A 71,468-nucleotide genomic window follows, 5' to 3' on the forward strand; every position below is an offset into this window, starting at 1 on the left:
AATGCCCTTACGTTCTAAAATCTGTAAAATTATTTGGGACGGCTTGTTACAAATAGTTCTTTAAATTACTTGATAAATTTCATTACGCAACAAGAAGAGAGAAGTGGTTTTAACCTCTTCAATCACAACCTTGATTTTCATCAAGGTTGATCACCCTAATAGAGAGTATTTTTTCCTCTTTTGCAAGCCCTATCTCCATAACTGAAAATAGGAGGATTTAGAGACCTAGAAATTCTCTAAGCACCAAAGATTTAGTGCCTCTAAGACCACACCTTTTGTTTAAGATAAGTGATGGAGGATGAGAAGGGGTGAGTGGCTAGTACACTCTTGCTCTTGAAAGTGGTGGTGGTGATGTATCTTTCTCTTGTTTCTTTCTTTTATGAAGTTACCCTCACATGCAATTGATTTCTCTTGGAAGTTCGCTCATATGACATAATGAAAGAGTGTGGTGTAATGGGAGCACATGCTTTACATCATGATTCTCAGAATTCTTGGAAGTTTGAGTTCCTAAACTCAGTTCCATGATCAGAACAAATCCTATCAAGATTGTTATATTAATACATTTGTTCATTCATCTACATAGTGCAAATATCTTGAACTACTTAAATGTCTCACTTTCTCTTTGAGAAATGAAGTAAAACTGAAACACAAATCATGTGCAAGGCACATGATTTATTTTAGATGAGAAGTTTAAGGGGATTACTGTGAGATAACAAATCAATAATTTTGGAAAATTTAGATGACAATTCACTTGAAATTTTAGTTCATATGACAAATTAAACATGTAAATAATATAATATGTCAATCATCTTGCTCGTATGAAAATTTGAAAATTGTTTTTCCTTGGTTAGTTAAGCACCGAAAATTTAAAGGGTTTTTTATTAGCATTCCACACTTTGTTGAATCCACCCCACATGTCACATCCCGCCCCGGGGGGGGGGGGGACCACTTCCCCAGCTCGCTCCACCACCGTAGCACGATATTGTCTGCTTTGGACCCCAACCACGCCCTCACAGTTTTGTTTCTGGGAACTCACACGAGAACTTCCCAATGGGTCACTCATCCTAGGAGTGCTCTCGCGCGCTACCCGCTTAACTTCTGAATTCCCATGGAACCCGAAGCTAGTGAGCTCCCAAAAGGCCTCGTGCTAGGTAGGGATGAGAATATACATATAAGGATCACTCCCCTGGACGATATGGGATGTCACACCACATATTGTTTTGTTATTAAATAATGGTTTTTTAGCCAAAATAGTCCTTGAGATTTGAAATCAATCAAATTGGTTTTTGAATTTGTCCATCATTAATCATTTTGGTCATTATATGAAAAATCTCCATTAAATAAGAATAAAATGACCAAAATACCCTTACTTTTTGTCAAATCATTTTGGCTCATTGTTTTTTAAATCGAGGTTATACTTGTTATTTTGGCCCTTATTTAACATAATTTTGCACATAATGACTAAAATGATTTTGTTATTTCAGGAATCACTTTTATTGATTTCAAATTTCAGGGACCAAAGTGATGTGTTATACAAATCTTAGGGACCATTTTAGTTGACAAGCCTTAAATAATTTATACACTCTAATATAAAATAACTATTTAGGCCCCATAAATTTTATAATAGAAATTATTTTACGAATACACCCCAAATCATATTCAATTTGTATACTCTAGTCAATGGCATTGTTGATTCCATGAAAAAGGCAATAGCCAAATCTGCCTTTTTATTTTTGAACACATTTTTCCAAACAACAACATGTAGGTGACGTTGGCATGGTTGATTCATCAGTGATCAATTCAATCCTAAACCCCTAATTGGAACCCCAAAATTGATGGACCTAAACCCTAAAATTGACAGAAATCAAAACGTGTAGAAAAATCTAAGAATTATTATTTAGGCTAGTCATTTGATATTAAAAAAAAAAAAAATGGCAGGAAATTTTTGTTTCTCTTGCGGTAGGCTATTTCACATGTTTTCGATTCTAATGACACGTTTATGATTATTCTTCCATATTTGTTTGTATTTATTTGATGATTGATCACATAAATCTCTCGCATTTGTGAAATATCAAATGAAATACCTCATGTGTCATGTTTTCTGCATTTGATATCGGTGGGAGTAAACAACATTCATGTTAGATGTTTAACATTCACGATAGAAACCAGTTGTCGTCCTTTGCTTCTTCTTCTTCTTTGATGTGGGGGTGTACGTAAAGAGTGCAAGGTATATGTAGAAAGTGTGAGGTACAAGGGTAATATGAGAATGTAAGTAAGTCGGATGTATTAAGTTCAATTTTAATTGGAAATGTATAAGTGAAGTGTATTCAATATGTGAAATCTATTCAACAATATGTGATATGTGTATAAAGCAACCCAATTTAAAAAGCAATACAACAAATTCCTCCATCTTCATAGAAATTGATAAATTTGTTAAAATGATAGGTTTTTAAATTCTAACTCCCGATCGGTTTTCAGTATGTTGTCAATATTTAATTTTTATGTTGTTAATATAAATTAATTTGTAATCAACACTTAATTTTGATCAGTTATACAATTATAATTTAATTTCTAATTATTTTAATCAATTTTCGAAAAAAAATAAAATCTATGGAAAACGGTAATTCCTGATTTTGTTGACAAATTCATTGGAGGGCTTTTTGTCACATCCTGGCCTGAGGTCCACCACATCCCAGACCTGCTCCACCACCGTAGCACGATATTGTCCGCTTTAGGCTCCGATCACACCGTCACGGTTTTGTTTTTGGAAACTCACACGAGAACTTCCCGATGGGTCACTCATCCTGGGAATGCTCTCGCGCGCTACTCGCTTAACTTCGGAGTTCCTACGGAACCCGAAGCCAGTGAGCTCCCAAAAGACCTCGATCGTGCTCATTCACTACTTTCTTTGGCAACATCATCCATAACATAAAATTTCTACATCACAATCAATTAAAACTCTAGCAAATTGACCAAGAATGTTTAATGTGCCCATGATCAAGTCCCAAAGATTCTGAGCATCTTGCAGCTCAATGTCTCATCTGTCCACATGTAAAACTTCCACTACTTTCCCGCCTACACTTAAGGAGGGCAGGGTGTGACATTTTTATCCAAAATAGTCTTTAAGATTGACATAACTCTTTATTTTGATCTTTGAAATTTACTATTAGATTGTCCGCATCGAATTATTTTTAGTCTTTACGTGAGAAATCTCCGTTAAATTAAGATTAAAACTTTTTACAAAAAAAAATAAAATAATTGATGGTAGATAATATCAAAACTTTCGATATCAAGAACTAAAATAAGAGTTAAGAAATATCAGTACCCCTCGGCTGATAGCCGTCGTTGCTGACTCCACCCCGCATAAACAGATAAACTCATCTTTCACATTTAAAACGCACAACCACCACCACCACATTCGATTCGATTGTTAAATTGTCAATTTGTCACAGTGACAGTATTGTCCTGTCGCTCCACTCTGAATTTGCTGCAGCTGTTATTATTAAGCACGCACGCGCGACTTCAAATCTTCTGCGATTATCTTCATATGATAAGATAGTAGAGCAGAAACTTGAAGCTTGAGGGGAGAGGCGGCGATTTTCCAATGGAGTCCACATTGTCCGCAGCGACGCCGACAACGGCAGCTCTCCTCGCCGTCTCCGAATCCCTCAACCGCCGACCGGAAAGGAGGACCTTTCTCAGTCAACGCCTCCCGAGTCGTCTTCTTGCTCGCAGGCACCTCACTTCGGTTCACACCAACTACTACGGCTTTCAGGCCCCTAAACATGATCCTTTCTCTTCCTCGTCTCTGAGGAGTCTCTGCGTCGTTGGCCCGCTCTTACGGCGCCGTTTAGAGTGCGTTGGTAGCGGCGCTGCTTCTTTTGCCTCCGGTGGTGGAAATGGTGGCTTTGGTGGAGAGAGTGGCGGCAGCGGCGGTGACGGCGAGGGAGGCTCCGGCGGCGGCGACGCCAAGTCCAAGGTTGCTGCTGCTGGAGGAGATGAGGTTTCGGCGCTCTCCACTGATGTCATTGTTCTCGATGTTGGAGTATGAATACACCATTACTAAAACCCCTCTCTCTTACTCCCTCCCTCTCTCCCTCTCTCTCGCTCCTAGTCAATCTGATTGATTGGTGATTTGCTTGGACAGGGAATGACATGTGGAGGATGTGCAGCCAGTGTGAAGCGAATTCTAGAAAATCAAGTAAGTTTCATTTCATTTTCTACCTCAAATTTACATGTATTTCGTTTGCTATCAAGGTTTCAGGTAAGTTTAATACCACCTATATATATGTGTGTATGTATATATGGCAGCCACAGGTATCGTCTGCGACTGTAAATCTCACAACAGAGACGGCAATTGTGTGTCCTGTGTCCGAAGCGAAGGCTACACCAAACTGGCAAAAGCAGTTAGGAGAGACACTTGCAAACCAATTGACCAGTTGTGGTTTCAAGTCTAACCTTCGTGGTAAGAATTTCACAATTGTTTCGCATTCAGTCTGTTACTTTTATTTATCGGTCTTATTAAACTGTGAATTCCATGGTTCTCAGTTAATGGAAAGTTGTATGTTTGGTTAATCCTTGTAATGGCTGGTCTTTTTTACTTTTCAAGGGCATTGCTTGTTCTTTGCTGTTTTTTCGGGATAACATTTGAAACTTGGCAATCAATGTTCATATTGATTTGGGACCTAAAGTTTGTGGATCATTTTCTTCAAGTGTGTTTTCGGTGTTACTTATACACGTATTAGGAAAAGTGTAATAGAACTGTGTTGCTTTAGAGTCCGTTTAGATTAACATTGCAAGAATCGGTGACAACTTAAACTTTTTTAGTTATTGAAAAACACCGAAGTGCTAATTTTTAATGCTAGACGTTCTTGAAATTCTTGATATATCAACAGGATGTTGATTAAGATTACCTTATATTGGCAGACATTCAGTGGTGATTGTTCTGATGTTGGCTTTCAGAGTTTTTTTAGCACATTAGTTGATTGCGTTGCGTATGAGGATATAGGCTGACATCATTAGATTGTTGAGTTGCAAAATTAGGCCAGATAGGAAGTGGAAACTGGATTCATCAGGGGTCCTCTTTTAAGAAATTTCAAATTTTCTGTCTAGGAAGTAACAAGCAATCACTTCCTGAGTTCCAGTCTGCTTAAGTGATTTGGAAATCGAATGATGCTACCAAGGTTCATATTTTGGCTTGGATCATAGTTCATGGGAGGGAAAAACTTGTGCTTTGGTACAAAGAAAATCACCATTTTGCCCGTCTCCTTGTTGGTTTATTTTGTGCAACAAGGAGGAAGTATTTGAAAATCATTTGTTTCCACATTGTCCATAGGCATTGAGACTGGTGATGGTTAGTTAGGGTGGGGAAGCAAGATTCCATTAGGTTATTCCTCGTTCACCTTCAAATATTTTTTGTGAAAAGTCAAAAGAGTATGTTTTGGTGGTGGAAAAAAGGCAAGCATTTTGTGGAGTTGCACTGTGTTAGCTGTCTTTTGGGTAATTTGGTTGGCAAGAAATAGAAAAATCTTTGAGAACTATAGTGGGAATGTAAGGTTCTGAGCATCATTTTTGGCTTCTGTTTCTCCAGCTTTCAGTGATCTATCATTTTCTATAGTTTTATTAGATTGGGTAGGGTAGCTTTTCAAGTTGTAATGCAATGTGAGAGGGTACTTTTCTTTTGTTTTGAGGATTGAATCAGTTTGTTGGTGGACCTGTGGTCCACTATGTTCTTTTATTATGCTTTAGTTCTTTAATGAAATCTTGATTCTCAAAGAGAGAAGGTTGCAAAAAGAAAAAAACGAAGTCAGACATAAGAACATGAGAAGCATCGATCTTGCTTGAAAATGTTTCTTTTCTATCTCCGTTTGATTTCAAAGCCACAACACTCTCTCTTTTCTTGGTACTCAAGCATGCTCCTTTTAAATCTAAAAATTGTGATGCCATGGAATTTACTATATCCTCTTGAGAAGTTGAGGATCAAAGTTCTTGGCAAACTTTGGGTTATTATTATAATTGCTTTTGAAGGTTGAAATCGTTTCAGCTGCCATCCATCCACAAAACAAGTTGGACAAAAACTAAGTGGGGTAGGTTTTGTGCTGCTTGAGAAATGATAATAGCACTCAGCAGTTTACTGGTTCAGCTGAATACAACAGACAATTATCTATTTTCTCCTTCGAGCGTTGTTTCTTTACTTCTGGTTGTCCAATTAGAACCCCATAACTTTAAAATAAGAGCATGTATATATATTCGCCTGCTTGGGGTTTCCAAATGATTTATGTGAAGCTTTCTGGGTTCAGTGGCAGGTCAGGGAGCTACGGAAGGAGATATATCACCATAGAAGTGCGAAAGATTTCTTGTCAGGCTGAACCATAATAGTTTATGGTACTTCCTCAAACTGTTGGATTTAATTTCAGTGGCGTGTATAAGCGCATAATGTCTTACATCTCTCCGTTTTATCAGATGTAACAAAAGAGGATTGAAAATCATTGCTGATTCACAACTACTTGCTTCCTTAGTCTCAACCAGCAGCTCATTGTGGTGGATAAGTTTGCGGAGCATTTCTGTCATGGAGCACTCATTTGTTTTTGAGATTTTATATATGCTTTTGATGTAAGCATTCTTCCAAACCAAGAAATAAATTACTCCCTATTTGATTTGGCCTTGTATTTCTTATGCTTTGTTTCCGTTATTTGTTTTACTAGGTCGGAGTCAATTCAGATCTTATTTTCTTATCTATTCTAATTGTCCTACTAAAACAAATAACGGTTATAAGACAATTAAATTTCACGGGTAATACCCATAGCCATAAACACCCATTTAAATTTCACAGGCGATTAAATACCCATAACCGTTTATTTTGTCTAAACGGTTACTTGTATTTTAAATGGACAGGTAATTGCGGTTACCCATACCCGGGGTATTTTGCCCATTCCTAATCCTACCTCAAGAGGCAAAGTAAATTAGATAATGTGCACGTATAATACAAGGAAAGTAGTTATACAACCCTAAAAGTTAGCTCACTACAAATTTATAACTAATGACACAAGTGAACAACTAAGAGGTATCTAGGGTTGGAGGGTCTTTCCAAGGGGAATGTTACCTTGATAAGTTTTGAGTAGCAATCCTACTTCACGTGGAAAGCAATTATTTGTGTTTTATAGCATTGATATATAATATGCATAAAAACGTATATCAAAACAATTGAACAAATGCGAAATTGCTAGCAGGTTGAATTGTTCGGTATCATAACACAAATCACGCAAGTAACATTTTGGTAAATAATACATCGTTGTTTAATACGCAAGTGGTAGTGAAAAGGAATCAAATAATTTAAAATTTTGAGAAACAAAGCATGAGGTGAGGAAAAGCATAGGTTATAGTAAAAACAAGAGAATATGCAAGTGATCTTCTACCACAGTGATAAAAAGAAGTGGTGCCCTTGCATCACGGCGTAAGTTCGAACTCTGTCCACTCCCTAATTTGACATCTAATCTAACAAACCTATTGTTTGACCCAAAAAAAAAAAAAAAAACACGAGAGTATCAACAAAGAAGGCAGGTAATTAATTGATTCAGTTTCCTATGAATTAATGTATATACAAAGTTATATGAATGAATGGCAATCAATTTGAAGTGGAAGGATGTCGTTATATATCACATTCACATAACTTAGACATCGTAATGCACACTTCCCAGATGCATAACCGCAAATAAGTAACAAAACTTCGGCCATGCGACATCCTCAAACGAGCGGTGGACCAAAATGCCAGCAATCGAATTCCAGAAGCTTGTGGTCACGGACTGCAGCAACGAACAAGTCTTCAAACTGCAGCAACGAACAAGTCCTGAGCCGCATGAAGAACCACTCAGAACACCAGCTGCCTGTCTTGCCTCCGGTGTAAAGGTTAAAATTGGCCTTATTTTGGTAGCAAAATCGGCCTTCATACCATATATGTCATCCCAACCTGCATTAGATGCGAATGGGGCACACTCAAATTCGCAGTGCCCCTCCTGCAGTTCTTCCTCAAGAAAGCATAAAAGTAATTGATGATTAACTTCTTGATAAACCATGAATCTTTCCTGGCCCTAATATCCCCATGACCAAGAAGATAAACAACCCCTGATTCTTTGGCCTTTCGTATAAATGATAGTTCCCTATCCATACTCTGCTCAGAATCAAAAACCGTTGGATCTTCTGGAAGCACTGGCTTCACCTCTGATGTGCTTGCTTCTGATACAGGCTGCCTGCTCGTCTCCTTGTACTCAGCAAGAAAAGGAACACCAAGTGAGTAAACACTTCCATTGGGGGCTATAAGAACCCTCGAGACAGAGGTCTCATCTTCTGAGTCTGTATCACCATCATCCCCATCACTCTCCAGTGACCGCTGCTGAGCTTCCCTACGTATGAATTTCTCAAGGCTCTCAATTAGTAGCTGTTCAAATGTTTGGTGATTTTCTTTACGAACATCCTTATAGCCATACCTGTTGAAGTCATAACGGCAGATACAGAAGGTAACTAGACATGAAGGAATGTAAAAGAAAACAAAGGAAAAAACACATCAACTGCGAACATGAGTGATTTCCGCTTCATTTGTTGTCAGGCCTACGGCAAAATAATACATCTTACTAAGCATAAATATATCCTATGACGGGTTTCACCATTTGGCATCCATGAAATACATTATGGATCTAAACTTTGCACTAGATTATACAAAGAAATCACTCTACTCTACCAAATCAGAAGTGTTAAGCATGTTACCTGGCAATACAACGAAATATGTGGTAGTTTTTTGGACAGACGCGCCGAAAAAGGAACCTTTCACTTTGAGGCACTACAGGAACTGGAACATACTTTATACAAACAAATATGATCATTGAATGGATTGCAGGAAGTGTGGTCAGAAAATGGCCAAAGATTGCTGGTATTCCCTTCACCAGCTCATTGTAAAGCAAGCCAATGCCTGGAGCTCTGATTGTCCCAAGATTGCAACCCAATTCTCGCATCAGATCCATTGAAAGTTTTTGCTTGACTTCAGTTTCATACTTAAGCTTGCTTCCATAGTTCCAGATAAACATTATAAAAAACATAATTATGGCAAAGACCACAATAATCCAACTTCCATCTCCCACACTACACAAAACCGATGAGAAAAAGGTCAACTCCAACCCCAGGAAAATGATTAAGAAACTCAGCACAATGATTATGTTTATCTGCCATATAAGAAGCATAACGATTGTTACTAAAATGGTCGTCATCATCATCACTCCTAGCTCAGCAATGCCTGTAGTAAAAGAGGATAGTTATAAAAAAAATAAAAAAACCGCATATAAATTGATTTATGTAAAACTAAAGTTCATCCACGGAGATACAAGAAGATGTAACTGATGGTAACTGTTGAAATAATTCATGACAGTGCCTGCATGTTATTTTTCAAGTGGGTAATGCCAGATCAGTGGTTGATTTTGAGTTCGAACCAAAGAGATATTTGGAATGTCCTGTCAGGTAGATCTAACCTAAGAAAAATAAGCATTGTAATGAAGTCAAGAAACTATTCACCACATACAAGCATGTTTGAGAATTGCTTTTAAATGACTGTAACCGCTTTTAGAGAATATGTTTTTGGATTCCAAAGGCACTTGAAGTGCTTCCTGCAAGAAGCACCAGACCAGCTATGTGCTACAAAGAGAAATCATTCAACAGCAAAGACTCCAAATATCTATTATGATCCTTAATCTTAGAGAACTTTAACCACAAAATTTTTATTACAATGCCAATTTGTATATCTTTATATTTTTTTTATTTGTTATAAATTATAATTTTATTAATAAAAAGTGTGAACTAAGGAACTTGATAGATTTTGGAATACCTGTCTATGTTCTTGAACTTTAAAAATAAAGAAATTGCAACTGGAAAGAGGTTAGCTTTGGTGGCGATGGCTATAACAAAAACACAGCAGAAAAAATAGGATAACTATCTTATAAAAATACAACAACAAAGCCCTTTCCCACTAAGTGGGGTCGGCTATATGAATCCTAGAACACCATTGCACTCGGTTCCGTGTCACATCTTCTATTAGATCCAAGTACTCTAGGTCTTTTTTTAGAGTCTCTTCCAAAGTCTTCCTAGCTCTTCCTCTACCCCTTCAGCCCTGAACCTTTGTCCCATAATCACATCTTCTAACCGGAGCGTCAGTAGGCCTTCGTTTCACATGTCCAAACCACCGTAATCGATTTTCTCTCATCTTTCCTTCAATTTTGGCTACTCCTACTTTACCTCGGATATCCTCATTCCTAATCTTATCCTTTCTCGTGTGCCCACACATCCAACAAGCATTCTCATCTTCCCTACACCCATTTTATGTATGTCTTGATGCTTCACTACCCAACATTTTGTGCCATAAAGCATTGTCGGCCTTATTGCCAGCCTATAAAATTTTCCCTTGAGCTTCAGCGGTATACAACAGTCACACAACAAACCGGATGCACTCTTCCACTTCATCCATCCAACTTGTATTCTGTGGTTGAGGTCTCCAGCCAACTCTTCGTTCTTTTGCAAAATACATCCTAGGTAGCGAAAAAGCGGTTGCTGTTTGGTACTTCCTGATCTCTAATCCTCACCCCTAACTCATTTGAGTCTCCGTTTGCAATGAACTTGCACTCCATATACTCTGTCTTTGACCGACTTATTCGAAAACCTTTAGATTCCAACACTTCTCTCCAAAGGTTAAGTTTCGCATTTACTCACCCTTAACTCATTTGAGTCTTTGTTTGCAATGAACTTGCACTCCATATACTCTGTCTTTGACCGACTTAGGCGAAAACCTTTAGATTCCAACACTTCTCTCCAAAGGTTAAGTTTCGCATTTACTCCTTCCTGAGTTTCATCTATCAACACTATATCGTCTGCGAAAAGCATACACCAAGGAATATCATCTTGAATATGTCTCGTTAACTCATCCATTACCAATGCAAAAAAGTAAGGACTTAAAGATGAGCCTTGATGTAACCCTACAGTTATGGGGAAGCTTTCGGTTTGTCCTTCATGAGTTCTTACGGCAGTCCTTGCTCCATCATACATATCCTTTATAGCTTGGATATATGCTACTCCTACTCCTTTCTTCTCTAAAATCCTCTAAAGAATGTCCCTTGGGACCCTATCATATGCTTTTTCCAACCATGTGCAAATCCCTTTTCATATCTCCATATCTTTCATAACTATCTTATAAAAATACAAAAAGATAAAAACAGAGAGGAAACTATATAGTGTTGACATAAAATGAATAAAAAGGGAGAAAAATTAAATTCTTTAAAATAACATAATTCCAACAAGGCATTTTGGTGCAACAGATGTTTTACAGAAACCAAAAGACAATTGATTGATGAAGTTGTCTGGTAAACTGTGAACATTTGGTGAGTACTATTAGGGGAGGGGATCCCAAATTTTTTTATAGAGTTTGGTGAAAAGAAACCTGAACAGTTGTTTTTACGGAAAAGCTTACTCAGTATAGCTACAGGAAACCCAACTATAAAACCTAGAGTTTGTTAACAAACAAATAATAAAACTGAACAGATAACGAGACTATATACTTTGAAACATGATGAGAATTACCATATGCATTTCCAATCTCATCAATGTTTGAAATAGTGCAGATAGCCACTAGGGAAACCACCAGCAGAAACCAATTTATGACAGGGATATAAATTTGCCCCATGAACTTCCGGGAGGTATGTATGATTTTTAGGCGAGGGAAACAACCAAGTGCCATTGATTGTTTTATGCATGAAAAGGTGGCCGTTGTCATTGCACGACTAGCAATCAATGCAGCAACATTAGCAATGAACAACATAGGCCAGAAAACACCACCTGCAGACAATGAGAGTGATTTCTCCGTAATTAAATTTCCATCTATAACATATGCTTGCAAATTGAAAATTGCAAAGGGACTTAAAACGAATTAACGATATATCATATATCTAAGAATTAGTGAAATAAGTATGACTATTGACACATTCGTAGAAAATCCTAACTGCATAATTTGCTTGAAAATCGATAAATGCACCAGTGAAGCTTACTTGGGATTGAAGAAAAGAAAGCTTGCTCAGCCCCATCTTGGTTCTCCATAAGGTAGGCGGCTTGACCCAAATAACCCAACATAAGGCAGGGCAAAACAAGAAAAACGAATGTAAGCTGAAAAGAACAAATACCCAGTAAATTACAGTTCCAGTAATCAGAAGGTAAACACCACACATTCTGACACTTCGATGTATCATATAAACAAAATGAATATTGTATAAAGACCAATTATTCTTCATTCTTTACCTGGACTGATCGTACAGAAAAATAGCAAAGATCCGCAAACATTGCCTCAGAACCTGATACATACAAGTACATCAGTAAAGAAAAGGAAAATACGTAGGTTATAACCAATAATATAGGTTCCCAGTTCATATAATATCAAACAAAATTGAACCCCATTTACATAAACATTAAACAGTTCTATCAATATTTCACCTCTTGTAAGTGACTGTTAGCATCCCATTTGTAATGGAATAATTCATGATTTAACATTTTCCAATAATACAATACCTAAATTATGCAACCTCAGGTACACTCTAATCATGGTTTTTTTTTTTTTTTTTTTTTCTGTTTCTTTTTTTTTTAGAAGAAAACAGAAAATGCAAGCTAGGGATTAGTTAGCAGTTTCTTTCCATTTTAAAATCTTTTGTAAGCACACATTATTTCAATACGAAGGAACAGGACAATACAGAGGACAAGCCTAGCTAGAAGATGCTAGCTAAACAATTGAACAAAGACGGGAAAATACAAATATCCATGGCAGCAGACCAAAAAAAACACTAGTGTCCAGAAGAATTCAAGTCGTACAGTATAGGTCCATAGGAACCATCCCTAGATTCTGAAGATACCTATACCCAAGGATAGCATAACCTCACACAAAAATAGTCTTCTCCACAAGGTCAAAGCAATGGGACAAGGGTGCCCTTATTTCCAAAGTTGGCAGGAACTAAACTGCGGATTTCTTTGACTAAAAATGGCATGTGAAAACCATTGTTTCAGAAGATATACTACCTAATTATCAGCTTTACTAAATAAATCCAAAGACTTTCTAAGTTCTTCAAGCCTAACTCCAGTACATGTCTAGCTTCAATTGTGAGGGGAGCAACCTAACCAGCCATATAAACCATGCTGCCACTAATTCCATAAATCCTTTTTTCTATAAACTGAATCCCTTATAGCTGAGCCTTTATACCTAGGCAATAGTTCAACCCCTTGTACATATTTCTGCATAAACTTGTCTTAAAGGACCTTTTTTACTGACTGGATTACATTGCCAGGGAATCAGACATGAAGATATTTTGTATACTTTTCGGAAGAAAAAATTTAATATTATAGAAATTCATTCCAGATGAAATCCAAGCACAAGCTAAAAGATGACAATACAATTCAATAAGAAAATGAAAAGTTAATTACAGAAAAGAGTGGAGCCAATTTAAAAATGGAATCAAGGTTGCAAAAATTTACAAAAAAGTAATGATAGCAACTCCCATGTACCCCCAAGGTCTTAAGTTTTTTTCCAGACTGATTACCTGTTGCGCATAAAAGACAACCCCCAAGAGAATACCAAGCCTTAGTTGAGTTTCTCTCGAAGAAATAATAGATGTGAACAGGATTGAATGCCTTTAAGACACTGCTGTCATATTTAACAAGGTTGTAAATCCCAATCCCACCAAGGGAACAAAACCATATGAATAAGGCAGGGCCTACAGCCAGTCCAACTTTACTTGTCCCAAATTTCTGTACACTGAATAAAATAACAAGAAAGGCAACCGAAATCATCACCACTTCATCTGCATACAAATAGAAAAGGGAGGTAAATTAAAGTACGCTTTAATTGAAACAGCATAACCAACTATCATATTTAGAACAAAGAAATCAAACGCAGATGCAAATGGGTCTTAGTTCACTGTCATGATTTTGGTTAGAGGAGATGGCTTGCAGAGTGTGGTGTTGTAGCATAGAACTTTAAATTTTGCAAATCTTCTAGTTCTTAATAAAATTAAAATTGATGTTAGTAGAATTAACTTTTTAGTATGATGCACTCCAACAGAATCATGACAGCTAAGACCCATTTTTGATATGTGGTCCACAGGATAAACAATACCTTGCTCAATTGCCTCGACTCCAACCTTTAGACCACCAACAGCTGATACTACTGCATTAAGAAAATAAAAAACAATCACAAAGTAAACAAAACATAAAAAACTTTAGGCACACCCACTCTTCACGATTTAAAACAAGAACACTACATCTAAAACAGCTATGCAGCGTTACCACATTTCATCACATCAATAATGGGTTGATAGTTGCAACTTGCAACAAGATAAAACAGAATAAGAATAGATGATGCAAATACCTGACATTGCTGGTGTAACAACCCCATCAGCTATCACCAAAGCAGTACCAGCAAGCACTAACATCAGAAGAAGCTTTTTCAGAGTCAGTGAAGCCTCAAGCCTTTCCTTGATTTTTAAAGATCTTTCAAGTTCAGGAGATGGCACCTTTAGCCTGAAGCTCGACATCCGGGCATCTGACGGAAGCTGATTGGGAAGAAGACTGACCTTAGCATGTCGACAGATCAATGAATACAAAGCAAATGTACCACCTGGAAAAGTTAAATTACCATGAAATAGAAAATATGCATTCAACTAAACATTGATGTTGTACTGCAATAACTGCATACATAATAGCTTTGCTTGTACTCTGTGTGTGTGTGTGTGAGAGAGAGAGAGAGAATACGACTTGATTTACCGAATCCAGCATACCTTCACCATCATCATTAGCCCAAAGAACCACCAGCACATACTTAAGCAACGGGATCAAGATTAACGTGTATAGGACTAGCGACATTGCTCCAATAACATCCTCATTTCCATTAATAGGTGCTTTGCTAAACATGACACTGAATGTATATAATGGACTTGTTCCAACATCACCAAAGACAACCCCAAGGGTCTGAAAAGCAATTATTATTTTCCTTCCAAGACTGAAATCCTGCAATAAAATATACATTATTAAGGAAACTTGGTTCAGGTCAATAAATAACTTCATATTTCCCGTAGGTTAATCACAACAATTTTACTCTTAAATTAAGGTCAATAAAACAATCTTCCTCACAACCAAGGTCAACACCCGTTCCTCTATATCTCTTTATTGACCTCTCCTTAAAAAACAAAAATATTGATTGGCTCAATCCAAATGTTATAAGTATTTTTTTTTGTCACCTAAAACAAATTACTCCTACATTATTATTAGAAATTCTAATCACAATAAGCATGCACATCAGCATGATTCAACAGTTGAGCAAAAATAAAATTTCTAAATTATAAAAGAAAAGAATAAAGAAACACAGGCAAAGAAGTTTCAAATTTCATTTTGATGAACCGTACCTATGTATAAATTCAAATTAGAAAACCTGGATACTTTCCTTATGAACTATATGGCAGACAATGAACTAAGGCAGACGACATACTTTAAGGAAAACTAATCTATTAATCCATATTAGAGAAAAATTCCACTTTCTCCCGTGGCCAAAGATAAGGCAAGTTAACTACTTTTGTGAAGCAAATTTTGGAGTTACCATGAGTTGCCTAGGTAATAGTTCATTGTGAAAGTTCAACATACTTGTTGGGTTATGATTACAACTTAAGTTTCTGAATATTAATACCAAGTTGCTAAAAACCTAAAACTCAATGTTCTTCATATATGCACAAAGTAACAGATGATTTAAAAAGTAAATTAAACATAAGAACATAACTAAGGTTTCTTCTTGAAAATCACTGAGTAAAAATTTCCTCCTGTCTCTAGTTGCTGCTATTGTAGGTCTTTTCCAATTCTAACTACTCTACTCCAATTAAATAATGGTCCAAAGGGATTAGAAACATAAAAAGTGAGAAAGGCAATCTATATTCAGCACTACATAAAAAATCTGCACATTATTTCCCAGAAGAAAAAATGAAGCACACTACCAGCCTTCTAGTATTGAGAATATAAGAAATTGAGACTTTATTAAGTAAAAGCTCAATGAGTTACAGAAAGAATAGCATAAGAAATGCCCAGTGGTGGAAAAGAGGTTCACCACCAAGAAAAACCTATTCCAACAAAAAAAAAAAAAAAAAAAAAAACTTCGAAAACAAATATACAACTCAGCCCCATCTCTGCTTGTGCCACAGTCCAAGAGCTACTGGGCAATAAAGAAATAATATAATCAACATTTTCTAATCCATTATTGCACATAGAAAACTAATCTGGTCTCTTACACTAGAAATACCAAAATTTAATGACCCCATCCACGTATACATCTGTACTTTACTAGGTAACTCAGCCATCCAAAGAAATTGAGATGGTTCAATAAAAGGTTCCGTTTTTGGAGAAGAGTGGATTGAGCATGATTATATTGTCATAATTGCTCATCATTTGAAATTTGGAGTTGATGATTTATGACTTGTACTTCCTAATGGTGTATGTGATTCATGAATGAGCGTTCTGTTTTATAAAAAAAAAGTCACCAATCATCACAAATTCCAAACTTAGAAAGGTAAACAAGTATGCAATTTATGACAATGTAACTTATGTTCACTAAAAGCTGCCATTTTACATTAATGAATTTCCATACTCCTCTCTATAGTCTATACCCACCCACAACATCATGTAACTGCTCTGAAGTTCTGCTTAGAGATTCAAAATAATCCAACCTTAATGTTTACCACAATTACAACATCCGTGTTTACCACAATTACAACATCCGCTACTAATTTACCTTTACAAAGCCACTCATACCTTGGTCATGAGCTCTTAGATAACATTCAGAATTTTCTTAATGAAACGGAAAGATCACATAATCCTAAAATTTATATGAAGCGGAAAAAACACATAATCCTAAAATGTATATGGTATAGATGCTTAGGCAGTTTATTTTATTAGCACCATATTCTACCAGAAATCAAGCTAGCCAAAGAGCACAAAGTAAAAATTAAACTCCACGCTCTGAAAAGTGACAATTTCTTAACTTGGGTAGGATGCTAAACATGCCTCCTTAGAGCCTAAGCATCAACATTGCAAGACATTCATTAGAACTAAAATAATTATTAAAAACAGGGTTAATAAAACCAACAAATCCAGCTTCACGTGTACAGTCAATCGCGATTGTAACACGTCTATATACGCACCCGATAATTGTCCAATAAGTGAATCTCCCAAAACGAAAACTAACTACAAAGCTACACAGGATGTATCACGTATGTATAATGTACGTATGCAGCACAACATGATAGGAAAGTAAAGTGGCTACAAGCATTGATCTACATCACACAAAGCAATGCTGAACGAGCGAGGCTACTCGACCGAATCCAGAAATGCAAGTCTTAAGCTCACGACAAAGTAAATAGTAAAAGTGAGAGATTGGGAGTTTGAAGCACCTCATATTCGTTTCTGTGAGCGCCGGGGACCTCGAGCGCTTCGACGTCAAAGGAATCCACGCGAGGGCCAGTGCGAATCAAGCGCTGCTCAGCATTATCGTCCTCCTCTTCATCATCCTCCGAATCGAGAACCGTCCGACGCATCGCATCTTCCTCCGTATCCGCATCCTCGTCGTCGACTTCGGAGTCGTCCTCGTCCTGAAAGACCCACCGCGACTCGATGGAATCCATGGACGCCAGTCCGCCATTGATCTCGCCCCTGTCGGGACCTTCCTCCTCCTCCATCGATCAATGACAACAACTGTAGAGTGTGCGTAATTGTGAAGAGGGACTAGGATTGGGGAATGGTGGAGTGGAATTTTGTGGGGGAGGGTGATTGGATGGGAGGAAAGTGATGGAAAATTGTAGGGTTTGGCATATGTGGAAAATTGGGGAAAATTGGAATGAAATTTTTTTTTTGGTGAATTTTAAGGAAATTGTTGGGGGAATTTGGTTCTTTTTGGCTAAATATGGGGTTCAGCTTCAACATCTCAGTTTCTCACGCTACGAGCTTAAACTGGAGAATGTTAAATTGTGTATTAGCTGGCGATAGACCATCTTTCTTTTAACTGCTTGCCAGTTGCTGTATGCATGTCCGGTCCAGATTCCAATGTATCCGGCCGGTTCAAACTGGTTTAGATTTGCGCTGCGTCAGGCCGGTCCAAGGAGCGACGTCCAAACTGGTAACTTTCATCATGAAACTTTTATAAATAACTAATTTCTTTTTTAAATGTTCAAATTTTCATATTATTTAGTTCATGTTTCTCGCTTGATAACCAGTGAACTTTTAAAAAACGTAAATTGACTTTTGGCACTTCTTTAAAATCCACCACCATTAGAGCATTCCCACAGTTGGGAATTACTCGGGGGACAGGCTCCAAAACAATGGCCCGAGAGCCGGTGGAAGGCCTCCAGCGTGACCCAACCCGGTGGAAGGGGGAAGCTCGAGCAAAGGGCCCGTGAGGGATTGCCAGCCCTTGAGCCCGAGGTGGGGGTGACGCAATGCTGACGCCAGGGTGGCGTCAGCGCATTATTTTATTTTTTTTTGTGTCAGGTGCGTGCACCCCACCCACGCGTGGGGGCGCGTCCCGACACAAAAGTCAGAAAAAAAAATCAAATGTCAGTTACCGTTGGGAAGCCACGTGGCTTCCCACGGTGCGTTAGATCCTAACGGTCACTTAATGTGGACCGTTAGATCTCAACGGAAAAAAAAAATCAGATTTAATATCCACCGTTCGATCTGAGATCAACGGTGGATATTAAAATGCTTTATAAATTAAAAAATAAATGAAAAAATAGTTTTAAAAATCTGAAAAGTTACCGTTGTGACACGTGGCACAATCTGGCGCGTTGGAATTCAAATTTTTTTAAATCCAACGGCAGAGATTAATTAATTGAATAAAATTTTTAAAAAAATTCAAAAAAATATCTGAAAAATCTGAAAATTTTTTTTTTTACTTTTCTATAAATACCTTCTCATTATCATCTACCTTACACAACAATTTCATATTTTCTCAACTACTTTCAATCATATTCCTTTCTTTGTCTCAAAGTTTGAATCCATTTTTTTTCAACAAAATGACCACTGGTGCAGGTACGAATTGGTCGCTTATTGAAGATGTTGCGTTATGTACTAGCTGGGTTGAAGTTACCCATAGTTCGCTTACGGGTAATGAGATGCAGTTGCGAGAAATGTGGAGTCTTATTCATACCAGTTTTCTTGAGAAAATTGGTGGGAAAAGAACCAAAGAATCGATGTCCAGTCGTTGGAAATTATTTAGCCAATCGTTTAGTACGTGGAGAGACGCTTTGGCACAAGCTAGTAGTAATATTCGAAGTGGAGAAAATTACTCGGATCAGGTAACAATTTATTATTTATTGTTACTTATTTGTTACATTATAATTATGTTGTTTGTATTATTTATTTATTTGTTTGTTTGTATTATTTATTTACTAAACTTGGAACTCTACATATAAATATATATATATATATATATATATTTGTTACTTATATATATATGTATATATTTGCTAGTTACTTATTTTCATTAAAATTATTTATTTGTTATTTATTTTCATTATTTACTAAACTTGAAGCCTTCTTACTTATTTTCATTATATTTGCTAGTTACTTATTTTCATTAAAATTATTTATTTGTTACTTATTTTCATTATTTACTAAACTTGAAGCCTTCTTACTTATTTTCATTATATTTGTTACTTATATATATATGTATATATTTGCTAGTTACTTATTTTCATTAAAATTATTTATTTGTTACTTATTTTCATTATTTACTAAACTTGAATGTGACATCCCGTCCCGAGATTATAAAAACGTATGTGTGAATTTACCTTTTTTTACCCCTAGTTCGTTACATTTACGTTTAGTGTTGTTTTGTGTGGTGTGGCATGTGTTGGACCACACACACTGTCTCTATCTCTCCCGTGATTCCCTCTCCCTCTGTCTCTTTTCTGTCACTTCTCTCTCTCTCTCCCCGAGTCCTCCATCATTCTTCTTCTTCCTTCTGTAAACGTACGGACAACACACCACTCACCCAAACCTTAGTGGATCGAGGAAACTAAGGGCATTTTTGAATTCGTGAAGCTCGTGCGAGTACAACCATACCATTTTCAGGTGAGAAATCCTTCGTTTTCATGTCGATTCGAGGTGGTCCGATTTATGTACTGTTCATGCAAACCTTAAACTAGCATGTTTTTGGACTTTTGAAGCTTGTAGATGTCTTAGTGAGGTCTCAAGGAGCCTCGGAGTGCTTCGTTGGACGAGTTTGGACGTCGGGAAAGCTTGGTTCAAATTTGGCCGGAGCTTTCGAGGCTTTTTCCGGCGAATCCACGGCGAGTTAGGGGTCGAGGCAGGTATGGATGTGTTCGTCTCGTCAATACCTTCATTTTGATATAAAGTACGTCGAAAATGGTTAAGAAATGAAGAAGTTATGACACTTTGAAGTTTACCCAGAAATTCCGGCAAAACACCCACCTCCGGCGAAACCAGTCCGGCGACGCGAGGAAGAAGACGCGCGCGTGGGCAGCGCGTATACAGGGCTCGTGAGGGCGCGTGAGAGCTCCAAATTGAGTTCTAAAAATTGTCACGTGTTCGTGACGTCGTGTAGATCACCGTGGTATATTCACACACCCAAATTGAGTAACGTATGAGAAAGTTATTGACGAATGTTTGTGTATGTGCGTTTAAATGATGATTTTATAATTATTCTTTTATAGGTGAAACTTGTACGGACGACGAATGTAACCAAACTAGGCGTGAGGGTTATGACCCGGCTACTTATCAGTGAGTGGGCAGTTATTTTTCAGTATATATATACGTATGCTTGACGTATTTACCAGAAAACGTATTTTAAAAGAAATACGAATTAAATATCCTGTCATATATGCATCATATTTTAATATGTGCATTACCATAATTATGCATACTGTTGCATGGTGCTGAGGAGATCCAGGTAAGCTACATTTGATATACATTTGATATACATTTGATATACGTATGAAATACGTTTAGAATACGATTGAAATACTATGGAAATACAAATGAAATATGATTGAAATATAATTGAGATGCGATTTTGACATGATCGAGATATGTTTGTTATATGATTGAGATATAAAGAATGATATGATAGAGATGTGATTGAGAGCTCATAACCTGCACCCCCGGTGTTAGTGCTCCCGCCCTGAGCAGGGCACAGTCCTTCACGTGATGTTCACCTCCCGCACCCCATGCTCAGCTTGGATCCAAGCTAGGTGCACAGGCTTGTCGTACATACCACATTAGGTGGTTCCGACTCGTAGGTGACCCGCGATTATTCGCACAGCCTTCACGTGATCGTAGCACTAGAGCGTATATATACGTTACACCCAGACCTGTCGTACAGACCACTTTAGGTGGTTCCGACTCGTGGTCAGGTTTAGTTGTTCAGTTATTGAGTTTGAGATTATGAGCTATATATGCAGCCGAGGGCTGAGTTGATTGTGATGAGATGATTATGAACTATATATGCAACCGAGGGCTGAGTTGATTATGAGCTATATATGCAGTCGATAACTGAGTTGATTATGATGAGTTAATTATGAGTTATATATGCAGCCGAGGGCTGAGTTGATTAGAATGAAAGAGTATGAGCTATGTTTATAGCCGAATGTTGAGTTGATTATATGTTATTCCATCATATTCACATAGAGATGATGAGCATTTTGTTATGATACTTGGCATGACATACATTCATATTGTCTAGCATAATTTGAGATATATTACGTATATGAGTATATACTTTATTTCTGGGAAACTATACTTGTTTTACGGCGAGGGGTTAGTATATTCAAAGAGAAAAGAAGGTTCTGAATAAGTTTGTTTTGCTGACCCACTCAACTTTGTTTTGCGCCCCTCCAGGTTTAAGATATCAGAGCTTGGTGGCTACGAGGAATCCAACGGTGTTCTGACAGAATGGACAAAAATTAGGACTCACCTTTGGGTGTTTCATCTTAGAAATTGTATCTTTAAAGCTTCCGTACTGTGTAAATGGTTACGTCACTCTCACGTGACGGCCAGCATGCCCTCCTTCGGGACGGGGTGTGTCATTGAAGCCTTCTTACTTATTTTCATTATATTTGTTACTTATATATATATATATATATATATATATATGTATGTATATATTTGCTAGTTACTTATTTTCAATATAATTATTTATTTGTTACTTATTTTCATTATTTACTAAACTTGAAGCCTTCTTACTTATTTTCATTATTAAAGTCCATCGTTCTAATTAAAAGTCCTTTACATAAACATAAACATAAAAAAAATACATAAACATAACATAAACATACTAAGAATTACATAAACATAAACATAAAAAAATTACATAAACATAAACATACTAAGAATTACATATACTAAGAATTACATAAACATACCAAATAATAAAACACACCAAATAAAATAACATAAACATACCAAATTAAAAAAAAACACTAAATGAACTTAATTATCTTCAGTTTGTTTCAATGCCCACTGGTGCTCTATCAAGTCAATTTGTCGGGCATTGTGCATGTCTGGCATTTGAAATGCAGTATATCGTTGAATGAGCCTTTCATTGTAACGTCCATCCCTTTGTAATGGCTCATGTTGCACGGGCTCATCGGTGGCGTCATGAGCACAATATATACGTGTTCTTGAATTGTTCATCGGGTCTGGCTCATATTCATCAACGGCTTCATAATCGTACTAATGTACGTATCAGGGAATGCACTATTAGGAACAAAATAATCATCCAAGAGTTCCATACCTCGTCGTTGCCTGCTTCTATCAAGGTTTCCGGAACGGCTGGACCTGCAGATTTGAGCCGCAGCTTGGATGACTCGACGAGAATGTGAGGTTCTGCCCCTTCTTACTTCGTCATTTCTCATTTGACGCTCCTCATCCTCTTCCCTCTCATTTCTTACCCTCTGGTGATTGAAGATTGCTTCAGATTCGTTAAACAATTCTTCCTCTTCCTGATTGTATTCCCACGTCATCCTTGAGGAAGAAGAAGAAGACATTGAAAGAAAGCAACAGAAACTATGAATAATGATACAGATTTTTGTGAATAAGGAAGCAGAAACTATGAATAATGATAGAGATCTTGAGAATTTTGGTGTGAGATTTGTGAGGATGGATGGTGGATTATATAGAGGATTCAGAAAGGATTAGGTTCTGCATAATGCCACGTGGCATGCCGTCATTCGTTACAAATCTGATGGAAATCTATCCTCAAAGATTGTGAACAGATTATGACACGTGGCATGCCGTCATTCGTTAAAAATCTGATGGAAATCTATCCTCAAATATTGTGAACCGATTATGACACGTGGCGCGACGTGATTGGTTAATAATTTTATCAGAAATCCATCACCAATAATTGTATTATTTTGTATTATTTAATAATACTTCGGATAATGACACGTGGCGCAACGAGAACGATTAAAAATCTTATCCGATATTACAATTAAAATTATTTTGTATTATTTTATAAAAAAAAAAAATACTAATATTTTATTGCCTATTGCCAGGGCTATTGAAGTGCAACGGTGGAGATGCAAATTCTATTGCCAGGGCTACTTACTGTTTATTAAGGGCAGTTACTGTTCATTAGGTGGATTGAATAGTGTATTGCCAGGGGGGAGGGCTCCAACGCTGGAGTTGCTCTTATAGGCTGGTTTAGTATTGTTGTACTTTAAAAAAAAAAAAACTGTTTTTGCTGTGCTGTGAAAATAAGCTTATTCTTACTGCTTCACATTTTCAACTTTTTTTTCATCCAAAATTGTGAAAATAAATTGTTTTTAAGTGTTTATCAAACATCTTTTTGAACTCTAGCGCTTTTTATACTCACTTTTTATAAAAGTACGTCAATACCAAACCAGCATTTAATTATTTTATTTTTCCTCCGAGTCATGCAAGTTTGATTCATGGGCCGCTCTATAACATCGACTCATCTAAGTGCTCAAAGTGATGTTTTCACCTTCTTGAGTGGATCACAAGGCAAAGATGAGCAAACTTTGGATGTCTGTATTGAGTATTAGAACAATTAGGAATTAATTGGCTGAATAACAGTTAAAGGGGTGAAAATTAGCAATGGTCTGTAATGACAAATTTTACAACTTTCGTGAAGAGTTTAATTTTGAAATTCGCTATTATAATCATATAAATCATAGATCAAAAGTTAACCGTTGATTGTTGTTCACATTTACGCTTCAATTTTCTCATTAAATTTTGTTTTTTTTTTTTCGGATTTTCTTTTCTGAAAACATGATCTATTAGAGGATGCAGGAAGATGAACGGTTTGGATCGTTGATATTATGTTCAGAGTTTTACAGTTAGTGAAAATATTGCTTGATGTTTATAAAGTTTCTACAAACTATATGATATCAACTCATATTTCAGTTAACCGCAAATATCAAAACGTGATATCAAAGATCTAAACTGTTCATCTTCTTACATTCGCCAGATGATCATGTTTTCAAAAAATAAAATTTAAAAAATAAAATTCAGGAAGAAGATTAAAGCGTAAATGACAAACTACGGTTAAATATAAATTTAAGGTTTATGGATTAAAGTGTTGGATTTTGAAGCTGACTTCTTCATGAAAGTTGTAAAGTTTGTCACTATGAGTGATTGTATATTCTTTTTTTACATTTTTTACACTTCTACAATAATTATTATTAATTTTGCCCTCAAATAATTATATGAATAAATACATAATATAATATTAATAATATTGGTAGGTACGGTATATCACCGTTACTGGTTTTGGATACTAGTACCATACCGAAACAGTATGGTATGATACAAATACTGTACCATTACCAATTGATACAAATTTTTGGTAATAATTTGATATGATATGGTTGGTAGGACGGTTGGTATGGTAATTTGGTAAAAATTTCCCCTTCCAGCGGCACCAGTTAGACAGGATTATCACTGTTTCATTTTTAATGGGCCGAGCCATACAGCCCACAGATTTGCTCATCCTAAATCCTCCTAATCTGCTCGCTCTCTCTGTGTCTCTCTGAGTGAGTCGAAATGGTAGCATTAGCAGGTTTCTCAGCCCCTCCAAGGCTGAGCTTTTCATTGGGTTCTTGCCGCCGTAGTAACTCAACATCTCTTCCTTCATTGCCTCTCAGTCTCAGTCTCAGGTACGAACAAATGCAGAGGATTATCTTTCAATTTTTAATTTTTTTTTTAATTTTTACAGTTTTCATTTTATATGATGATATATTTGTTTGTTGTTTGTTCATGTTTTGTGGTGGTGGTGCAGAAATTCGACGCCAAAGTCCACAGTCTCTGCCTTGCACACTCCGTACGGCGATTCTTTAGCAACCAGTGGTAATTTCTCTTTACTAATTACATTATTTCCATAGAGTAAGAGACCCAATTGTTCAATGTTTGAGCTTAATCCGTGATTTCGGTCATTTATTCGATAATTACTTGCATTTGGCTATTTATTTGGAGTTTATATTCAGTTTTGCAGACTAGATTAAATTCTAAACGTATTGCTGTTTCCAGGATTATCAAGTAGAACTTGTGGGTCACCTCTAAAGCTTGACGGCAACGATTTTGGTGATACTAGTACAAGGTCTATAACTCGTGCCCTTTTGCATAATTGATAGAATTTTCTTTTCGATTTTATTTAAAGTGCGTTTTCAGACTATATTTCTATTGATTTTCACATGATATTGTATTCATAACGGGGTAGTTTTATCTTGGGAGATGATTTTTGCCTGCACACACTCTGTGTTTCTGTTCCTTTATGAATCAAAATAGGTTGAAATGGCTTTTTGTTTTTACATCCATCAGGTCACAAGTTATGCAAAGTCCTTGGAAACGAATGCATATATTCATTCAATGATATTGATAACTGAGGGTGAATTGATGAAAATAGGTTAGGGCCAAAAATCTTTTTTTAACTGGGTCATGATATGTTTTTTAAACTCGTTAGAATTTCAACGGAAAATAATTCTATCAATTTCTGTCCTTCAAGGCTCTTGAATTCTACTCATGCGTGTATGTTGAATGATGTCTTCTATTATCTTTAGATAGGATTAAAAGTTTGTGAATTTTTTTAGTTATGGTGCAATAGAAGCCAAAAAAGGGAATCCACCCATACTCCCAGCTGTGATGACCCCAGGTGGACCATTGGATCTCTCTTCTGTATTATTCAGGAACCGTATAATCTTCATTGGGCAGCCAGTCACTTCAGCGGTGGCTCAACGAGTCATATCCCAGCTTGTGACTTTGGCTACTATTGATGAGAATTCAGATATACTGGTGTGTACTTACACTTTCTCCCCTTCTCCCCTCCGCAGGCACCCCCCCCCCCCCCTCTTTCAATTGATTCAGCATGGCTAAAGTTTTAACATGTCAAAGTCGGTTTCTTTCAGAGATTGTGACTTTATCCTGTATCATTTCAGGTGTATTTGAACTGCCCTGGTGGGAGTACATACTCTGTTTTGGCAATTTATGACTGCATGTCTTGGGTAATGTCATGAAGCTTCGTCATCTTTCTTTTTTTTTTCCTTCCAAATTTTTATCACATTTCTTTGCACTTTGTTGTGGATAAAGAAAATTGTATTGCAACAGAGACAATAAAACAACATAGAAAAAGGAGTGGTAAAGTACCCCATTATAAGAAATAAGAGATATGAAAGAGGGAATCAAACCCCTTCTAAAATATTTTTGATACAACACTCTGGACTTCTAATGCCAGCAGACAGTAGAGAAAGGAATAAGTCTAAATTAATTAGAAACAGAAGACATGAGAGCGGACCAAAACAGAACATTTGCTCTCTTCTTTATTGCATTTTCATTCATTCCTATTTGTTACATCATCAATTTGTCATCAAACTCCTATATTGAAATTACGGTTTAGATTGTTGTCACAGTAGCCCTGAGGAGGTGATTAGGCTCAAGTAGCATTTAAACTAACTTTAACATTCGCCATTCTGATTAAGTTTGCATTAAACTTAACCAAGTAATAATCAGGCAAACAAACACACAAAGAAAAACCAAGACAAAATTATAACCATAGCTTGATTGCACCAAACAAGAAATAGTTTTATTTATCAATTATGTTCTGTTTGCATTAAATGATTTTTTATGTTATCAGATCAAACCTAAGGTAGGAACAGTATGTTTCGGAGTAGCTGCAAGCCAAGGAGCACTTCTTCTTGCTGGGGGAGAAAAGGGAATGCGCTATGCGATGCCAAATGCACGAATCATGATACACCAACCACAGAGTGGTTGTGGGGTATGAATCAACTTTTTTCGGACGGCTTGCCTATTTTGTTATTAAGAAGATGCTTATAAGAGGGCAGGAGGATGTGAATTAATGGGCTATATGACAAGAAGTAAAAGTAAATTGTATTTTGATGGTCTATTCTTTTAGGTGTCTTTCCTATCTTGTGCTGTTATCAGTTTTGGGTATGGAGGGAAGACCTAACTTCTTTCTGTACCATATGTTAATTAATTATGTAGTATCATTTAAAAATCAAAGTTTGGTAATGAATATAATGATATAGAAATCTCAAATCTCATGTCTCATGGAGCAGTTACATGAGCGGGATTTGGAATGCTCATGTGGTATTTTTCTAATCCCTCCTAAACATTTTATGATCCATCCTTACCAACTTCGTCTCGATCCCTTGGGACTTGGAAATCCCCACTCAAACATAGCCTAAATATTTTTTTCAATCCTTGCATTTGCATCATTCCACTAATATTGCAAGGACATAGACGCTGGAACTTGGTTAGTCTAACCTGGCTCGGCAGGTTGGATTTTAGGATTATAGATTACGTGTAAAACATTTTGAACATTTCCACCATTCCATAATGCATACATTTCATGTAAAACATTTTTCTGTAGGTTGATTCTAGGATTCAAGGATTCTAGATTACATTTACACTTTCATGATTCCACAACGCATGCATTTAAGAATAAATTGGAATGGCTATGTTAGGTTGGATCCTAGGATTCTATATTGCAGTTCCATCATTCCACTAATTTTTAGCAAGGACATGCCAGAAAATGGATCTTGATTACATTTCTTTTCATTTTATTTGTACTGATCAGGAAAAAGAGCGAATATATATTTGTTTTGGCTTTTAAATCGAAGTTCGAGTAAAATGTTTTCATATTGTAAAATCCCTTAGAATCGTATATGCATTGTGGCCTAAGGATTCCATTTTTCTTATTTTCCAATTCTGATTGATATTATTAACCATGAAGCATGTTATTTCTTAGTCCTAGAACTAATGCCTTTGAAAATTCTTAAATGTTCCTTTTGATCCTTGCATTTGCTTGAGATGATAGAAAATTTGGTGGCTTCAGTAGGCCCTTAGATGATGATGGAAATGCTGAATTTGGTATTCTCTCATTATTGGTTCTACCAAGTGTTTGATTAAGTATGACGGTCTCAATACTAAAGGTGTGTTGTGAGTTTGACCAAAAATTATCGTACTACCTAAACGTCAATGTATTTTTTGGAAGTGTGAAGGTCTCCAACAAAAAAATAAATACAAGTATGAAGAAGAAATACTACCGTGAGAAGATAACTTCTTGTTTAGTTTTTGTATTTGATCTTTTTAAATACCTCTGTACTATGTTACATCCTTGAACCGTCGAAGGTCTCAGAGTTGACTTCCTGTTGTAAATGACCTAATAATCTCATAACCGATTTGTTACTTAATCTAGTTTTTATAGTCGTTTTTGTTTCTTGCCCTATTTTCTCCTGTGCAATCATAACTGCATGAATTTTTATAGTAATGCATTGGTTCATGTCTTTGTGGTTGATTTTTCCATGTATAATGCAACAAATTGATATTGTCCGAGCATTAACGCTATTAGTTTCAAATTCTCAGATTCTTTGTTAATTATTTTCCGTAAATTTAAAATAATTTTTTATATACGAATTACTACATGATCCGTTTTGTTTTATATCCATGGATTGATTTGGAATTGTCTTATTGTAGGGCCATGTGGAAGATGTGAGGCGCCAAGTGAACGAAGCAGTTCAAACTCGCCATGTCGGTCTCTTCTCCCTTAGTTGTATTCTTGAAAATCTTTCTGGTGATCATATATTAGTGTTGCAGCCTAATTGATTTAAATCAAACTGAGCAGAATAATCAATTTTGTTATATAATTTTTCTGATCAAGTCAAAGTTGAAAGCTTACAGACTTTTACAAATTGAAGGCGTGTTGAGACCTGCTGCCACACAGGGCTACTAGGGAAACTGGAATTAGATTCAACCCTATTTGGGACTGGGTTGTTGTAAATAATTCACTGCATTAGTTGCAACTTCATTTAATGACCGACAAACCTTGGTGTCCAAGGAAGTCTCTTTTTGATGTGGTATTTTGAGTATTACCATTTGAATGCGGGTGTTGAGAGCTGTTGCCTCACAGTACTACCAGGACAACTTAAATTTAGGTTCAGCCCTGTTCGAGGTTGGGTTGTTACATATAAATTCACTGTGCCATTAGTTTAGTCTTCATTTAGTGACAGACAAACCTTGGTTATCTGGGGCAGTTAGTGGTAGATAATACAGCCGTAACCACCATTTTGAAGTAGCGTGGTTCTATTGTGAGGAGAAGCACATACAATGAAGGAACGTCTCTAACAACAGTTACTGCTCCAAAAACTCAAAAAGCATTCTCTGGACCTTTGAGAAAATACGTACTACTCATACCCTGCATGGACGGGATCCTCATCCACTGGGCATCTCCTTTTAATGTTTGAAAGACTTTGCATCTGTGATTATTGCTTTTCGAGTTGCAGGAATTCGAGATTTAGGGTTCTGTCAATACTGTGTCTAACATGTACTTAGTTTCCCTTAGAGCTATTTCTTTGTGCTTTATTCATCAAATTTATGAGTGCCATCGGCTCCACATTATGTCTTTTAATTTGGTCTTGTGTCCTGATGTATTTGATGCAGAAAGTCGACAAAATGTATGTTGCGTTTACTGGGCAATCTCTAGAGAAAGTGCAACAGTACACTGAGAGGGATCGTTTCTTATCTGTTTCCGAGGTAATGTTGTTAATTCTGCGACCCCAGTACAATTACAGAAATACGATAAACTTCTTTTAACCAAATTAATTTTTCAATTTCCAGCAGCTAGTAATACTCCAGCACTACATATCTATCTATCCAGCTTATTAATCTGCCCTTTATTTTATTTTATTTTTTCAAATTGCAGGCTATGGAATTCGGGCTTATTGATGGCGTGCTGGAAACCGAATATTGATTCCAAATTTGTACCGTTCGTTTTGTCTTAAAATTTCAATATTTTACAAATTATGATCGGTCATCGGTTATCCAGTTTATTTGATTCCAGTGTTGCTGCTTCACTTCACCTTGTGATGAATGCCATATTCGATCATTTTGGCTTTCAAGATTTAACAATGCGCGGTGCAGGTTATGACATTGGAATTTAGATGCCGCGTCATTCTTCAGAGAAGCAGATTGAGCATACACGAGGAGGTTATGGAGGGCAACTCGACTAGACTGGTCGGAGCAGCCCTCGATTTTTCGGTTTTTCCGTTCTATATATTGTTTTCAGGGACGAGAGAATCTGTGCAATGGCAGAGGGGTCTAAGCAAGCAGCTGCAGGAGGCATCCATAATGGACTGAATCATCATTTTGTTAGGTGCACATCATGATAGTTTTTCTCCCACTATTCTTCTATCTTGATACGTATGAAGCTGAGGTTTTACCATAATATCAATTAACAATATTGCCTCTTCGCATGTGGCAAATTTTCTACCTTGACACTTGAAAAACAAAAAATTGGGTACTTAGAGCACGTATGACCATTAGGCTTCACAATAAAATTAATTTGCAATATAAAGAGTATAACAACTCCTTATAAATCATATATAAAGTCTCTTGGTTTTCATTTTCTAGGCTCGAAGGTTTTAAACTCCCCTTATGTTAACCATATTCATTTAGGCAATCTGATTCCATGATCAAGATTCAGAAGGACCATCTGATGTAACCTGAAGGCTTTTGAACCTAAATAAAAGAGTGGGCATGATAGCGGGATTCATACTCTCTGTTGGACCCAAAAATTGCACGGAAAGGCCCAAACATATTAAACGTCCATTGCCCTTACGGTTTTATTGCCTCATGTGAATCTCGATTGTATCATACAAATTTAGTGGCAAAACTAATAGTTTAGCAAGCATTTCCGTAAGTTAAATTCTCATGTCAGGCCGAATAGTAAAATATAAAACACCATGACGAACACATTCCTTTAAACCCAACACCTATCAAGCTCACATCACCCAAGGCATATGGTTTCAAGGGCTTGTTAAGGGGGTTGAGGTGTGGAAGGTTATGGACGTTCATAAGGTCCGTAGAAACTCTTTGATAATGGAAACTTTGGTCTACTTGGGAGCACCAAAGTCCATGACTATTATTTGGAGTGGTCTCACATTGGGAAAGCAAATGAGATAGTTTCCACCTTATTTTAGTCAATGCACTATCCATAACAATAACCTAACTCTACAACAACCCATCCACACAAGACATATATCTTCTGTTTTCCCGCACCAAGACATATGTTTCTCGTGAACCTATTCATGGTGCAACCTATCTCACCCTTCTATCCATATGTTACTAAGAAGGTACCATTCCACCTTTTTAGCTGTTGGAAAAAAGCTACTTTCAGCGCCTCTTGTTATGCATAGGATGCAAGGAGATTCCAATCCATCCCTTTACCGTATGGAAACAAGTAGTTTCCAGCGCATTCTTCTATTCAACAGAAAATAGGGATAACCATCACTCATTGTAAATTGGAAGCCAAGATCAGAGTAAAATGAAGGAGGGGGAAGTGGAAAGCTTACTAGTACCAAACCTTCTCCATCATGCCCTTTCAATCTCATGCTTAAGGAAGAACATCTTCTCCTTGCAGTAGGAAATCTCTCTCCCTGGTGCAGCAAACCCTTCTTGACTGCTACAAGATTTCCAAAAGCTCAACCACTGATCTTCTACCTTAGAAACCTCAACCACCCACCATGACCAAAAGCTCAACCACTATCAATATCTCTTACAAATTATTCTCCTAAATCTTAACGTAACTGCACCAAAATGAAGCTCATGCACTGTTATTTGCTAAACTTGTGGATCTCTAGCTCCCACACTTCAAGCTCTCATGCCAAACCCTTTTTAATATTAACTCACCACCTCAAACAGCCATGGAAAAACTTCGACAACTGCTAGAAGCATTTCAACGTAACACCAAACCAAGCACCCAAGAGTTGCTGGAAGAACAACAAAGCATTTCCTAGGACTTGTTTTTCCTTCAGATGCTTTGGGCCTAATTCTCACTAACTCAAAAATGGGGGATGTGAAGATTTTGTTTGCCTCTTTACAACACAAAAAGCCCAGCAAAGCCTTCAACACAAAAAATCCCCAAACACTCGCAATCTAACCAATTTTGTATCAAGTAAAATGGTTAACTCATAAATGGGGGATGTGAAGGTTTTGTTCGCTCTTTACAACACAAAAAGGCCAGCAAAGCCTTCGACACAAAAAGCCTCCAAACACTCTCAAATTCAATCTAAAGAAATTTTTTTCTTTTTGAACAAACGATATCATCTACCCTAAGACGGTGAGGGGGTAGGCTAAGCCTCATAATAGACTAGTAATAATGTGGTTCAAATTTGCCATTGCGCGATAATCAAACTTATGATCTCTCATTTATAAGTGAAAAAAAAAATTTGAAGTTTATTAGTGTTGGGTAGATTGTTTATGAAATAAAAATTAATTTAAAGATGAGAAGAAAAATAAAACTAAGAGATTGTTTTATACATGTACTTTTTCATAAAAAATAAAGTGACTCCACCGCTTAGCACCACTACCACCAATCGTACGGCTACCACCGTCGAAGTATTATGCAGAAATCATGGAGTATAAGATGCTACTGGGGAGAAAGAAGCCACTTGTTAAAGTAATTCACGTTACCTCCTGAGGCTAGTGTTCTGTAGGAGAAAGACAGTTCATCGTAACAAACAGAGCCACATCCAGGACACATCTACGACTAGGAAAATGTGTGGATAGGGCAGTTGGCAACTTAATTATTTGAATTGAATTAAACAAATATTACAAATGAAAAAGTCATGGCCACCGTATGTATCCGTATTTCGTGCCGACGCAAAGTCTCTAGACGTGAAAAATCTCTGACAGAGGATGCACTACCGGGTTGGGGGTACAAGCTTGTCTGACGAAAAGAAAAAGTAGAAGAGAGGGGAGGACACCTGTGAACTCTCTATGTATGAAGCAAACTTGGCACTCTTTGTAGGCCGCCCTATCTAATCTGATATCCCTAAAAATCCCTAGCTTGCTCTACCGTAGGCCGCCCTTCTCCCTTCTCCCTTCTCCCTTCTCCTGGATCAGTAGCAGTCCGTGATGGATGCCACAAACAACTCGAGCAGCCCAAAGAAAACAGCGAGGAAGAAGAAGAAGCGAGGTGGGAGCGGGAGCAAGAAGAAGATGACCGCCGAGCAGACTTTAGCTTTCAAGTCTGTGAGTGAATGGGTTTTCTTGGAACAGCACCAAGCTTCTTCCGCTGCAGCGTCGGATGATTTTGGGGTTTCGTTGGTGCAAAGGAGCATTCCAAACAAGCTACTCTTTGAATTGCATTCCCATTCAAATTGCAGTGATGGGTTTCTTTCGCCTTCCAAGCTGGTCGAGAGGGCTCACGAAAATGGGGTGAGTTAAATTCTGAACGAAAATCTTTCGTTTCGTGGGTGTCGGTTCTTTAACTTGTTATAGTTTGCTTATTTTCTATCATGTAATTTCTTTGTCAATCTTTTTAGATTACATGTTAACTTCTTTAACCGCTTGTGGGTGTCGAATTCAATCTTCTCACACATTCTGGCTTTCTAGTAGTAGGAGTAGGAGACAGACCCTGTATTGGTTAAAATGCAGCATCTTTAACCTGTTTAGGGTCTTTTTTTCTGGCCTGAAATATTAGCAGATTAAGCATACACGCTGTAATGAAGGATGGGACTTGGGTTCAACCTTGTGCGGGCGAAGGATGTTAGTTACAATGAAGACTTAATTGGCTTTCAATAGACTCGGGGACTATGAAGGCATCACAAAAAATTAACCTTCTATTTGCTGTATGCATAGGGTAGGGGAGAACAATTTGTTTTCACCTTAATCATAGAAAGAAGAGGGTTTATTTGGACTTTAAAAGGCTGCGAACACAGGAAAGGCAATGAGCTCCGCAGTAGTTAATCTAATTGCTTTTGTATCAGTTTGAGTCAGCCATTACTATTTCCCAGTTTGTGGGGGAGTGTTGGCAATATAGCTCTTTACAGCCCGTTCTAGTCTTTGTTATTGTCTTGCTCAATTCTCGTTAAGTTCTTCTCCAAAAGCTGTTGAATTTGTATTGTACTATATTTTCCGAAAGCTGGGGAATGTTGATATCCATGCTCTAGTTTGAGAAGTGTAGTTGATGGAGACGATGAACAGCTTTATGTTTAGGGATGACTGAGCAAATTTAGTGTGCTGGTTTGGGCTAGCTAAAGTAGTGATTCAGTTGAAAGGGTTGAGGTTTATGTATGATTTTTAAGGGTTATTTATACGTATTCCATTCAATTTTATGTATGGAGGTTATTTAAGGCTATGTCATAATCAAATCTGTTGATGCACAAAATCGGGTTGACTTTGGAACAACATAAAGTGTCACAAAGTGACCTTCGAAGATAGTAGATTGAGAGATAAAGGGAAGAGAAATAGACACAAGGTATACGTGGTTCACCCTAAGTTGGGCTACATCCACGAGGGTAGAGGAGTTCTCATTAACAATGTAGTGTTTACATAATACAAGGGATTGCACATAATTGTCGTTAGCAAGATCTAAGTTGGGCTACAGCCTGTTGCTGTCCCCTTTCGATGTGAGACTCTAGATACTTTATACTGGTGTTGACACATGGCGTGTGGTGATTGGTCTCCTAGTTGGAGAGAAACTCATGTGCTTTGGCAAGTGTGCCTCACCATGAACCCTTCAGCAAGTCTCCGAAGGTATATAGTTGCCTGTGCTTGGTAGTTTCGGGCTTGGTTAAATATGGTACAAACAGAATCCATGACTCTTCCAACAATTTCTTGATTTTCTACTCAACATCTTTTCTCATGGGTGTAACTGATGTCGGAAAAGACCCAAAATATCGTATGTATTGACATTAGAAGTTCTTTGGCCAGTTAACTAAGGTTCCTACATTTTAAATACATGAATACATGCTGAGATGTAGTGATCTTTAATTAATACATGTGCTCATAACAGGTGAAAGTTCTTGCTCTGACAGATCATGACACAATGTCTGGCATCCCCGAGGCCCTAGAAGCAGCTCGGAGACATCGTATTAAGATAATTCCAGGTGTTGAAATAAGTACAAAATTCTACTCAAGGTAACTTTGGAAGAAGTATGCCTTCTGGATGCTTTTAAATAAGTACAACATTGGGCTGTTGTAAACTGCATTTATTACATAAGAAACTAGAAAGGATATACTTAAACAAATTTTGAACTTTGCTCCTGCATCATTCACATTTGGTTGCAGAAAACTTGACCTTGAGTTTGTCATGTTGAGGTAGTAAGATCTTAAGCTGGTACCAAGTTCCCATCCTTGCCAAAACCGTAGGATCTTCCACCTTGTAAGAACATAGTGGAGGGACTTACAATCTAATCCAAAATTGACATACGAGAATGGGAAAGACCAAGCCTAGTGAAAAGAAATTTTGGTTTTGGTTATTTGTGTGTTTGGTAAATCTTCTGCATTCGGTCGTGGTCTGCTGAACACATAGACTATTATGGTTTTGTGAAAAAACTAAAAAATTGGTCGTTACACTTTTTGAGAATTCATAGCATTTTTGGCACTAAAATATGATGAAGTTATTATAAGAAATGATACAAGTTGTATTAAGATTTTTGGTGGGAGGGGATGAGTGATGAATGTTTTGGGTTTATGGGTAGATTGCCATTCAAATTCTTCTTTCCTGATATTTTTCCTTTCTTAAACCAACTATGTTGCTTATTGTCATTTTACTCAAGGGTAATTTGGAAGTTTATTATTCATTAAAAAGGTTATAGTTGAAACTTGAGTTCAAATCGAGGCACCCTTAAACTAAATGAGAAATAAGGTTATTTTAGCAATGGAAAGGAAATATCCCATATCGGTAGTTCTTGAACACCTCTGATGATGTTTCACAATGGTTTCAGAGGAGAGTCTGCACCAGAGGAGCCAGTTCACATCCTTGCATACTACAGCAGCTGTGGACCAACAAGTTTCGAAGATCTGGAGAAGTTCTTGTCAAATATAAGGGATGGTCGTTATCTTCGTGCAAAAAATATGGTCTTGAAATTGAACAAGCTCAAGTTCCCTCTTAAATGGGAGCATGTCGCAAAGATTGCAGGCAAGGGAGTTGCTCCTGGGAGAGTGCATGTGGCCCGTGCGATGGTTGAAGCCGGCTATGTGGAAAATTTGAAACAAGCTTTTGCCCGCTATCTTTACGATGGTGGACCAGCATACTCTACGTAATATTTTGAGCTTACTGTTTTCAGATTACTATTGATGTGTATATATGACTAAGAAACAATTATAAAGAAATATTTTCTTTGTATGAGTTCAGGGGAAGTGAACCTCTGGCAGAAGAAGCAATAAAACTGATATGTGACACGGGAGGTGTAGCTGTGCTAGCTCATCCTTGGTCATTGAAAAATCCAGTTGCCATCGTCAAAAGTTTGAAAGAAGCTGGTCTTCATGGGATCGAAGTTTACAGAAGTGATGGAAAACTAGCTGGTATGCTACACGAGATGCAACTATCTGTTCCTTTCTGTATAATGTGTTTTGCACGGTTGATGCAGAAATTTTGCTTGTACATTGTCATCTTAGAAAGAGAATGGATATCAATGTTTTTTCTTCGAATAGATTTACATGTCATGCATCTCTTTCTAAGAATATAAAATGACTGAGGGCTTGACTTCAACTTTGGGTAAATTCATGCTAAGTGTTACAGGTCGTATTCCTGGTAGAAAAGGAAAGTGTCTTATTAAGATGGTCAGAAAGTTGTATGTTTTACCATAAGGAGGAGCAAGCTGGAATTGCTCCCAATCACCCATGCTATACGTTGGAGTCATAGGATCTAGGTGTCAGTTTACTGTTTGTCGTCTAACAAGCGTGTAGGTCAAATGCAATTCAGTGACTCTCTACTGCACAATTATTTCAGTAAGACACAATGTTTTTCATCATGATAATGCAATATACTCGGTGAACTTCTGGTTGTAACTGTGTCCAACCGGCATGAATAGAAGTGTAGATCATGTGCCTGTTGGGTAATGCCTTTAAATGTCTTAACTTCTTGTGGCATAAGCGTGGAATCCTGGTTTTCATTTGGTAGATGTTGTCCTTGGAAACAATGGAAGTTTTTTCTTATGTCCTTAGTTCTGTACTCATCTCTGTCCGCTGATGTTGTCAACAGTGTACAGTGATCTTGCTGATACTTATGATCTGCTGAAGCTTGGAGGGTCAGATTACCATGGGAGAGGCGGGCATGGCGAGTCCGAGGTGGGTAGTGTGAATCTTCCAGTATTGGTTTTGCGTGACTTTCTTAAAGTAGCTCGACCAATTTGGTGCTGTTCCATTCGGCGCATTTTAGAAAATTATGCCGAGGAGCCTTCGGATTTGAATCTAGCTAGGGTTACGAGGTTTGAGAAAGGAGGTTCCCGCTTAAGCTGCGGCAAGGACCTGATTGATCGTTGCTTCAATTTGTGGTTGACAAGTGAAGAGAGGCAGAATGCAGTTTTTGAGGCCATTAGATTGAAGCTTTCCCATGTTTCAATTAACAAGGGAGGTATCCAGGTTCTTATAGAGAGTACATAAAATCCTCATGGATTGATATGTTTTCAGGTACCAATGAGGTGATATGTAATTTATTGTTCCAACTCTTTTAGTTTTTGTCTTATTTTTTCGGGAACTTTTGCCTTCACTGTCACACTATCAAGTGAGTGGAAGAGATGAATTTTGTTCAATTTTTCTCAACATGTAAAACTGGATTTTTTTTTTATAGAAATATCTATTCAAGTTTTCGTCAAAAGGCAAAAATATGATTTTTGGACACCTCTTCTCTTTAAAGCCACACTTGTTTACTTTTGGGTAGCGCAATTCACGCACTCATTTTTACATCTTACGCACCCCTCTCAATTTTCGGCTGTTATATCGAATGAATTGAAGAAAATCAATAACAAAAATTAACAAAGGCACATAGAGATTAAAAAAATGAAAACTAAGGAAAATAGCTTCAAAATTTTGAATTTTAACCACAAGTTATTCAATAATTTTATTTAATGATATGGACAAAAGAAGGAAAGAAAAAAAACCTAGCCAAAAGCGCATGCAAGGTGCACACCAACCCGCACTCAGTTTTAAAAATAGTACTCGTATTCAGTTTCAGAAATAATTAGTTAAGAAATAGTGTAGTACCAGTGTTCGGTTTCAGAAATATTCAATTTTAGAAAGTGCTCAGTTTTAAAAAATATTGATAGTACTAGTGTTAAGTTTACGAAATAATAATAATACATGTGTTCAATTCTTAGAAGTAGTTAGTATTTAGTTTAAGAAATAGAGCAGTACCCGTGTTCATTTTCAGAAATAGTAATTTAAGAAATAGTCAGTTTTGAAATTTTTTTTTTCTTTTTTTTTTTTTGCCTTTTGTTTTCAGAGATGAAAAATCATATGCAGCAAGTCATATTGTACAACAAAACTTTTAGGGTAAATTATACAAAACTACCTCAATTATGGGTCGAATCACAATCTCATACCTCATATTTTAAAAATTACAATGCCATACCTCATCTTACGATTTTGTTGCAATGTCAAACCCTCTGTTAGTTTTTCTTTTAATCTTTTTGTTAAATGCTGATGTGGCTTGAAGCAGAACCCATTCCCTAACCCAATTGGATTAAAAACTAATTAAATATTAAAAAATTAAAAATAAAACCATTTAATTTTTTTATAAAAAAATTTGGGGCCCACCACTTAAAAACCCATCACACCCATCTTCCCCACCCGTCTCCCCCAATCTTCCTTCACCACCCTCTCTCTCTTTCTCGCAAAATGATAGAACAAGAAGCCTAACCCATCATCATGGATATTTCTCATCCTACCACCATTTCTTCCTCATCCCCCTTCTCTCTCAAATCCACCTCTGAAACCTGCAATCTACCATGTCTTCCCAAAACCCTACTCCTTCATTGACGACAACCACTTTGATCGCCTCCCCGACTCCTTCCTCCTCCTCATCTTCCACAAGATTGGTGACATCAAGGCTTTTTCCGTTAAGGCCTCATTCGTAGATGACCCAGATTCCTCTGCCGCCGACAGCAACAACCTCAACCAAACTGGTGTCACCCACCACTCACTGACCTAAGTCTTGAAGAAGTTCAACAAGATTCGATTCTTCTGGAACGAGCTTCCCAACGGCAAGCTAGGCATCAATGACGAAATTCTGCTAAGGTGGAGGGCCGACGGATAGGGGGTGTTGTACATGAACATGGACTAGCTCGGGGAGCTGTGGGTGAAGTCATTGTCGGCCTTCTTGGCATTGAATAGGGTGATTGGCGGGTGAGGGCGGTGGTGGGGAAGAAGGTGATTGGTGAGTAGGGCGACGGTGGGGAAGTGGGTTCTGGTTTTGGTGGTGAAGGAAGGTTGGGGGAGACGGGCGAGGAAGAAGTGTGAGGGTGACATGTTTGTAGGGGCTAGTTCCCACATTTATTTATAAAAATATTTAAATTATTTTATATTTAATTTAAATTATTTAATTAGTGAGCTAGATAGTGGGCCCGTCCTCAAGCCACATCAACATTTAACAAAGAAATTAACAGAAAAACTGACGGAGGTATGACATTGCAACAAATTTGTAAGATAAGGTATGACATTGTAATTTTCAAAACATGAGGTATGAGATTGTAGTTCGACTTATAGTTGAGGTAGTTTTGTGTAATTTACCCAAACTTCTAACTAAATCAAGATGCCAAAAAAAATGGTAAAGAAGCCTAGGTCCTGATCATCCATCATAGTTTTTGGAGTCGATTACTTAGTCAATGACGAAGCTTGAGGCTTTTGAAACTCGTGAAAACTTCTTGTGTTGTGTGTCGAGGTAGCCACAGACTTTTATTTTTTTATTATATTAAACTTTTGTCAATTTTTTTTTTGCTAGAAAAATAAGTTCATTAAAGAGAAGAACCTCTAGTACAACTTGCTCCAGAAGCATCAAACAATAGAGCATTCAAAACTTCGACCGGAATACAAGCATCCCAAATATGAAGATTAACTGACTTGATACCAATAGAACTAAAGCATCGACCACAAATTTGGTTTCCTTAAAGATATTACACCACCTAACTTCCTGAAAAGCGATGGCACACCACTTGACATCCTCAAGGATGGATCTCAAGTTCCAAGGCATCTCGCACTTCCCTTGAACAACATCAATGATCAGCGTTGAGTCATCCTCACTGATAATATAGGAGAAATTCTTCCTCTTTGCCCGTCAGATAGCTTCCCAGAGTGCTAAAGCCTCAGCCACATTAATGGTATTATGGCCTAAGTTTAAAGCTCCAGCAATCAGAGGGTTCCCCATCATAGTCCTAACCACAAAACCTCCAGCTACAACTGAGTTAATGACCGACCCATCAAAAGTGATTTAACAAAGAGAGGAGACGGCTTACACCACTTATAATGTCACTTAAACTCACGGTTCCTACTCGAACATTGCAACTGACATTTTCCTTAAAGAACTTATTCTCAACCAACATTGCCCTAATGTAAGTTAGATTACAGATAGGATTCTCGCTTATGAAAATTATAACATTTTTGTCATTCCAGATTTGCCAGCAGAGCATTACAGCTTTACCAAAAGTATTTAGCTCCCTCCCATCCTTATGAGGAAGGGTATTCAACCAGTCCACCACATTGTTACTAGCTGGAGCATATCTCAGTAAATCCACATTAGCCAAGTTCCATACTTGCTTAGCAAAATTGCACTGTAGAAAGATATGCTCTTGATCATTTCTGTTATTTTTACAAAACGAAAAACTCGTATTACACTACCCAAAGATTTTAACTTTAGGGGGAAGAGTTCCCTTCTAGAGAATGTTGAGAAGATTCTACACATGAGACAAGGCATGGTTATCCATCTGCAACCAAGTAGTCGTCTTAACTGAAAACTTACCATTAGTAGAGGGGTCCCAAATCAACTTATCTTCAGTCTGTTCTAAAGGACAAGGGATATGCAGATCTTAGCAAGAATATAGTTATCAACAAGTTACGCTAACTTCTTTTTATCCCATCTACGATTATTAATAAATTCTTCCACTTTAAGATCCCATTGGATTTGGTTACGATGATTTTCTGGAATAAGATGGTAGAGAGGGTGAGAAAAAACCCAATTATGGGTCCAGAACAAGATATTCTTACAATCACCCACATACCATCTCAAACCACTCTTAAGCACATCTTTGGGACCCAGAATGCCTTTCCAAGCCATCAAATGGTTTTGTTTGGGATTGGTGCTCAAGAACTCATCATTTTGTAAATACTTCATTCTGACAATATTCACCCACCCGTTGTTATCATCGCATAGGACTTTCCACCTTAGCTTCACAAGGCAAGCATTATTAAAGTGATCAAGGTTACGAACACCTAACCCATTCGTACTTTTAGGTTTTCAAATGGCTTTCCAACTCACAGGGTTGCAATTCATCTGCTTACCCCAAAAGAAATCTATGCATTCCTTATTCAACCTGCTTGTGAGCTTATTAGGACATTTAAAACAAGACATGATATGATTGGGCGTACCTATAAAATTTGAGTTAACAAGGGTGAGCCTTTCAGCTTTTGAGAGCGCACTAGCTTTCCAACCTGTTAATTTTTACTTAACCCTTTTGAGCAGTACATTACCATTCATAGGGTCTTTCTAGAAAACTATATTATGGATCCCCCAAGTATTTTCCTATAATAGTTTTATGCTGAATTTGAATAACATTAACAATCTCATTTCTATTCTAACTTGTAGAATTATTAGAGAGATACATAGATGACTTATGAAAGTTGATCTTTTAACTTGAAGCATTCACAAAGTTGTTTAGTATTTTAAGAGCATTCCTAGCACCCCTAGGGGTAGCTTTAGCAAAAATAGGACAGTCATCAACAAACACTGAGTTGGAAACTTTATATCCAAATGGTGATGTTAAAAGACCAACTTAGACTTAGGTTTACAAGCTAGTTCATTAAGGCTTCTAATGAGCGGTTCCATACATAAAATGAAAATATATAGAGAAAAAGGGTCCCTATGTTTAATACCCCTACTTAGGAAGAAATAACCATGGGAATCACCATTAATGTTGACCGAAAACTATGTGGATGAGATACATTCCATGACTAAGTTTGTAACAACCCATTTTAAAACTTACATGTAAATTTACGAAAATACCCCTAATGACGGAACGGTTGATTTTTTTCGTTAACTTTCATGAGTTGGCATATGGGACCCACCCCTGTGTTGGGTTTGTAACCCGGCCCATAGTTTTCTTCCCCCACATGTGACATTTCTCTCACTCTAGAACACTCTCTTCCTTTTCTCCCCCTAGCTCGACACCTTTCTTAGCACTCCCTCTCTTTTCTCAATTTGATATCTGGCAATCGAGCCTCAAAAGGTCAACTTCACCGTAGATCATCACTTCAATTTCATCCTTTTCTTCCTTGTCAACCATGCATGCACGGTGGAACAACCATGTTCTCTGGCGACTCAACTTGGAATTTGACGAAATCGAGGTGAGTTCGATGTGTTTAGGTTGTTTGGGTGATTTTTGAGTTGAAAATCGAAGGTTTTAACCTTGTCCATGCATGTTCTTCCCCTCCCCAGTTTTCCGATGAAAACCCGACAACTTGTAAGCCAAATTTCAGCCAATTCCAGCCATGGCTGACTCAGAGAAAGGTATAATTCTAATCTACACTTGTTTATCTTCATTTTGGTATGTAGAACGTGGGAAATAGTTGAGATTTGACCCCAAATCAAAGCCGGGGAAGTTTCCTGGCCAAAATCCCCAGAGTTTTGGTTTTCTCTTTCGTTGGGTTCGTTAACCTGCGAGCCCAATCGGGTTGACCTGACCTGTAACCTAAAACCAAGCCCAAATCCAATATGATATCATGCTCAAATCCACGACCCAAAATCCGACCCATTAACCCAGGCCCAATCCACTAACCCTAACCTAAGCCTAACTCTATAACTTGGCCTAACCCAGCAACCCAAGCCCAGATCTGATCGGAGTCTGAAACCCAGTTTCCACGGTTGGCACGTGGGCACTACCATGGCCAACACGTGGAACACACATGCCTTCGCCGCCGTCCATGATGGCGGCCACGGCGGCGCTGACGACTTTTTTCAGCGACCCATCTCGGTGCATGGTGGTGAGTAGGGAAACCCGGGGTTCATTTCTAAGTTTTTCGACATGCTAAATCCAAATCCGTTATCCGTTTTCCTAAATTCTATCATTTTAGTAGCGTTTTATTAAATAGTCTCTATTTGTGTTTAGGTGCATCCGTTGGAAGTGATTCAGTCCTTCTTAATTCAACCAACTCCCTAGGAACGGAATATTTATGAATGGACCCCTTCTCAAATTACATGTTTTATAAATCTTAGGATTGCATGCATATCATATTTCATGAACTGAGCATGTTTTATAGTATGTTTTACGGATTTCCATATTTTTGGTTTATCGAGAATTTATGATTTTATCTAAATTGCTTTTACGAAATATTTATGATTTATCGAAATTACATTCTACTAAAGGTTTTGAGTTATTAATTTATGAATATGAATTATCATGGTTTATGAATTGATGCTTTGAGCCTTTGAGCTCCGGAGATTTGTTATGATATATATATCTTCTCTAGCATAACCCAGAGTCGTACAACTTCACCTTCGGGTGATGGACAAGTTATGCCTTCGGGCAACTATGATACCCCTGGTTGAGTATACCATTGATTTAAGTTATGAGATTATTTGAGTTTTGCCTTCAAGCTTTTCTAATACCACTTTTAGATACAGTTTTATTACCTACGAATGTTTTCAGGGCATGCTAGAGTTTTAGCAAAACCTATATGTAGTATTATATACATTTTCAAAACAGGGGGTTAGTATGTTTAGAAAGAGAATGGTTTTCTTATTATTTAGTATTAATATAAATTATGGTGCACTTATCTTTTGTTTTTGCACCTGCTTTGGACATAGTAACGAGGAATACAACCCGAGCATCGAGGCATTTCCCTACCAGTGATCTAGCGTTCTTCTACTTGTGTATGGCTTTTCTTTATGATAATTGTAATTTGATGTCCTATCTTTCACTAGTACTTATGTTTAGGTGTATGCTTTGGACATATTTGTGCTTCTTTTATTTTGGATGTGTGACCGTTGGACGTTTTGTTGCACTCAGGTTCAATTCAAAATATTATTATTGTCTCTTAGTGTATGTATACTCTGTATCATCGTTGTTCGTTATATGACTTTTGGATTCTAGGTTCTTTTATATTCTTGCTTGTTCATATATTTATGGCTTTCGTCACTCTTGAGTATCGGCCAGCACGTGCCATCCAGGTGTCATTTGGATATCTGGGTTGGGGCGTGTCAAAGTCAGTCCACCTAACGCTAAAACCAAATTTTTTTAGAACACACCTTATATAATCCCAATACAGAATATCGTGAGCTTTCTCTAGGTGTCGCTTCAGCACCATAACTCATGTTCTTCCTTTTTTTCCTAAAAATAATTCATAAGCAATTAAGATATTATCTTGGATTGATTTACACGGTGCAAAGGCACCTTGATTAGGCGAAATGCAAGCATTAAGAAGTGCCTTTAGCCTTGTAATAATGATTTTCGTAATAATTTTGTAGCTCACATTGCAAAGACTAATATGTCTATACTTACTCACTGTCTAAGGATTATCAACTTTAGGAATTTAGGCAATGTTAGTGTGATTAATGAGTCTGAGGCTAGAATTATTAGCAAAGAAATCCTTCACCATATTACAAATTGATGTCTCCACCATCTCCCAACAATTTTGATAAAAGCTAGCATGAACACCATATGAACCTGGAACTTTCAACACTCCAATATTATTAACATCTCCCCAAATTTTTGCCTCTGAGGGGATAGAGATTAGACTGTTATTTTTGTCATCAGAAATGCACGGCCTAATCATCTTTGAAACCAAGGCCAACTTCTGGGGGAAGGAGCCTCATAACAAGTAAAACGAAGCCTGAAGTCCTGCACAAAAACTTGTTCAAGGCCCTCACCTTTACTCCACCAAAAGCCAGTATCATCCCTTACCTTGTTAATTTCATTCTGCTTCATTTTCTCCATCGCATTTCCGTATATTTCCAAAATCATGCTTTTCATGTGTGCATTTCTAATAGTAAAACATGCATTTTGGAAGGGGTCCACTCACAGATACTTTGCCGTCAAAAGCCGTGCAAACAAAATAAGACTAAAACGCCACAAACAAATGCACCTAAGCACATAAAGGTACCAATTAATAACACTATACTAAAACAATTGAATTTAGGAAAACGGACATCGGAAATGGATTCAGTACATCGAAAAACCTAAAGGGGAACATCAGGTACCCCTACGCGCCGCCGCACTTGCTGTCACGGGGCGGCGACTCATAGGATCGTGTTCCGCTGCACTCGCCGATTTGGGTCCTTGGAAAGTTGGCTGAAAAAGTAACCGTCGCCGGCGCCGCCGTCAGTACCTCCGATGGAGGCGTGTGTGCTCCACGCGTTGGCCAAGACAGATGCCCTCGTGCAGGGCCATACACTGGCTAAGGTATGGGATGAGTTGATTACTGGGCCAAAGGGTTTAGGGTTTGGGCTGATGGATCTGGTTTTTAGGGTTATTAGGTTGGGCTTGCCAAATGGGCAGGGTTTCATGGCCTAACGAGTTGGGCTGGTCTAGTGTTTCGGGATTGGGTTTGACTCATTTCCAGGCTGGGTTGGTCGCTTCGAGGAAGAAGAAAGCCGGAGCCTTTACAGCTCCGTTCAACCCCAAAACCTACTTAAAACCTATCATGCAATATACCAATATGAAGTCCAAGGAACAAGGAAGAGATTTATACCAATGAGAGGTCGAGAGGTGGCCATAGTTGGCCGGAAAACGGTATGAAACCCACGAGTTCTCGCTGAAATCTGGGAAAAGCTTCTCTGAAGTGTTTTTTGTCACAAAAGTCCACAAAGCCAACCTATAGTCTTTAAAACCTACCAGGACATTGAAAAGGAAGAAGGGTCAATGGTTTTTCAAGCCTTACCTAGTCGAAAAAGGTAGGACTCGTCGAAGTTTGCCATTGCACCCTTTCGGTGCTTTCTGTGGAAAAAGGAAGAGAGGAAAAGGTACAGTGAGGGAGATAAGGTTATGGTAGTGCTCGTGGCTAGCCAACGTTGGTAGTGGTGGTACTCGCTACTCCAGCGAAGGTGGTGCTAGTGTTTGCTAGCTTTGGCTTCTGGAGAGGGAGAGACGAAAGCGAGAGTGAGAAGAGGAGAAGAGGAGAGAGGTGAGAGAAGGAGAGAGAGTAGTCCGAGAGTTGTAATTGGGAGGAGGGAAGAGAGAGGATGAACTGCTTGGGCCAGGGGACAAAAACCAAAGGGTGGGCCCCACATGGCTCACCAATTAAGACCAAAAGCAACATATTCAAAATATCTAGCCCAATTCCAATGAAATTACCAAAATACCCTTATGTTCCTAAATCTGTAATATTAATCAGGATGGGTTATTACATTTTTTTTTTTGGATAGATCAAGGGTATCCCCTGCACATAGGCGAGGACTAATCCCTCGAGCCGGGTCGAATTCCATTCGGGGGGCAAGCTCTCCCAATGCTGGCTTCTCAATTCACAAGGCTCGAACTTAAGACCTTACTTAAGGGGAACAAGCTCCTTACCAGTTGAACCACCAAGCATTGGTAGTTAAATAAAGTCATTTTCATTAAATAAAGTTATAGGATGGTTTTGGGTTAAAATAGACTTAGCTCAAACCCTTTTCATTAAAGCTCCAATTAAAAATGGGTGCGATTTTAAACCACATTATTGCTAGTCCATTGCGAGGCTAAGCTTACTCCCTACCTTTTCAGTGTAGATAATATCATTTGTTGTTCAAGTAAAAAAAAAGGTGTATGAATAGGACTATCCTTAATTTTTTTACTTTGAATTGAATAAATTAAAGGATAATTACTCTAAACAACTAGGATTGTGCAAAAGGAGAAAAAAGAATATTTGAAAAGACTTGCTTATCACAATTGGTCCTTGAGGTTTTGTCAACTTTGTCCCCTCATTATTATTCCACATTTTGTTAAATGCACCTTACGTACTGAAAACTGCTCAAGTTAATAAAAACGCGTTAGATATACTTTTTAATATCGTTTGTTAAAAAAAAAAAATTATCTTAATGTACCCACTTTACATACTCAAATTGTGATATCCCGTCCTAAGAATTACTGTTTATTTACTGTATTTTAAAATTTGAGGTGTATTTAAATTTATTACATTTTATATTTACCTAATTTTGAGATAAAATGATATGCATGGTGCTTCTCGTCATTTTAAGCTACACTTTGGTGTTTGGACGTGGTTTTAGAATAGTGAGATAGAGCTCTATCTCACAAATGCTTAGGCGCAAATGGGCACCCCATTACAAGTTAGGATGAAGATAGCAATTGAATTTTGAGAGCATTTCAGTAATCTTCCAAATTCTAAATAGAAGGAAACCAAAAGAAAAAAAAAAAAAAAAAAACTCATACTTTTCGAAAATAGAAAGCCCAAACCCATTTTAGCCAATAAAGTTTGTGACTTGGATATTGATCTAGTCGTATGTCTCTCATCTGACCACAAGTTTGGACGATTGTGTTGTCCATGGAAAGCCCTCGACGAACTCAATTTTTTGGTGGTCTTGGTTCGGCCTTACAGCCATTGTGTTTTTCAAATTGAGCCCAAGAAGCTCATCACTATAAACCCTAGGCTTTGAGATGGTCATTTTAACCAATGATCTCAATGGCACACCATCTGGATTTTGTAGCCCACATCCCCGTGAGTAAAACCTGACTAGCATCACCGTCATTGGATCTTCAACCACGACTCGAAAAGACTCAAAAGTTTTGGGAATCGCTACTTTTTCGAAGGTTTTGACTATTATTCAGCCACTTCTAGCCATCGCATCTGGTACAAAAATTCTTTCCCTTGGGTTTCCATTCATAAGACCACGGAGTGTAGTGGCACGTGGATCACTCAGGTGATTTGGTTTTGGACAGCGAGACGTTCTCGATACCCTAAGCCTATATCCAAGGTCTGTTTGTCGATATTTGGTCGTTTGATCGTAGAACCAAATTGGGGCGCCACTCGATTTTGTAAATGGCGGATATCTGACGGATTGTTTTTATTTTGTTATAGGTTGTAGTTGGAGTGTTGTGTGGCTCATAGGTACTTGTGGAAAGAAAGTCAAAGATTCAGATCTTTTGTATTGGAGAATCTAGGGTTCTGACCTTAGATGGAGCTGCTTTGATCAAGGGTTGACCTTTTTTTACATCGAAGTTCCTAAAATTATTGTAGTGTTCATAGTTGCCGTGTGCGACTCAAATTTGATACCCATTGGACGTGAATCCTATATTTGACCCTTGCTTGGTCATAGGGCCATTTTGGTCCTTTTGCACAAGTGAATTCTCGAAACTCGTACAACGATCCTTATTATGACTAGAGTTAGGTATATACAGATTGATGAAGTCTGATTGGCTCATCATAGACATGTGACGTCCCAATGACATGTACATCATTTTGTGTGTGCCTCAGTTTGCATGACACTTCAATTGTGTTGATTGTGGAATGCATAAGATTACTGGCGAGTGACTTTTTAATTTTATGTGATAAACTATTTTTCATATGAAAACTCTCACACGTACTTTGTTGGTTTTAATTTCACGGGTCAACCATGAAAATTCTCACATGTACTTTGTGTGTTTTAATTTCACAGGTCAACCATTGTTGCATGTACAAACCATTAATGCCAGGGTAGGGTGTTTATAGGGGTGGGTTTAGTTTTAATCCCATGGGTCGACCATTGTTGTCCGCACGAAGTATTCGTTTTGGGGGTAGGCATTTATGGGCCATTATCAATAGACAGTAAGGTTTAATTTTAATCTCAAGGGTCAGCCATGGTTGACCGGACAAAGCATTGTTGTCGGGAGTGGGGCATTTGTAAGCTGCTATCAATCCTGATACACTAAACATTTGAGTGCGTTTGGTGCTGAACGAGTCGTACTCATGGTGTTATTTTACGACCCATTACTATTCACACGCACCTAAACCCTAAACCTCATGGGCTTTCATAGCTTCTGCTACGCCTTGGGCCTTTTCGAAGGCATGCGTATGGGTTGGGGCTAGCACCTAAGCTCGCTTGGCTTGGGCTCAAGCTGCATCTCCTTACGCCTAAACCATCAATTTAATCAATTTTATGTTTTTTTTTGTTAAATTTTTCTTTTTTCCTTTACCATAATATCAAACGATTATCTTCATGTTCTGTAGTTAGCATCATAACGGTCCCCCCATTTTCAATTTTTTTTTCTTTTTAGCTTTTTTTTGTTAAATTTTCTTTTATAGTTTTTTTTTTTTGTTAATTTTTCTTTTATTTCTATTACCGTAACAATAAACTATCATATTCATGTTCTTTAAAAAATATTTTTCTGCTTATAATTTTTTTTTTCCTATGTTATTCATATTTGAACACTTGTAATCAACAATATAAGACCTCAATTTAAAGATATTTGAAGCAAATAATTTGGAATAGGGAAAGATCGGCACCACGCTATCAATACTCCCCTAATCGTACTTAAATCATCGTTTAAGCTATTTATTTTCACCTTCGCCTCACCGTGAAGTTTTGAAAATTAAGGTAAGACTTTCTGTTGAGATTGTTGAAGGTAGAACTCTATTTGACAATGTTTTGTGCCTCACTACACTTTATTTGTTTTTTTAGTTTTTGGCTTAAGTATTCTACTAAATATACATTTGTTGTTTAATAAATTGTAAATCCGTTTCTAAATGCCTTATAAGGTTTTATGTAGCTCATAGATAATACTTCGCGAAAACAAAAAAAAATTGCATTTTTGACAAAAAAAGTGGGTTAACACTCACGGTTTTTAGTCGGTTTTACAAATTTGTACATCGTTTAATCTATTTATTTCACCTTCGTCTCATTGTGAAGTTTTGAAAATTAATGTAAGACTTTCCGTTGGTATTCTTGAGAGTGGAACACATTTGCGACAATGTTTTGGCTTCACTGCTATATTTTTCACTTACTTTTCTAGTTTTCGGCTTAAATATTCTACTAAATATACATGTGTTGCTCAATAAATCATAAAACTGCTTCCAAATGCCTTATAATGTTTTCCTTAATATCCACGGAAAATATTTCGCGATTTTTTTTTTTCATTTTTTACAAAAAACATGGGTTAACTCTGATTGTTTTTAGTCGAGTTTACTTAAATCATCATTCAATCTAATATTTCCACATTCGCCTCACCGTGAAGTTTTGAAAATTAATGTAAGACTTTCCATTGATATTCTTGAGGGTGGAATCTCATTTTGACTTTGTTTTGGGCATCACTACTATATTGCTTACTTATTTTTTAAGTTTTAAGCTGAAATATTCTATTAAATATACATTTATTGCTAAATAAACCGTAAAATCGCTTGCAAATGCCTTACGATGTTTTCCTTAACGCACATGAAAATATTTCGAGAAAATAAAAAATTTACATTTTTCACAAAAAATGTGGATTAACATGGATTTAGATATATACGTTTACAACCTAGTCGTCGATTTGCTTTTATGAAAAGTTCTATCTATGTATATTTGAAATGTTTGCGAGCTAACGTTATGCGCTATTATATTTGCAACTGTAGCAGTGTGGTGCAGCTAGTTTGGGTTAGCGCACTCAAGAGGAGGTTTTGTTACCTTTTATTGCTAATTTGTATTCCGATGATGCTCTGATGTTTTATGTATGAGTTCCAATAGACTCTGTATTTTGTACCGCTACGTCATTTTGGCACATCAATTCGTGGCGTATCTCGTAATCAAGGCGTGACACAAATTACCCTCACACACCACTCCACATACATTTTCATTTTGTTGAAATATAGTACATTACCCATTAATTAGTACTTTGGTGCATTTATCTGTTTGGAAGCCTGAACGACCTTTGTGGTTACATGCATGAAATCACTTTGCATAACCAGTAAGTTGACTTACAAAAAGAAAAACTCAACCAAATGAATTTAACATTACACATTTGTATTTAGTTTCACATATTTGCTAATAATCTGTGATCACGACGACACTCGAGAGAGGAGAGAGTAATTCGATGACCATCTACTTGTAATCGATGTCTCCCAGAAAGCCGAGGATATTAGAGCAACTGCCGGATTCACCCAAATTTTCCAGCTTCCATCTTCCTAATTGCTCTTTGACCGTAATATATAAACGAATCTACAAGTCCTGCAACGGTAAATATACCTAGAAGAAAGTCGAGGTTTATATCACTTGTTAGAAGTCTTTAAGTAAAAACATAACCACAAAAAAGATAGAACAGTGTGTTCATTCAGAAATGCTTATATTTGAAGTTTGAATCAAATGGTTATAACACTTGCAGAAAGATTTTGAGGACTTATCATATACTGTGTTAGTTTCTTCGACATACATCAATGCATGTAAGAATGGGCTAGATTACCTCCAACTATGGCACAAATATGGGTCACGAAGTGTAAAAACGGAACATGTTCTTCTTTGAATGTGACCTGCAACAACAATAAAACGTAAAGATGGTTTGCTATACAGGGCAGCTCATACTAGTGTTCATCTCAATAACATGATTATGAGCTACTTTATTAACTGAAGTCATAAACCTGACAATTTTTCACATATTGTTCAGACTTACACTAGAAACAAGAAGGCTTCTTTCCCCCGTATTTGGGGAATAGTTCAAATACACTAGAAATGGAGCATACATAAGGTTCCACATCTCTAAAAATCCTACTGGTTTTTGAGTGTGGCATGAGAGTCAGTTTTATATTGCATCACTATTCTGAGTCATGTCGATGTGCTCTCATGTCAATTTCCAGTCCGAATCTTATCCTTAACAAGAAAAAGAAAAACCAACAGATCTATTTTCAGTTAAGAAAAAAAATTATAATCAGATAAAGGGAAGAGCATTCTGAGGATAAAAGTATATTTTCTGCTGGGGTTCATCAGTCAGCCCATAGTTTTTCCCCCACATTCGTAGATTCTCCATCTAACACGTTAGTCCCAGGTACGAGCTTCAACTCTTGAATTAAGTCACAACCTCTACTAATATTAATAGATGTTGGCCTAATTGTCCCGATTCTTATTAAAGGGTTATTAGGAGTTCTGTAAATGAGATACCACTCAAACAAACTAGAGACCATACAATTTCCTTGTTGTTCTCGCTCTCCACGTCTCTAATACTATCATCAATATTCCTCTCCTATTTTTGTGTTCTATTCTGTGGGTAATCGATCAAGACTTGGGTTCTCATTTGTCGTTGATGTGCACAACAAACCAGAAATTCTGTGAGGCTTTATATTGCATCTCAAAGTTGTATGCACTGCCATAACTTGCACATAAGGAGGCAAATAGATAATACTCCAATATATTTAACACCTTCACATTTATGAACCCATTCAATATTGCCTCTCCCTAAAACAATGAAATTCATCATTTCTCAATAAAACAAGGTGAAAGGACAAAGTTAACTCGCACGTGAGGTGCACGTGCATCCTTTTGGACCAATAATCGATGAAATTTTTAATTTTGGGCTAAATTTCTAACATGCTTCACCGCAAATGTTTAGTGTCAACTGTTTTACCATGAGCCATCTTGAGAGTTGACACCACAAGGAAGGGTTATGAGATTTATAAGGCTCACTTGTCTTACTGAAATAATAGTGGTGCGAAGACAAAGTTAACCTCACACATGAGGCTCGCATGCATCCTTCAGATGAAGAATCCACAAAAATTTCAATTTTGGGCTAAATTGTTATCAGGCTTCATCACAAGGGTTTGAATGCCAATTTCCGTACCCTATGGGCCATTTTGAGACTAGTCTCTAATAACAGGGATGATTTATGCAATTTGGCCTTTTTGTTTTCATTAGTTTCCCCAACTTGCTTCCACAAACATAGAATGTTTTCACCGTGGAAAGTCTAAACTTTTATCTTTTTTACGTAATTACCAGAGAAGGAAAGCACAAAAAAGCAAATTAAGAAAAATGGGCACACCACCATAATTATCAAAGACACTACATCCGATTTAGAATACCACGTTACATGTGGACCAGGAAACACACCTTAATTGGAGAAAGATCATAATAGAAGAAAACTCCCGGTGGCAATTGAGAGTGTCCCAGCTCTGAACTCTTATAATGCTCTGTCACAGAGTACTATACCATACAAATTTGACTACATATCAGGGCAGATGTGATGGAAAACACAAACCAAAAAAATTCAACAAGCTTAAAAGTACCTGATTTGAGCGAATTGTACGGCCTCTAATATTGGTGTATAGCGTAGGGACCACCTGCAAAGTATAAATTAAGTGTCAAAATATCCTCACTGATTAATAACTACTCTTAAAGAAACAGTACAAATGCAAATAATAACTTGCTCGCAATCCTGTGTGGTCATTATTCCGAGAAAGCAATGAAATTCCAGAAATCATTCAACAGAGTTCCTGGAAAGGATAACCATATAGCAACACCCAAATTAATTTACTGATAATACCAACCTTGATGAAATACTGGTACATACCACCTGGTCTTTCCTGCATCCATTGTACACTGAAAATGCAGTAAGAAAATAACATAAAAGATTCAAATTGCAACCATATGATATTGTATTTGACAACATATCAACAATATCTATTAAACTATCACCTAAAACATCCATATTTTGAAGTTGATGCCACTAAGATTTCTTCAATTTATAAATAGCTAGGGATGGGTAGAAAGAAACAATTACCCATCAAGGGGATTTTGCATGCCAGGAAACTGGTCACCAAAAGCTAATCTGTTTATCTTGTGACTTATCTGTATCACGAAATATGAAACTGAAATCGTTGGCACATGCTTTTTACTAGAAAACAAAAAAATGAAAATTACAACAAAAAATGATGGCAAAACTTATATTATACTTCATGATTATATTATTTTCTTTGCTACCAAAGAAAATAAAATGTTCCTTACATTGTAACTATCCATCTGGAAAGCCAGCAAATCATGGACATGAAAGTTAGACTGGTGAAAACTTTTTCCAGGCATAAAATGAAAATTTCCCGCGACTTTGTTAACTGCAAGGGATCCTTCAATATTACATCCTTCACCATCTTCATCTTTTATCTTTTGAATAAAACCTTCCCGTTCACACTGCAAACAAAAAGCACATTGATGATTAATATCAAAATAATGCCACATAAACATCAAAAACTGTCCAAACTTAGGAGTAAAGGTGTTCAACAGATGGCTGTCAAGACCAGACCTATAGTGCGCCATGTCCCACTCGGGCCAGTCTTTAATAATGCCCCGAATAACTTACACCTAAAACCTACCACACATGCAGCCCGGTTCACTCCAGGTCATACTGGCCCTTAAACGAGCAGGCCTGTTTACCTGTTTACTTAAAATATTGATTATGAAAAAATATTTATTCTTCTTAACGAGAGATGGTCTCTCTTATTGCTTATTCAAATTAAATTTATTAAGTAATTTTTTGGTGGATGTCACTACAGATATTGAAGTGAATTCAATGAGTAAGTGAAGTGCAGGTCTAAGAATCGTTGTAAAATTCGGTAACTGATGTAGTCAAAAGTCAACATGCCACCTCTAGAGAGAAACTAACTTCCAACTTTGTAACCTTTTCTCAAACTTTTGTGCCCTGGAACCAAACCCCCACCTAAAAAAAAAAAAAAAAAAAAAAAAAACCAACAAAGGGAGTGGCAACTGTTTAATCACATTCACACCCCAGGAAGTAACCCACCTCTCCACCTTACTCTGATCGACAACGAGCACTCTTTATTCACCTTTAAGCTGGAGTTCCCTCCCGCAAAAGCAGTCTACAACCACAACCGATAAAAGATTCTCCCAGACGATACCCTTGCTGTAGGATTTCAATAGTATAAATATGTACTTTCTAATTGTATTTAGACAGACATAATGATTGTTTAATCATATTTTCTCCATGCGTATCTTCTTTTCTCTGAATCTTTCTTCTATCTCGGTCTTCCTCTATATTTCTGTTCTACTCCTCTGTCTTATCTTGGATTCTACTCGGCCTTTCTATTTCTTTCTATCCTCTAGTTCTAAATTCTAAATTCAAGTTACTTGTTCTACATCAATGGCATTTACATTATGGAACACGATGATAGAGTGAGAGGTCCCAGTGCTTTGTCTGCTCAAGTTCTCTTGGAGTATATGTACTATATTCCGATGGGTACTCGGGTCCATTGGGATGGAAAGAAGCCTTTGAATTGAGCAACATGAAGGAATTATCCAAATGTTGTTGAACATGTCTCAATAATAGATTTGCTAGGCTTGTGATGGGTCTTTGTCATCTTTTTGGAACATTATCATCTTTATGTACCTACCTCTTGCCAGGAATTCCGCAGAGATTGTAACACACAAACTCATTATATAAAAAAATATTATGCACACTTTTCTTGTTCATTTAATTTTTAACTCAAAAGCAATGCGAACGTAGGACCTTATGAAAAGGTAAAGTAAAATAATAGGAAAGTGTTTATTTGTGTGTCAATTTGATACTAATGCAAGCATTATCACCAAGCATATGGCTTGCATCTACAGTTGTCCTTGAGCCTATGGCTTAGAACCCAATATCAGCCCCAGATACTTCACAGCCCATCTGCCCACTTCACCACCACCAGACCATAGCTGGCTTCTCCACTTTTCTTTATGGGGTGTCAATACCTGAATCGAAGATTTTCCTCTATTCATCTTCAGTCCCGAAGTAGTACAGAAAACTTCCAGTACAATCAATAATTTTCTCAAATTTTGATCATTCTTGGAAAGTAAAAGAATTGTATCATCCACAAACTGCAAATAAGAAATCTCCACTTCTTTCCTACCACCTATCAAACCCTTTACCAGATCTCCTTGGCTCTTTTCACCAATGTACTCAACCCATCCACCACGACATTAAATAAAAAAGCGGATGGGAGATCTGCTTGCCTTAACCCTCTAGATGCTCCAAACTTACTCCTCAGTCTCCCATTGATTAAAACTGAAAATTAGCTGTAAACAAAAATCCCCTTATCCTCAGCCTCCTTGCCTTAACACTTCTTTTCAATTTTTCGGAGATGTCCAAAACTTCTTAGGTATAAAATTTCAGATACAGATCTCGAAGAAAGAAACTGTGCCCCAGCCAATTATTAACTTTCTCAGTCAATTTGGTATGTCATCAGACTCACAAGAAGAGACATTTGTAATATGAAAACTTATTGGTGTAATATGCCCATGTTTATACCAGTCAACCAGATCGCACAAAGAAAAATCCTAAGTTTCTATGACCTAACCTGGTCTATCAAATCTGCATTCGTCAGTGCCCAGCCTTTTTTCCTATATGCCTCTTGAACTTCATCACACGAGTTGCAGCATTCATCATCAGACTGCATAAGAAAGAAAAAGGAAGAGATTAAAGGACAATGGAAGAACATCTCGTTGATGCACGCTTCAAGATTACTAATTCTCTAATCAGTTTAACTAAAACAGAATTGCCAAAATATGAAATAACAAAACAAGAATATTTGATCAAATGTTAATGAATCAAGCATGCAGGACATTTACGAATAAGGCAATTTGCATTCGTGTACATATGTTAAGGAAGCAAGTTGGACAAAACCAACTTATTTAAAAGATTTGGTAAGCTGTGCCACCTTCTTAATCTACATCCTCTGCACTAAAAAATAAATTTACTGGTCATGCTAAGGACTCATACACATACGCATTCTTCAAACATGGCGCTATCGAAATGTATTTTTCAGTTTGTGATAGGGAATCCTTATAACTTAGTGGAGATTTTACAGGAATTGAGCTTTTGAACGGTTTCTTAGTAATAACATTTCCCCTTGACAGCTTTTGCAGTATCCCAAGGTTAATGGAATTTTCTGGAAAAAAATGTTTACAAGGAGAGAACAAGGATCACTAGGCGTTCTATGAAACCACTAATCACACACACACACACACACACACACACACACAAAGCCTGTCAGGCACTCAAAGAGTTCTCTATGGTTTTGTTTTGGGCTTCTTTCTGGGAATCTGTACCTGCGGCTGCGGAGTCTAGAGAGCTCCAAAATTGGAGGCAGATCATCTGGGACCAAACATGGTGTCCCTAGCATTATTGTTCCAAATAAAAAAGAACTATTATTAACACAAGGAATGGAAGAAAATCATTTATACCGTTTCTGCTCCAAAGCACGATCCACAATATTTTTCATTATTCTCAAGCCTTCCACCATGCCTTTGCAAGGGGCTCTCAATCTGCATTAGAGAATTAAAATGAAAGTGAATAAATAAATTAAAGGATCAGGGTACCAATCAAACAAGGAATAAGAAACAAAATATTCTGTTTCGTATTCCTTGTTCGCTTCCCTCCCAAAAAAATGAACAAGGATTGCAACAAAAAAACCTATGTATTATCTACTTTCATTTCTTCCATTTACGAAGGGGTGATCAGGTTCTTTCCCCTTCTTTCGTTTTCACTGATGGGTTCTTGTTTCAATGGGTCTGCTTTTAGATCTCTTTTATTAGGTGTTTTCTTGTGCACTACTCATGCAACAAAGGTGAACAAACTTGCAAAAGCAGTACCTTTTAAATGAAGTTTACCAAAAAATGGTGCATAAGGCACCGCCGCTAGAATATTTTTCTATAACAACATTTTCCATGTCAGTAAATAAGGCCAAATGCATTACTAATTCAAATCTGTAGTTCATATGCCTTGTCAAACTCTACCCATCATAAAAAAGAACCTAAATATTCAAGCGATGGTGCACTAGCACATGCTATGATGAAGGGATGTATGGAATATTCACAAAGACAGTAAAGCATCTGCTACAAAGCCGTATGAAAGTATCAGAATCACATGATTAATTACAATTATGGAAGATAGTGAATGCTGGTAATTTTAATCTAGCTGCACCCACAAAGAACCATGCAGCCACAGACAGAATAGTCAGATTATGAGGAATACGGATGAAAATTTTGTTTGATATGCATCTGTGTGCACGTTATGAAGGGTTTTCTGTAATTCTACATGTTTTTTCCAAAAGCACAAAAACTGAACAGAGAGTAAAATACAAGTCATAATATTATGTTTACCAAATAATATAGACAGGTATTCAAACATGTACGATATGTAACCACTGCTTTCTGAAGAAAATGGCACAACATGTGTTCCCACAAACCTTTGGTGCACCAATTCCATCCTTCTTAGCTTCTATTACATTACCATGCGCATCAATTCGTTTCTTGACTATATCGTGTCGCTGAAAGTAGATGTGTCATAAATTGTCAGTTAACAAAATAAGTGAGCATGACATTCAAGCAAGTTGGTCACTAGCGGTATGATTGTGATAAAAGTCAACAATAGGCATGTTCCTAACACAATTGGAAGTATTAAGGAAAATAATTATCAAGAAGCAGCTGCCTGCGGTACATACTATGTCAAAATGCCGCTCTCCACTAATATCCATTGTGTCAAGACTGAGTAATGAGCATCGGATAGCTGGAAAAGTTACATCAAACTGCAGTTTCAAACAAGATACAGAGAATTAATAAATCTACAACCATTAACAATTATGAAGGACAAAAATTTTTACATGCAAAAGAACTACTCCATGCAAAAACCGAGATCAAATCTTCTGCACCCAAAATGGGTGTGGCCTCTTTGTGGCCCCAATCATTGACTGACACATATTTATAAACTGAACTTTTCTTAATTTTGTTTTCATAAACTTAATATGTGTCAAGCAATGATGGAGGCCACAAGAGGCCACAACCATTTTGGGTACAGAAGATTTGATCTTGTAAAAACCTATGACAGAGGTAAACCTATGAACGTAACATGTAAGATGGTGTTCTACAAAACTGATATCTGCAAAAGAAGTTTAATTTAATCTCCGAAGTTATTGGAAATGAAGATTTTGATATTTATCACCCCAGAAGGGAGTGGGGAGGAAGAAGGGGAGGATTACATTGATATGTAGGGTTTCTCCTCTTGAAACATCTACAAGAAGCTTCGACTCTGTAACAGTGTGGAGGTATAGTCCTGCAAGCACAAACAAGTAAAAGAATTTATATGGTTAACATGTGGTCATAATAAGCACTCGAGCATTCGTCTCAACGCATTACACTATAGCAGTAAGAAGGGAAAAATTTTCAGCTTTACAAACAGATTTAAACACGATTACTATTGTGCTGTTTTCTTATACACTTTTGATCCCCTGATGGATCACTGGCATTGGGTGGTTCTTACTATCAAAGAAAAATCACAGGAGGGAGTATGAAAGGTTAATTAAGGCGGGCTTCCAGCAGCTTAACGGTGGCGACATGAAGGAATAATAACATTAACCTATATAAGTTATCCCCTCTAAAAATCGTAAATATCAAGTCAACAAACTAAATTATATTTCTTCTGCTAACTTAATTGAATTATCCTAAAGAAACCCAAAACAATATCATTCAAGCCAACAGATAAAACCCACAACACTACAGCTCAATTTCTAAACTTGTAAAATACAGGAGGGAAAAAAAGCAAACTTAAGCAAAGGGTTGGAATTGGAATTGGAATTGCATATGATTACACACCGAGCTCGGAGACGAAGAGGAAGAACATGAGGAGGGAAGATGCGAGGGTAATGATGCCACCAGAGAGCGTACGGCTGAAGAAATCGTCATTGATTTTAGGGTAGGCGTCCAAACTCCTCAGCTTCTCAAGGATACCACCGTCCCTACCCATTCGCCTCTCTCTGTCTGCGTGCCTGCCCTCTCTATCTCACCAGTCCACAACAAGGAAGGAAGGAAGGAAGGAAGGAAGGATGCTGCGATTCGGGAATTTCAATTCAGCAGAGACGACCCGACCAGACAGACAGAGACAGAGACGGCCGGTTGACAAATTTTAATTTGAAATGTCACCGGCTATACTTATGTTTGTTGAACAAAAATTAATTGCAATTGTTTAAGGTTGTACCATTGAGACACCTATTTTTACATTTTACACCCTCTTGATATTTACATCTTACACCTTAGGAGATGTAGTCAAATTTGGATTTGAGAGGATTTTAAAAGACTTAAAAATCCTAGTGTAGTCAATTACAAGATTTTAAAGGATTTTAGAATCCATTCAAATTTAGGTGTAGTCAATTAAAGGATTTTAGAATCCTTTAAAATCTAGGTGTAGTTAATTAAAAGATTTTAAAGGATTTTAAAATCCATCCAAATTTAAGTGTATTAAAAAAAATTAAGATTTTGGAGGATTTCAATAAGTTGTGAATTTTGTGGGATTTGAGAGCCAAAAGTATATATAACCAATACTAAAAAGAATCAAACCTCACCCCGTAAGATTTCAAATCCTTCCCCCACAATCCATTTAAATTCTTTAAAAATCCATATAAATTTTGTAGGATTCTTTAATTCTCTTAAATCCCATCAAATCTATCACTTTTAAAATCCTTTAAAATCTTAGTTTGACTACACCTCTTAATTTTTCTCTATTATTTTTTTCGAGGTTATCAACGGTAAAAATTTGAGAAGATTGTTTATGTAACATCCCACATCGCCCAGGGAGTGATCCTTAAATGTATATTCTCATCTCTACCTAGCACGAGGCCTTTTGGGAGCTCACTGGCTTCGGGTTCTGTAGGAACTCCAAAGTTAAGCGAGAAGGGGGCTAGAGCAATCCCATGATGGGTGACCCACTGAGAAGTTGCTCGAGAGTTCCCAAAAACAAAATCGTGAGGGAATGGTAAGCCCAAAGCGGACAATATCGGGTAAGCCCAAAGCGGACAATATTGTGCTACGGTGGTGGAGCGTGCCCGGGAAGTGATCCGCCCCGGGCCGGGATGTGAGAGTTTAAGAAGTAAAAATAAATATGTGAATAGTATCACTTTTATTCAAAATCTAAAGTTTTAATTTTATCATGTAAATCAATTTAATAGATAATTAAAAATGGTAAAAGATGTAAATCGATTTAATTTTAAATCTCATGATGTAAAATGTTATTAGCACATAAAATAAATAAATAAATAAATAAAGATACCATCCTAGTTTTTCTATATAACTGAAACCCTAAGATCAGGGTTTTGCTCAAGGCATTTCCGTCACGTTCTAGCAGCCAAACAGACCCACTGCAAAGATGGTGAAGAAGACGGAGAGAAAAGTGAACATCTCTGAAAATCCGAAGCACTCTCTGGACGCAAACAGTTCCGATGGCAAGGCCAATAACAAGGACGCGCGTACCGGCGCCACCGTCCGCCGCCTCAAGATGTACAACACTAGGCCCAAACGTAACCGCAAGGGATCGGTCTTGAGGAACAAGTTCCAGTCCAAGGAGTTGCCTAACACTCGTATCCAGCCCGATCGCGGCCTGTTTGGGGTTACTCGGGCTGCGTCTCAGCAGCAGATCGGCATTTTCCGTGAGGAGCACGGTAGGACGGTTTCAAGTAACTACAATGTTATTTTGAAGGAGAAGCAATTACCATGGTCCCTCTTGAATGACCATCAGAAGCAAACCAGATTCCATCTTTTAGAGAGAGAGACATTTTCTAATGTCTTTGGACCTAAGACAAAGAGGAAACGTCCAAAGCTCCTCGCAGCAGATTATGAATCCTTAGCTAAGAAGGCTGATGTGTTTCAGGAGAACCATGCTGCTGACAATGTTGTAGAAGGTAGTGAAGCGGATGGATTTCGGGACCTGGTTCGGCATACAATGTTTGAGAAGGGCCAAAGTAAACGTATTTGGGGTGAGCTCTACAAAGTCGTAGACTATTCTGATGTGGTTGTCCAGGTTTTGGATGCAAGGGATCCACAAGGTACAAGATGCCACAACTTAGAAAAATATTTGAAAGAGCACTGCATGCATAAACACTTAATTCTTTTGTTGAACAAGTGTGATTTGATTCCTTCATGGGTGCTTAGACGTTGGTTGAACGTACTAAAGGCTGAATTTCCAACTATTGCATTTCATGCTAGCATCAATAAATCGTTTGGCAAGGGAACTCTTCTATCAGTTTTGAGACAATTCGCCCGTTTGAAAAGCAACAAGCAAGCAATTTCTGTTGGATTTGTTGGGTATCCTAATGTTGGAAAGTCATCTGTTATCAACACATTGCGAACTAAAAATGTTTGCAAAGTTGCTCCTATCCCGGGGAAGACTCAAGTGTGGCAGTTTATAACACTCACAAAGAGGATTGTCTTGATTGATTGCCCTGGAGTTGTCTATCAAAGCGGTGACTCTGAAACAGATATTGTACTGAAGGGCGTGGTACGTGTCACAGTATGCTTCAGAACACATAGGGGAAGTTTCGAAACGAGTTCAAAAGATCCACCTGAAAAGAGCATATAAGATAGAGAAGTGGGAAGATGATAATGATTTCCTATGTCAGCTATGCAAATTGTCAGGCAAACTTTTGAAGGGTGGTGAACCCGACTTGATGACTGCAGCTAAGATGGTCCTCCACGACTGGCAGAGTGGTAAGATACCATTTTTTATGCCGCCACCAAAAAGTGATTCGTCAACCGGGGAGCCTGATATCAATCACAATAAAGATGACACTGTGGAAGATAACAATCAGGAGGCAGCTTATCGAGCCATTGGAGATATTATTTCATTTCAGAAGATCTGCACTATCCCGGTGCAAAGGGATCTTTTCAGTGAAGAAGAGTTAAATGGCGATGAGGTACCTGAACAGCTTCCAGCCACTGAAGTGTCTGAGAAGTCTCCGGAGTCGGATGATGAAATATCTGGGCAGTCACTGGACCTGGAGGACGACACGGCCGAACAGTCTGGAAATCCTAAACACATCTGAGCCTCCACCACATGTTTTTGTCACGGAAGGTGTTTAGTTACCGTGTGCATTTTCTTTTTAGAGGATCCAGATAAGTTATCTATATGGACGCAGTTTTTGTTCAAGTGTTTGCCCTATGATAGATAAGGCAACGTTTCTTTTTCATTAGACGAAGGTTTTGTTCTTAATAGTCACGTTTGAGTTTTTCAATAGTTCTTTATGACTGCTTCTACTATCTATTGGTATTTTAATAAAACACATTTTCAGTATACAATGCAACGTTATTTCATTGTACAAACGTCATAACAGGTATCATTCATTCTTTTTAGCATTATTCATCTCAAAAGAAAATGTATTGGATATTTAGTCATCCATATGAATGCTTAAAGTTGTCTTGATATTCTGTATAAAAAATTGATTTAAATTTGCACCGAATGATTCTGGATCATATACCAAAACTTGATTTATGTGCAAAAATGTCAATGTAAAGTATGAAAACTTAAAGTAGATTTGATTATCTTTATAAATAAATTTGGAGCAAGATACTGACGAAGTTGATTCAAACACGAAGCAGAAGTGTTATTCTACGGTAACTAAGTTACAATCTCAAGTTTAGAACAGTAAGTGAGACATAGAGACCTCCATGCACTCGTAGGTGGTTTACATTCATACAAATATTTTGGCGTACTTCTATTAGAGAGATTGAACAAATGATGGTACAACTAGATTGTAAGTGTAGCACTACTCCATTGGCTTAATATTTTGGTGTACCTCTATTAAAGAGATGGTACAAATGATAGTACAACTAGATTGTAAGTGTAGCACTACTCTATTAGCTTTCCTTTTATGGCTACAATTTAGGCGTGGGTTAAGATGAGTAAGTACTGGTTAAGGCTTTGGGAAAACAAGCCCAGCAGACTTGAAGTTTTGGTGCTAGGGTTTACACATGAAATATTATGTATCTGCTAGCTTGTTTCCGTGGAAAATTGCACACACAGATACACAGTATACAGAACATAGAGAATTCATATGCATTAGAGAGAAAATACTTTATACGTGTTAAATAGTTTTTGAGTGAATTAATGTGCTTATCATGTTGCTAGAAGATTTGTTTCCTGTTTTAGATCACTTTCTAGAGTTTTAACACAATTTCTTATCTTGAGATTGTACATGGAAGATCATGTGGGAGAAGAGTCGTGAAGCGATATTTTCATCATGGAGGACGACATACCGACAAGGTAAGTCTTGGGAGTCTAGGAGGGTGTCTTGTGTGCTAGGCTAAGGTTGTGTTCTGGTGCTTGCGTAAGTCCATTGGGTGAGTCTTGTAAAGTTACTTTTCTCATAGTGGATTTTTTTTAAAGAAAACTAATGAAAAGGGTTTGAAAACTTTGAGTTTTAATGATAAGGACAAAACAAAGGGTAAAAGGAATAGTACCAAGATTGACATTTTAGTGTAAAAATGTAGCTTTTTGTTAAAGTGAACAGTACCGCAGGCTTTTCGTTAAAACTCCCTTTTTTTTACTGGTTGTGTGGTCGGCGATGTTTCTCCATGCATTGGAGGTTTACCTTGCTAATATCCTTGTGTTCTATGATTTAATTTTCTGCACTTTATTATATGCATAACAAGATTGATATTCGTGGCTTGATGTCTGATTGTTATTCGCATTCGATCATTGTACTTTTTTCTATTTTACTATTACTATGAGGAGTTGGGAGAGTTCGAAACTTTTACAATAATTTAGGGGAGGGGGAGTTTCGAACTTGGTGCTTGGGGACTTTCAGTATTTGGGCTCGGCTTGAGACTTGTATAACAATTGTGTTTCAAGACACCTAGTACGCATTAGTAGAAACCCAACACTTATCCACTAGAATATTGGACCATATGCATCATTCGACCATTGCACTTGTTAATCACAACTTGTTTTCTATTTCTGATGCATACTTGATCCATGTGATTAATAAGTAAAGTTTGTGAAAATTGGATTAAGCCTATTCACCTCTCTTGACACGCCCTGATCTCGATGTCTGAAGGACAACGGGATGGCCATGTATTGGCCGACACCCAAGGGGCCACGCAAGTCATTTTTTTAATGTGTATGCCGAGAACATGGCTTGCGTCACCCTCGGGTGTCGGCCAGCACGTGGCCATCTTGTTGTCCTTTAGATGGAATCGGGGTGTGTCATCTCTTCTAGGCTTTATGGTACAACCTATTGCGTTTTCACACTCATAGTTGGATTTCCATTGACGATTAATCCAAAAAGGAAGCTTGACGCCAAGGGCTCTCTAAGGGTTTTTTAGAATTTGTATTTATGATTTTCATAATTATGATGTTCTATAATATGATAGCTATGAGTAATTAATTTTTTTACTAGGGATTTGATGTAGCCTTCATGATAATTCTATGTCTTAGTTAACTTTATTCTTTTATCTATTCCAAGGTTTTTAGTTTTATTCATTGTGCTTAAATTATTCTTTATGTTTATGTTATTGATTTGCTACTTTTAATATGAATTTTTAGATGTATGAAACAACGTTAGTGTAGACGCCATATGCTTAGCCTTTATATAGCTCTCTTGACGTCATGCCCCGACCCCTGAATGAAGACTATTCACAAGTTAGGGTGTGAGCCATATCTTAGCTATAGAAAATGATGTTTTGGTTTGTTAAATAGGTATGACAAATTTCTAGATTTTGGAGTTCTTTATCGTGATAACTAAAAGAAAATGATGATGAGTTTGGTGGAATTAGATTTGTTGGGTAAGCTCTCATGCATTTTCTGGGATTTGCCTCTCATTTCTTTTACATGATTCTCAAGGCAGAGTAGAGTGAGATTTTTAATGGTTTGGTGGGAGTGCTTCTCAGGGTAATGATCTCAAAATGTAAATGCATAAACACACGATTTAAGTGGTTCGTCAAATCGACTACATCCACTCAATTTTCTTTCGTTTTTATTTCACTATATATGAGAGACTTACAAATACAATGAAAGATGACTTAAAGCCTCAACAACATGTAAAAGAAAGAAGGTAATATGAAAGGGAGAATGACTTTCTTGTTGTAATTTTGTTCTGAAGCTTATATATATATATGTGTGTGTGTGTGTGTGTGTGTGTGTGTGTACATATGATTACTATTTCTATGTTACAAAAATTTTGCAATATTTTTATGAAAATCTATTCTTATGTATTTTTATTTCTCTAATTTGGTTTAAGATCATTTTACATATATACCTAATTACTAATAGAACGGGAGGTGTTGTCAAAGCTTGGAAACATGTCTTTGTGCCTACTAGTATACTTGTAAGTGAACATTTTTAGTGAAGTTTTATGAGAGAAACATGGAGCTTTTACCAACCATTTGTATGCCTATTGATTGTAGACTTACTCATGTGTTTGGTTTACGAAGAAAACTTAAGATAAATCTTAACGTGTCCTTTGATGCAAGTAACATCATGCTAGCTTGTGAATAGTCTTTATTTGCGGGTCGGGGCGTGACACTCGAATGATGAATTGTTGTTGATGTAGATGCCATGCTAAGGCATTTTTTTTATTCTTTTTGTTCTTCTTGTACTTGGTGGATTTTTTATTATTGACTTAGACTGGACGCCATGGTTAAGTTGGTGGGTAAAATTACTTGGTTACACCCAAACGCCTAACTAACAATCATAATAAAGAAAGAACAAACCCTAGAACATGAATTGAATTTTTCTTCACTAAGTTAACTAATGACATAGAATTGGATTTATACGATGAAGTCGGATACCCACTGTTTAGACCACTGTTCTCATAAATCAATTACACAAACTGTCTTTTAGTTTATTGCAGTCTAGTGCTTGATCTCAAATCAGTTTCTCTTTAATTAATTAGTTGGCTTTCGTAGTTTAGTTATTTTTGTTATTTTTATTCTTTGAAGCACTGCATATTTGGATTTAATTAGGTAATTTCATCAATCTATGGGGGGACGACACTCGTACTTACTTGCTATAGCCTTATCGATCCGTGTATTTGTGAGAAACTATTCTATGTGGTCCCTCAGTTAGGCTTTACAATTTATTTTTATGATGAACGGTAAACAAGAAGGTGTAGGAAGATAAGATAATACAATTTTGCCTACTTGGTCTTCCTAGTCCATTGTAGGTATGCTTTCTGGTTCACTAACCAAACAGACAAATGGTTACCGAAAATCGAAACCGAAAATATCGGAATAAGAAAAAGAAAAAAAACAATCCTAAACCAAAATTTCAGTTTACCAAAAGTTGATAATCCCGAAAAGTTTTCGATTTTTTAGGGTTTGGAAAACTGAAATGCATTGTTTTTATAGGCCCAATTCTAAAATTCATCCCCCAACTTCAAAATCAAAAGCCCTAAATTTTGAAAGAGAGTATGTTGCAGAGAGAGATAGAGAGGAGAAAGACAGACATTGACGATCGAATTGAGAGAATTGATTGGGAATTGACAGAGCTCTACGTTGATGATTGAAACAAAGAGATTTTCATCCAGCTGTGGGCGGACGAGGAGAGAGGTGGTCGACGACTACCTAATAGAGGAATGAGTGGTGGTGGGTTAAGAGCGAGAGAGATTCTGTGCAAAAAGTTAGGGTTCGAGATCGTGCAGAGGATAGAGAAATGACTAAGTTTTATGTTAACCTTCTATAATTTTCACCTGTTAATGAAATTTTCGGATTTTTTTTTTTTTTTTTTGGCTTCAGTTACTGAACTTTGCAGGATTTTCAGTTTTGAGTTAAAATTTTGTCAACAAGGCAAATGAGTAGGCAACATGCCACAAAAGCTACCACAATACAATTTGCCTACTTTATTTGCCAACACCATTAGAGATTTTACGGAATGAGCAATGTGGATGCAAATTTCTGCCGTCTTCTCCTTTGATGAAAATGCACCTACAAAATAATAACACCTAAAATTAAGGCCAAAAGCCTCACGTGCTCATGATGAATGTGGGGGGCTTTGGCTGAAGAATCTCCGATGCCAAAGTTAGAATTTTGAAAAGAATGTGTTTAGAAGTTTGTGGGTAGCAAATGACTTAGTTTTTTAGTGCGATAATAGGGCTATTTATAGGGGAGTGGCTGGTCCTATTTGGAGAGTAGTGGCCGGCCATATATGGTGTGATTGGGTGAATAATTGCAAGATATTATGTGAACTAATATCTTGTAATTAACATGACAATTAATTCTAAATTAAATAGGAAATTTGGGAGTTACCTTTTGAATAAGGATTTGATAAGGAGTGATGAGAGCGATTTGAATAAATACCATTTTGATCACTTTTGACTCTTCCTTGATTGAGCCGTTATTGTCTATTGCATGTGTGTGTGAATCCCGGTGTACCTCAAGGGTAATTTTGTCATTTTCACCCAAAAGTCCACGTGTCACCTCCATAATTTTCTTGATTATTTTTTGCTCCACAATCAATTTCGTCAGATCTACGGAAAAATAGTAATGATAAGTATAGGGATGCTACTACATCTTGGTTGGTGGGTAATGGATACAAATAAACTAGATTTCATAGCCTAGAGATTTTTCAGTGTACTCATAACACAAGTCGATACACAATTTGTCATAATACAAGCGAATGAGCACTGAAAAATATTCTTTCCTTAATTTTACTATGACATGTGGTATAATGGTTTGTATTCCGTGTACATGAAAGAATTATGTGGTATACCGACTTGTGTTACAGGTACATACAAAAATCTCTCATTGTTGACTATGGCGTGCCCGATTGCCGTCTGGGCGTCGTTAGGTAGCTCTGTTGCATTGCCTAGGCTAGGCGTGAATTCTGCGGGGTTGGAAAACTAAACCGTATTGGCCAAGTTCCAACACCCATTTCATTACTCGTTGAGAAGCATCTCGACCATGTAGGATTGATTGTAGAGGATATTGAGCCATGACGATGACTATATGAGATTGAAAATATGGTTTAAGCTTCCGAGCCGTAACAACTAGCGCCAAAATCAATTTTTCGATCTTTGGATATTTGGTTTCCGCATCGAGAAGAGTTTTAGAAGTATAGAGTACCCACAGTTAGGCCCTCAACTCTTCTCGTATGAGGGCAGAGCTCATTGCTATTTTTGAAATTGCCAAGTAGATATATAAGTCATCCGCTGCTTCCGACTTAGATAATAAGGGAGGTGATGTGAAATACTTCTTCAGGTCTTGGAAAGCTCTTTAGTACTCATCATTCAATTTGTCACATCATGCTTTCTTGATTGCTTTGAAAAAAAGCTTCCATCAATCGGTGGACCGCGAAAGGAAATGGTTGAGCGCAGCTGCTCGTCCGGTCAAGCTTTGGATCTCCTTCAAGGTAGTTGGAGACTTTATCTCTAGGATTGCTTGGATCTGCTTGGGATGTGCTTCTATTCCTTGTTGGGTTACTAGGTACCTTAAGAATCTGCCTGAAGATACTCCAAATGTGTATTTGGCGGGATTGAGCTTCATCTTATACTTTCTAAGGATGTCGAAAATTTTCGCCAAGATGTCGACCTGATTGCTGCTTGCCCTTCACCATGATATCATCGACGTAGACCTCCATGGTTACTCCAATTTGCTTCTTGAACATCATGTTTACCAGTCGTTGGTAAGTAGTTTTTGCGTTCTTGAGGCCAAAATGCATGACTTTGTAGCAGTATGTGCCTCGCTCGATCACGAACGCGGTTTTCTCCTTGTTGGGCTTGTGCATGGCTATTTGGTTGTAGCCGGAGTATGCGTCCAAGAAACTGAACAGCTGGTTCCTGGAAGCTAAACAACTAGTAAATTGATTCGGGCATGCTTTGTTGAGGTTGGTGTTGTCCACGCAAACCCTCCATTTGCCCCTTCTCTTTCTTCATTACTAGCACAACGTTGGCTAACCATGCTAAGTGTGCTACCTCTTCTATGAATCCGGCCTCCAGTAGCTTGTTGATTTCCACTTCAATGATCGCCACTCATTCAGGTGCGAAATGTCTTCTCTTTTGGATCACCAGTTTAGCAGCGGGGTCGACGTGCAGTTTGTGGCAAGCTATCTTAGGGTTAATGTCGAATATGTCGAAAGGTGACCATGCGAAGATGTCACAATTTTCCCTAAGGAAAGGCATGAGTTCTTCATTTTCCTTCGGGCTCAGACGTGAACTGATTTTAGCAGTCATTTCAGGCTGCTAGGGATCAAGAATGATGTGTTTGACGTCCTCTTCAGGTTTCCATCTGTTTCGTTTGTTGGTGCGTTGATTTGGACACGCAAGAAAATCAATATCTAACTAATCTATAAACAAAAGCATACATCCTCATAGGTACCGATATCAAAACCCATATAGGAACGTTACATAAGCCACCCTTTCGAGTTCAATCGAGATTCGAAACATATGACAGCGTATTGAGATAGTTGTTTGTTTGATTTGAAAAACTAAAAGAGTAGAAAAATCTTCAAATACATGAACAGACAAAACTAAATTTTTTTTCGAAATCCAAATTTAATCATCATACATATACGAACAATAATATCGAATTTAGGTTTTTGTTTTACTTGCCTAATGAGGTTCAAGCATGGAAGTTGCTGACCTGGGGGAGATAAGAGGTTGCAGACCGGGGCATGGAGGTTACAGAGGACCTCCTTTAGGGTTTCTTCCTTTTTTTTTTATTTTTAATTTTCTTTCCAAATTTTTTTTTTTTAAGTTTTATTTTTATCTTTAATATTAGTTAAAATCTACATAAGCATTCATGACATTTAATGAATAAATAAGAACCCTTTGGATGTTATAAAATCTAAGGGCTACAAAAAAGTGTAAAAATGTTTGTAAAAATATTTATGCTTTGATCCTATCCCTATATCGAGTAGCGGAGCCAAGGTGGGTGCAATGGGATTCATTGACCCCAATAAGTTTGTTGGGCCACTCCTTTTCTTTTGGTGCAAAGAAGAGAAAAAATGGAAAGAGGCATTGCTTTGGTTTTTCGAAGAATAAAGAAAAAGAAAGGTTGATGACTTTGGTTTTATAATGGGAGAGAAGATATAGCCTTTTGTTTTGGCAGTATCCAATATATATTAAGGCATTTGTTATGCCTTTTGGTTTTGAGCAATAGCAGATGAGAGAAGGGATGACTGTCGACAACTCCAATTTGTGAACAGAGGAGAGAGATGAGAGCTACACCAGGGAGAGCATTCGGCTCTCCCATTTGAAAAAGAGCGCAGTCGGGT

General features: G+C 37.3%; 5 protein-coding genes and 1 pseudogene across 8 annotated transcripts; 4 read left to right on the forward strand and 2 right to left on the reverse strand.

Annotated features, from left to right (window-relative positions):
* Positions 1–3,468: 3,468 nt before the first annotated feature.
* Positions 3,469–6,668, forward strand: LOC137727636 (copper-transporting ATPase PAA1, chloroplastic-like). 4 transcript variants are annotated; one of them, XM_068466458.1, is made up of 5 exons: positions 3,469–4,045; positions 4,148–4,201; positions 4,312–4,465; positions 6,300–6,384; positions 6,463–6,668. In XM_068466458.1, exons 1-4 carry the CDS (start codon positions 3,605–3,607, stop codon positions 6,338–6,340), a joined length of 690 nt encoding a protein of 229 aa, XP_068322559.1. In that variant the 5' UTR covers positions 3,469–3,604; the 3' UTR covers positions 6,341–6,384; positions 6,463–6,668. The 4 variants fall into 4 exon arrangements, with proteins under 4 accessions (XP_068322559.1, XP_068322560.1, XP_068322561.1 ...); XM_068466459.1 differs by having other exon boundaries at positions 6,519–6,668; XM_068466460.1 differs by having other exon boundaries at positions 6,306–6,384.
* Positions 6,669–7,628: 960 nt separating this feature from the next.
* On the reverse strand, positions 7,629–18,054 carry LOC137727637 (potassium transporter 7-like). The gene is made up of 10 exons (XM_068466462.1): positions 17,496–18,054; positions 14,844–15,072; positions 14,435–14,683; positions 14,183–14,233; positions 13,608–13,868; positions 12,322–12,374; positions 12,075–12,189; positions 11,611–11,865; positions 8,761–9,283; positions 7,629–8,483 (listed from the first exon to the last, which is right to left on the reverse strand). Exons 1-10 carry the CDS (start codon positions 17,778–17,780, stop codon positions 7,943–7,945), a joined length of 2,562 nt encoding a protein of 853 aa, XP_068322563.1. The 5' UTR covers positions 17,781–18,054; the 3' UTR covers positions 7,629–7,942.
* Positions 18,055–25,080: 7,026 nt separating this feature from the next.
* Positions 25,081–30,427, forward strand: LOC137729034 (ATP-dependent Clp protease proteolytic subunit 6, chloroplastic-like). The gene is made up of 9 exons (XM_068467854.1): positions 25,081–25,238; positions 25,361–25,428; positions 25,609–25,678; positions 26,169–26,370; positions 26,514–26,579; positions 27,209–27,349; positions 29,071–29,124; positions 30,034–30,126; positions 30,296–30,427. Exons 1-9 carry the CDS (start codon positions 25,126–25,128, stop codon positions 30,341–30,343), a joined length of 855 nt encoding a protein of 284 aa, XP_068323955.1. The 5' UTR covers positions 25,081–25,125; the 3' UTR covers positions 30,344–30,427.
* Positions 30,428–33,078: 2,651 nt separating this feature from the next.
* LOC137729303 (uncharacterized) lies at positions 33,079–38,197 on the forward strand. The gene is made up of 5 exons (XM_068468204.1): positions 33,079–33,810; positions 35,390–35,514; positions 36,324–36,638; positions 36,734–36,903; positions 37,583–38,197. The coding sequence occupies exons 1-5, from the start codon at positions 33,508–33,510 to the stop codon at positions 37,981–37,983; spliced, it is 1,314 nt and encodes a 437-aa protein (XP_068324305.1). The 5' UTR covers positions 33,079–33,507; the 3' UTR covers positions 37,984–38,197.
* A 13,207-nt stretch (positions 38,198–51,404) lies between these two features.
* LOC137729329 (uncharacterized) lies at positions 51,405–60,397 on the reverse strand. Its single transcript, XM_068468248.1, has 13 exons — positions 60,089–60,397; positions 59,476–59,549; positions 58,942–59,025; positions 58,687–58,767; positions 57,683–57,763; positions 56,797–56,889; positions 54,455–54,634; positions 54,231–54,298; positions 53,998–54,049; positions 53,737–53,790; positions 53,561–53,653; positions 51,927–51,993; positions 51,405–51,712 (listed from the first exon to the last, which is right to left on the reverse strand). Exons 1-13 carry the CDS (start codon positions 60,237–60,239, stop codon positions 51,624–51,626), a joined length of 1,167 nt encoding a protein of 388 aa, XP_068324349.1. The 5' UTR covers positions 60,240–60,397; the 3' UTR covers positions 51,405–51,623.
* A 1,237-nt stretch (positions 60,398–61,634) lies between these two features.
* Positions 61,635–63,306, forward strand: LOC137727415 (nuclear/nucleolar GTPase 2-like; annotated as a pseudogene).
* Positions 63,307–71,468: the final 8,162 nt, after the last annotated feature.

The sequence above is a fragment of the Pyrus communis genome, chromosome 3 (assembly GCF_963583255.1).
Source record: "Pyrus communis chromosome 3, drPyrComm1.1, whole genome shotgun sequence".
In the NCBI taxonomy this organism is placed as follows: Eukaryota; Viridiplantae; Streptophyta; class Magnoliopsida; order Rosales; family Rosaceae; genus Pyrus; species Pyrus communis.

Bases quoted from the DNA above. Each gene is read 5' to 3' on its own strand.
- LOC137729303 (XM_068468204.1), top strand. From the start codon at position 33,508: ATGGATGCCACAAACAACTCGAGCAGCCCAAAGAAAACAGCGAGGAAG. The intron at 33,811-35,389 runs GTGAGTTAAATT...TGCTCATAACAG, and splicing joins AGAGGGCTCACGAAAATGGG to GTGAAAGTTCTTGCTCTGAC. The intron at 35,515-36,323 runs GTAACTTTGGAA...CAATGGTTTCAG, and splicing joins AGTACAAAATTCTACTCAAG to AGGAGAGTCTGCACCAGAGG.
- LOC137727637 (XM_068466462.1), bottom strand. From the start codon at position 17,780: ATGGAGGAGGAGGAAGGTCCCGACAGGGGCGAGATCAATGGCGGACTG. The intron at 12,375-13,607 runs GTAATCAGTCTG...TGTATGTATCAG, and splicing joins TTGTCTTTTATGCGCAACAG to GTTCTGAGGCAATGTTTGCG. The intron at 9,284-11,610 runs GTAATTCTCATC...CTTTTACTACAG, and splicing joins TGAGATTGGAAATGCATATG to GCATTGCTGAGCTAGGAGTG.
- LOC137729034 (XM_068467854.1), top strand. From the start codon at position 25,126: ATGGTAGCATTAGCAGGTTTCTCAGCCCCTCCAAGGCTGAGCTTTTCA. The intron at 29,125-30,033 runs GTCGGTCTCTTC...TATTTGATGCAG, and splicing joins AAGCAGTTCAAACTCGCCAT to AAAGTCGACAAAATGTATGT. The intron at 30,127-30,295 runs GTAATGTTGTTA...TTCAAATTGCAG, and splicing joins GTTTCTTATCTGTTTCCGAG to GCTATGGAATTCGGGCTTAT.
- LOC137729329 (XM_068468248.1), bottom strand. From the start codon at position 60,239: ATGGGTAGGGACGGTGGTATCCTTGAGAAGCTGAGGAGTTTGGACGCC. The intron at 59,550-60,088 runs GTGTGTAATCAT...TTGTGCTTGCAG, and splicing joins CCTCTTCGTCTCCGAGCTCG to GACTATACCTCCACACTGTT. The intron at 51,994-53,560 runs GTGTGTTTCCTG...TTGTTGTTGCAG, and splicing joins ATGATCTTTCTCCAATTAAG to GTCACATTCAAAGAAGAACA.
- LOC137727636 (XM_068466458.1), top strand. From the start codon at position 3,605: ATGGAGTCCACATTGTCCGCAGCGACGCCGACAACGGCAGCTCTCCTC. The intron at 4,046-4,147 runs GTATGAATACAC...TTGCTTGGACAG, and splicing joins TCATTGTTCTCGATGTTGGA to GGAATGACATGTGGAGGATG. The intron at 4,202-4,311 runs GTAAGTTTCATT...TATATATGGCAG, and splicing joins AGCGAATTCTAGAAAATCAA to CCACAGGTATCGTCTGCGAC.